Source organism: Suillus subalutaceus (assembly GCF_016647625.1).
Source record: "Suillus subalutaceus strain FC151 chromosome Unknown DFJ58scaffold_240, whole genome shotgun sequence".
Taxonomy (NCBI): domain Eukaryota; kingdom Fungi; phylum Basidiomycota; class Agaricomycetes; order Boletales; family Suillaceae; genus Suillus; species Suillus subalutaceus.
In genome coordinates, this window is record NW_024540489.1 from 1 (window position 1) to 61173 (window position 61173).

At 46.1% G+C, this 61173-nt stretch overlaps 11 protein-coding genes across 11 annotated transcripts; 5 read left to right on the plus strand and 6 right to left on the minus strand.

The window, feature by feature from the left end:
• Positions 1-11436: 11436 nt before the first annotated feature.
• On the plus strand, positions 11437-11772 carry DFJ58DRAFT_670756 (uncharacterized protein; the record flags this gene model as incomplete). The annotated part of the gene is made up of 1 exon (XM_041382890.1): positions 11437-11772. A coding segment is annotated over one exon (336 nt), but the record flags the coding sequence as incomplete, so codon positions are not given.
• Positions 11773-14257: 2485 nt separating this feature from the next.
• Positions 14258-15099, plus strand: DFJ58DRAFT_617406 (uncharacterized protein; the record flags this gene model as incomplete). The annotated part of the gene is made up of 3 exons (XM_041380988.1): positions 14258-14440; positions 14496-14666; positions 14719-15099. Coding segments are annotated over 3 exons (735 nt in total), but the record flags the coding sequence as incomplete, so codon positions are not given.
• A 3535-nt stretch (positions 15100-18634) lies between these two features.
• DFJ58DRAFT_918032 (uncharacterized protein) lies at positions 18635-21991 on the minus strand (the record flags this gene model as incomplete). Its single annotated transcript, XM_041395568.1, has 9 exons — positions 18635-18876; positions 18924-19220; positions 19267-19627; positions 19687-19936; positions 19992-20285; positions 20364-20768; positions 20877-21463; positions 21703-21844; positions 21877-21991. 9 exons carry the CDS (start codon positions 21989-21991, stop codon positions 18766-18768), a joined length of 2562 nt encoding a protein of 853 aa, XP_041236123.1. The 3' UTR covers positions 18635-18765.
• A 5025-nt stretch (positions 21992-27016) lies between these two features.
• DFJ58DRAFT_719386 (uncharacterized protein) lies at positions 27017-32212 on the minus strand (the record flags this gene model as incomplete). Its single annotated transcript, XM_041384618.1, has 14 exons — positions 27017-27272; positions 27875-28508; positions 28554-28739; positions 28791-28971; positions 29074-29253; positions 29305-29401; positions 29449-29585; positions 29679-29814; positions 29867-30095; positions 30202-30343; positions 30394-30905; positions 30959-31093; positions 31806-31851; positions 32138-32212. 14 exons carry the CDS (start codon positions 32210-32212, stop codon positions 27017-27019), a joined length of 2946 nt encoding a protein of 981 aa, XP_041236124.1.
• Positions 32213-34242: 2030 nt separating this feature from the next.
• Positions 34243-35309, minus strand: DFJ58DRAFT_869396 (uncharacterized protein). Its single transcript, XM_041394267.1, has 5 exons — positions 35130-35309; positions 34928-35079; positions 34648-34866; positions 34558-34601; positions 34243-34502 (listed from the first exon to the last, which is right to left on the minus strand). Exons 1-5 carry the CDS (start codon positions 35271-35273, stop codon positions 34381-34383), a joined length of 681 nt encoding a protein of 226 aa, XP_041236125.1. The 5' UTR covers positions 35274-35309; the 3' UTR covers positions 34243-34380.
• Positions 35310-35458: 149 nt separating this feature from the next.
• On the minus strand, positions 35459-36440 carry DFJ58DRAFT_670762 (26S proteasome regulatory subunit rpn-1; the record flags this gene model as incomplete). The annotated part of the gene is made up of 3 exons (XM_041382891.1): positions 35459-35780; positions 35817-36229; positions 36276-36440. Coding segments are annotated over 3 exons (900 nt in total), but the record flags the coding sequence as incomplete, so codon positions are not given.
• Positions 36441-36607: 167 nt separating this feature from the next.
• Positions 36608-37160, minus strand: DFJ58DRAFT_869412 (uncharacterized protein; the record flags this gene model as incomplete). The annotated part of the gene is made up of 3 exons (XM_041394268.1): positions 36608-36756; positions 36808-36935; positions 36986-37160. The coding sequence occupies 3 exons, from the start codon at positions 37158-37160 to the stop codon at positions 36700-36702; spliced, it is 360 nt and encodes a 119-aa protein (XP_041236127.1). The 3' UTR covers positions 36608-36699.
• A 1320-nt stretch (positions 37161-38480) lies between these two features.
• On the plus strand, positions 38481-39945 carry DFJ58DRAFT_821853 (uncharacterized protein). The gene is made up of 3 exons (XM_041392043.1): positions 38481-38888; positions 38943-39660; positions 39707-39945. Exons 1-2 carry the CDS (start codon positions 38511-38513, stop codon positions 39630-39632), a joined length of 1068 nt encoding a protein of 355 aa, XP_041236128.1. The 5' UTR covers positions 38481-38510; the 3' UTR covers positions 39633-39660; positions 39707-39945.
• Positions 39946-40507: 562 nt separating this feature from the next.
• DFJ58DRAFT_750229 (uncharacterized protein) lies at positions 40508-44081 on the plus strand (the record flags this gene model as incomplete). The annotated part of the gene is made up of 14 exons (XM_041387728.1): positions 40508-40596; positions 40649-40837; positions 40898-41048; positions 41109-41228; positions 41279-41344; positions 42002-42127; positions 42188-42265; positions 42547-42600; positions 42648-42698; positions 42751-42783; positions 42830-42967; positions 43033-43159; positions 43210-43322; positions 43362-44081. The coding sequence occupies 14 exons, from the start codon at positions 40508-40510 to the stop codon at positions 44079-44081; spliced, it is 2055 nt and encodes a 684-aa protein (XP_041236129.1).
• A 1976-nt stretch (positions 44082-46057) lies between these two features.
• Positions 46058-47889, plus strand: DFJ58DRAFT_719387 (uncharacterized protein; the record flags this gene model as incomplete). Its single annotated transcript, XM_041384619.1, has 10 exons — positions 46058-46100; positions 46159-46273; positions 46328-46415; positions 46458-46504; positions 46560-46647; positions 46685-46832; positions 46980-47107; positions 47238-47369; positions 47416-47673; positions 47794-47889. The coding sequence occupies 10 exons, from the start codon at positions 46058-46060 to the stop codon at positions 47887-47889; spliced, it is 1143 nt and encodes a 380-aa protein (XP_041236130.1).
• Positions 47890-48179: 290 nt separating this feature from the next.
• On the minus strand, positions 48180-48928 carry DFJ58DRAFT_847721 (uncharacterized protein; the record flags this gene model as incomplete). Its single annotated transcript, XM_041393509.1, has 5 exons — positions 48180-48245; positions 48409-48484; positions 48576-48691; positions 48735-48803; positions 48893-48928. 5 exons carry the CDS (start codon positions 48926-48928, stop codon positions 48180-48182), a joined length of 363 nt encoding a protein of 120 aa, XP_041236131.1.
• Positions 48929-61173: the final 12245 nt, after the last annotated feature.

The window sequence follows — 61173 nt, forward strand, 5'->3', positions numbered from 1 at the left end:
CTTACCTGCAGTAACATTGTGTGGACTGGGAATGAGAGATGTGACAGAGGAGCTGAGATGATGAGTGATGAGCTCTTTAGCCTTCATGTCCTTAAGCAGCCATTATTTCAGCGGCCATGGGATTGACTGGATTGAGAGGTAAAGGCTTGACAGATGGTTGACTGGGAAGATCTCCCAGTTCAGCATTTGTGTTGATGTGACATCCATGGTTCTTGCATATGAATATTGCATTTTGGTAGCCCAACCAACCTAATTTTTCATACTGAGCAACTCAGAAATGTGATCATGCTTCCCCATGACGATACCATCATGAGGAGAAATAAGATAGGTGAGTGAAGAAACAATGTAAGTGAGAGACAGCATGCAAGGTGAATATGAACTGTACATAACCAAGAGAAAGGAACGCAGAGTCGATGTTGAACATCCAACAGACAGGAGGACAGGAGGACAGAAGGACAGGAGGACAGAAGGACAGGAGGACAGGAGGACAGAAGGACAGGAGGACAGGAGAACAGGAGGACAGGAGAACAGGAGGACAGGAGGACAGGAGGACAGAGACAGAGGACAGGAGGACAGGAGGACAGGAGGACAGGAGGACAGGAGGACAGAGGACAGGAGGACAGGAGGACAGGAGGACAGAGGACAGAAGGACAGAGGACAGGAGGACAGGAGGACAGGAGACAGGAGGACAGGAGGACAGAAGGACAGAAGGACAGAGGACAGAAGGACAGGAGGACAGAAGGACAGAAGGACAGAAGGACAGGAGGACAGAGGACAGAAGGACAGAAGGACAGGAGGGAAGGACAGAGGACAGAACAGAAGGACAGAAGGACAGAAGGACAGGAGGACAGAAGAAGAAGGACAGAAGGACAGAAGGACAGGTGGACAGGTGGCGGCAGGGTGGCGGCAGGATGTGAGAATCTCCATCCAAAATAGGTAGTGGCGGCAAGGTGGCGGCTAGATGCGTGAGAAACTCCTTCCAAAAAGGTAGTGGCGGCTGACCGCACCTCCATTATAGCCCATAATGGTCGGGACATACATTTAGTTATTGACCGCACGTCCGTCGACGCATTTAACAGTGTTATATTCCTTCGACAAGAACCCGATGTGCGCTGGTTTACAAGCCAGTCGCTAAGAAAGTCCACACGGTACAAACTTCTATGCCCCCAGAATATAGAATAACACGATGGTAACCCGACGACCCTTTGGCCGGCATGCCTACACTGCCAACCCACCCTCCTGATTTTGTTCCAGGCGTCCACTTCACCCAAGAATGAGTGGACAAGTTGGACTTAGACCCTGCTAATTGGTTGTGGCCCGACGAGTTGCAGCTTATACACTGGCTCGTTTGGGTTCATGAATTAGCATTGCATGGGATGCGACCGAGCGCGGCCGTCTCAATGAAACATATTTCTGCCGTACAAAATCCCTACCATCCCCCACATTCCTTGGTCTCAACGAAATATCCCTATCCCGCCCGCAACCCTTGGAGAAGTTATCTCACTTCCTTGGGAATGCTGTTGGGTCCGCACCAGTTGACAACATTTCTGCAAGGTCACACTAATGCGGTACAAGTATACCAATGTGATACCGCGTTCATTCTGCAGGATGAAATTCCAGAGTTTATGTCGCCATTTATTGATGATGTGCCCGTCAAATCAGTTAAAATGCGTATCAAAGAGCTGACGGCTCATATGAAACCATAGCGCTAAACACGGGCATACATCGCTTCATATGGGAGCATTGTGAGGTTATCAACCGCATACTCCAGCGACTCGAGAATGTCGGTGTAACCGTATCTGCTACTAAGTTCATTCTAGCCGCTCCTACTGTCATCATAGTAGTAAATATAGGGTTATCCTCGGGAAAATTGCATCCTGAGTCCCCTGTAAGTATAATGTCTGATTCACTATCAGAATCTTCAGTAAAATCAAGCTCTGCTGAAGGGAAAGGCTTTTCACAGTTTGTACTATCAGCAGGGCTTAAATCATAGAGGGAATTTACAAGTCTATCATAGCATTCAGCTATGGACTCATCTTCAAAAATTTCATGTGGATACACTAATTGACTGGTGCTTAAGCCCCTTTCCTTAATGTCAGAGACACTTAAGCTTAATAAATTCTTGCAAGACTTAGAAATTTCGAGATGAGTTAACGGACAACCAAAAAATCAAATTACAGAACAGGTAACTCATATCAAATTGAACAGAGACGGAAGCCTGCGTTGTGGGATATATATATAGGTATGAAGCTTGAACAACAAAATACAGACCAGAAACAGGCATTCAAATCGAGACATGAGCGAGATGGTGATATAAATACACATAAAGATCAGAATCGAGGTGAGGGTCCATTTTTTATGGGTTAAGACTGATTTTTGGAGAGTGGAGGAAGACAGAAGTGAAAAATGTGAGAATTTGGGCACGAGATGTCGAAAATTGAAATGGTAGAGTCGAAAAAATGGGATAGGTGATAGCATAATAGAAAAAATCATAAGCACTAGAGGCAAAAGTTCGAGTTAGAAAAAATAAGGAATATGCAAAGTACGAGCCTACCTGTAGTTTTCTAGAGGAAGAACTTTCAAACAACTTTGCTTGAGGGTCTCTTGCATTTCTTGGATCCCTTGAAATTCTTTTCCTCCTCATCAATACCTGATAATTTAAACCAGAATGAAGGAAGAGATGATGGACCATCGAGGTATTCCATCCGAAAGGGCGAAGTAGAAATAACGACAAGTGATGTGCGTTTGACATTAAGCGCCTTATCATGGTCCCGGGCAAACTGAATAATCTGCTCCATGGATCCTGTGTTGAGAAGGCCACATTCAGTCATGGCTCTGATAATGTCCTCATTCGGGAAAGGTGTCATATCCCGTGCCATGGACCTATATCCCATGATATTCCTGCGCCTTCCGGACGCACATCCGGACCTCCATACCCCCTGTCCAAGCCTCCAGACCTCTTATCCTCTATCTGTCTGGATCCCTGCACCCTTGCACATGCACACATCCGCATATCCTCATCCATGCACCCCCGTACTTCCACATATCAATACTCCCATGTTCCGGACCTACATCCAATAACATTCCCACGCCTTGCGGACATGCATCTGGACCTCCATACCCTTATCCATGCCCCCAGACTTCCAGTCCACTATTGGTCTAGATCCGTGCACCTTCGTACATCCGATATTCAGATGCCTTATCCGTTATCCGGATCCATACCTTCATATCCAGATCTCCGGATATCATCTGTATCCATCCCCGAACCCAGAACCTTAAATCAGTGTCTATCCCCTTATGGCAATCCCCTTGACTCCCGACTTCAGTTATCTGTGTATCCATCTTGCTGATTGATCCTTGTGCATACTTCATCTCCGAGTTCATTTACTTATGTTCTGACTCACTTACTAATGTGTTTCCACATGCTCGTACATAGCCTTAGTCCCTCTGCTTACTGATCATTTCATATGTCCTCCAGTATATAAACCCTTGTACAACTCCAAGAGTTCCTTAGTTTGAATATCATCTTAGACTTCACTCATTCTGCTCTTGGACTTTGGTCCATCTTAGTCTGACCTTTTCCTAGGCCTAGGGAAGGATTCCCTAGGCTGACTTTCTGGTCCTCAGGATTTATCCTTCTGTCTCCATCCATGCTTAGGGATTGATTCCCTAAGCCAGAGTTTTGCCTTTCCGGCACTTCCTGTCTTTCCGAGACTTCCATCTAATCCCTGTCCTTCCGACTCTACCTAGTGTAGTCCTTCTCTGTTTGCTTCTACTTAAGACTGCATCCGATGTAGCCCCTATCCATACTCCTTACCCCCGGAACTAGATCCTGCCTAAAGCGCTAGAACGTACAAGCAAAGTCACAGGAATGGATTTGTGTTCATCAGTACCGGAAAACGAAGTGGACGAGTCTGCGAGTGGGAATGACTCTACCTGTACACTCGCAGGGTTGTTGCTCATGTTAATATCGCCATAGTCATCCGGCATATCATGTAGGCTATATCCTGCTTGTTCGAAGATTTGACTAAGTGCTTCGTAGAAGTTCGCGACTTGCGAATGCTCACCAGCTCCCTGTGTGTTAGAGACATCATTATTGATAGTAGACCACATGACACTTTCTTCATAGTGGTCCTCTTTAGATGGGACAGTGGGCATCAGCAAAGTGGGCGAAACAACATTGTTAAAAGAGAAAAGGTTTGCGTTATGGGTAGCCATGATAGAAGAGAATGCATTGGATGATATAGCAGCGGAAGAGAACACGTTAGATGGAGTGTGCTGGGCATCGTTCTCTTTTTCAATGGATGGGGCAGCAGGAGGAGACACGTTGGACAAAGCTTGATGAGTAGTGGTCTCATGGGTCATGACAGTACCAGGAGAGGACACATTGGACAGAGTAGAGAAAATGGCACTCTCATTGGTCATGATAGCAGGAGAGAAGGCACTGGGCATTACAGAAAGAAAGGCCTCCCTTTCAGGCAATACGGCGAGAGACAATGCCTTAGACAAAGTAGATTGAGTGCTGTTCTCATGAGTCCCGGTAAAAGGGGAGAAGGCACTAGACAAGGCAGGTAAAGTGGTCTCTCCCATGTTTATAGCAGGGGAGGATGTGCCAGATGAACCAGGCTCAACAGTGCTCTCATTAGACACAGTAGAAGGAGGGAGCACACTGGACAAAATAACCTGGGTGGCATCTATCATACTCATGGCAGGAGGAGAGAATGCGTTAAACACAGTGGGCTGAGTGCCATCCATATTTGCATTAGCAGGAGTAGAGAAACCATTGGATAAAGTAGTCGTAGTAGCATCCCCATTGGACATGGCAGGAGGAGAGAACGTGTTAGATGAATTAGATGGTTTTTTGTCCTCATTAGACTGGTCGGTGGCAGAGAACGCTTTGGATGAATTAAAAACGGGACCGTTCCCAATGGCCATGCTAGGATGAGAGAACGTTCCCGGTGAAGTAGATAGACCACCCTCCTCCATGTTCATGACCGGGGGAGGAAACAGTTTAGCATTCTGAATAGATGGCTGGGTAGACGAGGAGAATGGTATAGCTTGAGTGGCGTTCCCATCAGAGGAGACGACGGGAAAGAACACTTTAGATGGAGTACCGTTCTGGATAGATGTGATAGAAAAGGAATGGAATGAACAGGGTGCTGTTTGGGGTGGGCACAATGGAAGAAGGAGTTAAAAGCCCATTGGGACGAAAAGGCTTGCACCTGTATCAATATTCATGGCGAAGTCATTATCTGGACATGTTTTGATGAAAAAAGAGAGGAGTGACTCACCCGCCACATCCTCATTACCTCCATCACTCTCCAACTCATCCTCTTCCTCCTCAAACACACTCCCTTCCCTCCTCTGGGCATTTCCAAGGCTTGGAAGGGTTGTCAAGTTGGGGGAATCCGTTTCATCGAGGGAGTCCGAGAGACGAAGTGGAACGTGGCATAGTCCTGGTGAGACAATGTGGCTGTCCTGTCTAGTGGGAAGATATTCCCACTGGACAGGAGAATAGGATGGGGATAGTGGAAAGGAAGAGCCTTGTGACTTTGAGACATTGGTGGGTGAATAACTTGAAGGGTAAAATGAAAGAGTTAGAGCGTCATCATCAATGGATGTTGAGAAGTGGAGATTCCCAGGGTTCCTAGAAAGGAAGTCATGGACATTTGCATGCACACCTGCAAAGGTATTGTCACCCATGTCCACGCGTTGTTTGGCCAAGTGTGGCAGACTAAACGAGGTGTGTGGATTATATTCAAGTGGCCTCACGCTGTATGTTGCAGGCACAAGGCTTGTGGACCGCGAACGAAAATCTGATGTAAATGCCTTTTTTATAGGCAATTCTATTTGATTTAAATTGAATTTTTTGAATAATACCTGGGTTCGCTGACACATTGCTGACGAATACTTTTGTTTGGCTCAGGTTTGAATTCAGATTGGGAATTCACGTGATTCGACATGTTGCATGGTTGTGGACGCATCTCAAAAAAATCTGTGGACAGTTCATTTAAAACAATGAGCATACTCAATTCGGTAAGATTTCCAATCCATGTGGACGGCTCGAAGTCCCAGTGTGGATTGGTCCCGTCAGGTGTACACAAAAGTTCGTACCTGACCTCTAAATCTAGTGGATCTTTAAACAATAACCATGTACCATCCTTTCTTTCATCAATAGATACATAGTTACCGCATTGCCAGGGTCTCCCTAACAGTAAGCTGAATGGGACATGGTCACCGACAAATAAAGTAGCTTGAGTATTCACACCCCCACAATTCAGGGGCATGTTCTGCACTAATCCGCGAAGTTTGCCTTCCCCGCCGTTCGCGTCATTCATTGAGACAGATTTGACAATGTCAATAGGATGATTAATAATTGTTTTCCAAATATGCTTACTAACAATATTCAATTGTGAACCGGTATCAATAATAGCATTTATTGCGTGGCCGTCACACTGCATAGAAATCTTGATTAGTAAGCCTCAGGTTTTGGTCCACACTGAGTGGGCCTCAATTTTTGGTTCATTTTGAATCAGTTTCGGTTTAATGGCATTAGCGAGAATTCCACAGAGCTCGTGGGAAGTCCCAAGTAATTCTCCCACCTCCAATCTAATGGGAGTCCTCAACACAGACTCAAGGACCTTCTCCGGTTTGAACTTAGCTGTAAGCTCTGAGATTCATTGACAGGCCGGCAATTTCCAGTCGGCGCTTAAATTATCTTGGTGAGTGGTGTAGAGACTCGCATTTCTGCAGGCGCATATGGGCTCATTTTACGAATTCTGACAACTGGCACTTTATTGCACGACTCGCCCATCATCCACTATGACTTCCACCATGGAGCGCACCACTTCCCGCGAAACGCGCCATAGGCGCAACACTTTCCCACACAACACGCAGTATTCCCGCATGCATGCCTTGCGCGCTTTCTCGCACTTAAGCGCCCTGCATCGCACAGCATCCAGGAGCATCCATCCATCGTCTGACCAGTCCCTTGGTATGTCCCTTTTTGTTATCTGACTATATTTGGCATATTACACTTCCTATTTCGTTATGCACCCTTACTTTACATCACCTTACCTCACTTACATACTTAGAGCGCTCCCTATTCAGCTCTGAGCCCAGGGAGAGCGCTTAGGTAGAACTTACATACTCTCATGTTTGTTTTACACCCAACTTTTCCACCTTACCTTCCTACCACTCAGAATCTATCACCAGTTAGTTCCATGCAATGCATGAGTCCATCATCATTTTGAGGCCCTAGCATCAGTCTATAGCTAGTGGCACTATCAGTATCCGTCTAAGATCCGCGCTTTACCTCTTATCAGTCTCAGTATCAGTCTCCTACACTTGTGCACCACTTGCACTACCTTCCTGCGCTTCGCGCACTTTCGCACTTCGCTTTCCCGCATGCGCTTTCTTACGCTTTCACCGCCATTCACCAGGGTTGTTCAGCATCATTCCATAGATCCTTGCTTTCCTTGCTTCCCCTTTAGGGTCGAACGTTCTTGCATTCTGCAAGTATAGCAGCTAGGCAGAGCTGAGACTCACTTATACTGGTTGAGCACTTTTCTTATATGTGCCTGCCAGGTTGTGATACCCACAGCAGTTTCCTTCCTTTTCACTAAGTCCTTCTTGCTCTCTATGGCATCATCATCCATGATGATGTCCTCACTGTCCCAACCTCTTCCTATCTTGCTTCTGTCCACCTGCTCCTTATTCTCACTGTTCTTTACAGGCAGTTCTCCCTTTCTCTTGGAGGATGGGTCCTTCTGGTTGGATGACATGCTTTCCTTGGACTTAGTGTGTGGCTGCGCCACATTCCTCTTAGGTGCATTTTTTCCCTTGTTTTCTCTCTCAACGCCATTTCTCTTAGACTCTGAAGGTGGGAACACGTGATCGAAACGTTCCTGCCTCGCTCAGTTCGAGTTTCGCGTGGTATGTTCCACTGGGAAGGCGAAATATTCTTCGTTGGAGTCGTTATCTGTGGCACTATTGTATGTACCTTCCTCTGATTCAGTTTCGGTTTCGGTACTGACATATTCCTCAATATATGCACTCTTAGATTGTTGATTCCCTGTTTCCACGTTTATCCTGATGAAATGGGACACAGGTACTTGGTCCTCGCACTTTAAAGCTTCCATGACGCTTTCCTCAGGAAGCCTTCTAATAAATTGGCCGTCTGGCCTCGTGATGTGGCTGTTCTGAGTTGTAATGATCTTCCCTTCTCCTATTAATTTCATTAATAGTGGACAGAAGGGTAGGCTGTGTCCTTTCTCCCCACACCCAAAGCACATTCTCTCTTGGAATGGGGTGTTTGGCGGACTATAAAATCTTGTTCCCGGTTGTGCACCCTTAGATACATTCTGCCTATTGTTAGGCCAGTTTTGACTATTTGTATTCATTTGACTTGGCGCTTGTTTGCTTTGTGAATATGATTCGTTTTGACCCTTCTTTTGTGGTGCAGCTAATAAATTCTCGACTTGCGGGTCAATACAAGTAGCCTGATAAAACATAAGTGCATATGTCTGAAGCTACGTTGTTAAATTCACACAGTTTCTCATAGTGTTTCAGAAAGCCCTTGACTTCTGAATACCCTCCCTTGAACTTAGCAGGTGCTGCCTTAGATCCCAGGTTGGGCATTGTTAACGTGGACAGTGTAGACGGATTTGCCATTGTACGAATATCTGAGTTGGCAAATGCATTGATAGTGGCTTGGCATGGCAATGTATCAGAATGTTCCACAAAAATAGTGGACAATGACGAAGATGACAACGTGGTTTACAAATAGACAATGACGAATATGACATTATTTAAAAGTTCCGCAATGAACTTTCTCAGGCGATGATCGGTTGTAAACTTTAAACAAGAAGAAGCCTCCCTTGCAGTGGGCTCCAGTGATGTCTTGCTACTTAAGGGTCTTATATGGAACACATATATAGTGACAACACAACTATACAGGGATAGGATTTACTGACATGTCCTCTTCTTGTCTTTCTCGTGGTTTCAGTGATACAAAGTTTCTCAGTGTTATATAGTCAACCTCTAGTTTAGGTAGTATATAACTAGTAGTAGAAGTGTCTTAGATCTTACTTCAAGGCAACCTATTTGGCCTGCACTTTCAGAATCTTACTGGGTCTCACATGGTGGAACGGGGCCTACGAGACAAGAGGTGACAGACTTGAACCAAACACAAAGGACAAACAGTGATGGATAGGGTGAGGACTAGCTACAAACATGCTCTCGGTATATGTATCTAAGTGCCTCGAGGCCCAGGCAAGACCCCTGGCACCTCAGGCAGACCCCTGGCTCAGACCGAACCAGACCCCACTAACACAACGGTTTGAGAGAAGAGTGGAAAGTGGGAAGTCTGATTACTAGATGCAAGATGGGCTCCTTTTATACCTTTTTGGGACCCCCCTTACTAAGCATGACTCATCACAGCATTAGTAAGTCACTGGCTTACTAACCATGCCATTTGGCAGTGCTGAATCAGCTGCTTATCAATCTAATATACATAAATACTAAATACTATTACAAAGCATGATAAATCATGACAAAGCATGACAAATCCTTACAAATCAGCATATTGCCAGTCACATGACATGCTTACAAACATATCTGATGCCTCACTGAAGGATCTGTGGCTGAAACAAATGGAAACTGCATGACAAATCATGAAGAATCCTTACAAATCAGCATATTGCCAGTCACATGACACACTAAGTAACATATTTGTGGCTCACTGAGTAAATTGATGGCTGAATAAGCCTTAGAAAAAGAAAGAGAAAGAAACTGATGGAAACTAACAAACTGAAAATATAAGTACAAGTAAATCTGTCATAAATGAAACCAAGCCTGTAATACAATGAAGTATACCTTAGTATACTCTCCTATTAATACTTCCTGTCTACATATGTCATGGTATGGTTCCCATACCATGCATGACAGCACACCCACTCCTCCTTTCACTGGATTAACTCAGGGCAGTCCTCAGGGATAGCCTCGAACAGGTGCACTAATTTGAGCCTAAGGTCGGCAAAGTGCGTTGCAGTTTGTCGACATTGGGGTTGACAATTTCTGAGAAAGTGAGGAAGACATTTTTGGAAGTATGTGATGAAGGAGCGGATGAAGGAAAGGTCGGAGGGTTTTTCAGGGAATTGCGATCCAACCCACACTTCCATTGACCCCGACCCACTCTTCGCGACCACTGCATGCCCATTATTCCTTGGTTCTAGTCCACCGATCGCGACCACCGCATGTTTACACTTCCACCCACTGTTCCGGCTCATCAATTGTGTCCACCACTTCTATCAAATTTCCGCTGTCCAATCATCACTTCCATATCGGGTCGCCATCGATCACGTGCCCTTATCGATGGATGAAATTTTGCTAAGTCCAAGTCGCAACATGAGACCAACTGGGGACAGTCGGTATTTGAGTCTCCCGCAGATGTGACAATCATACCAGCATTGGGCACGTATGAGTCTCATAGGCATATTTTGCCTTGCCTAGAGGAAAAAGAGTAAGGCGCTAGTCACCAGCGCTATCATTCCCAAGTTATCCGCTTGAGAACCACTGTTCTCCCATAGCGCGCTGCCCAGTCCGACACCTAGGTATTCCATCCTCCCATGTCCTGCCTATGTCCACCCACCTCCATTGGTGCATTATTTTTCCTTAAATGTTGCTACTCATCAGTCGCAGGTCTTATTACATGTATCCTCATGTTCTGCAGTGCTGCATGTTTTATTTCCTGTCGCTACATCATACCCTCGCCAGTATCGCTACTATACTCGCCTACGCAATTCCGAACCCTTACGCAGTATGATAAAATGATCTGTTGCACATACAGTACAGTACTTCCCTTCCCCGGACCTTTGCTGGTGTCGGAGTCACTTTAGCTGCTGTATCTCAGTCTTGGTGCAATCAATTCTGCTCTTGCCAAATCTCTTTGATCGCGTGTCGCTTGACTTGCTTTATGTAAGTGCGTGTCGCAAAAGTTCCCTCTTAAGTTTGACTTTCGCAATGTTTGGATCACTATTGGTAGTCGCGCTACAATCTAGGCGCAACCAGGCATTTCACTTGCACTGTCTTATCTTATTTCTCGCTCTCGCTTCCTTTGATTTCTTCTCGCTGTCGCTCGTTGGACGTCGCATAGCACTATCGCATAAAGCAACTTGCATAGCGCATCTCACTTATACGCATGTTTCTCTGTCGGAACTCACTTGTCGCTAGTCGCTGATGGCTATAGCGCTACTCATCAGTTTTTGGTCTTAGGTCGCTATAGGTTTTTAGCCCTTCGCGCTATCGCTTCCCTTGCATATTAGTAGGGAGTTGCTTCAATAGCAGTCCTCTTGGGTCGAACACTACACTCACGCCTATTTGGATAAGTAGCGCTAGTTTCTAACAGCCAAGTCGCTATTTCTCTTTCACACCGGCTCGACATCACCGCTCTATAATATCCCCCAGCTTGCTGAAGATGGCTCGAACTGGATTACCTATAAGGAAAGGGCACAGATGGTGATACGTGTGCGAGGTTTGATGCGCTATTTGGATGGACAGAAAAAGGAATTTATTTCTTTCGAAATTGACTCGGCAGGAGACATGATCAAGCCTGACAAGACAAAGGCTAGTCAAACTGAAATCGATGACTTGGAGAAAGAGATAGAAGTGTACCTGCAAAAGGACTCATTCACAAAACAACATCTATTCAGTACAATTACAGATAGGTTGTTATTGCGAGTTCAGAATCTAGGAAATGCCTTGAAGATATGAACAGAGATATGTACCATACATGAAGGCAAAAGCGAACTAGCGCAAATAGACCTGTGCAGATGCTTACAAGAAACAAGATGCGAGGAAGGAGGTGATGTAAATGCGCACTTTGGAGATATGTTTTGCATCCGCAAATCATTAGCAGGCATGGGAGCAAGCATTGAAGAACAAGATTTCTATGTGATCCTCATGGGATCATTGCCAGAATCCTATAGACCCCTACTATCATCCATCAATGCAGCAGCTCAAATAACAAAGCGACCACTCACCCCATATGAACTAGTCAGTGTCATCACCGAAGAATACAAGCATAGACAGCTGGGAGATCACAAGTCAATGAAGAAGGGCGGGAACAATGCATTCTCAGCAAGGACAGCCGAAAGGAAGGGTCGCACAATGATTAGCACAAATCAAGATATAATGTGCTACAATTGTGACAAGAAAGGTCACTATAAGGTCGATTGTTGGAGGCCAGGAGGAGGGAAAGAGGGTCAAAGACCAAGGCAGAAGAAAGGAGGAAGTACAGGCAGACAGGCAGCCAATGTCACAACTGAAACTGAAAGAACAAACAAATATGCTTTCACGTCATCAGATATGACCACAATAGCAAAGCAATTGAACATACCTGTCGAAAAACGCGGAGCAATCATAGACTCTGGTGCCACATCCCATTTTTGCCCTGACCACTCAAAGTTTGTAAACTTCATCCCCATAAATGCACAGAAGGTCCACACTGCAGACGGATCTACAATAGACGCAATAGGACAAGGAGATGTCAGTATAGATCTACCATTGGGAGACAAGAAGACCACAATCGCACTGAAAAATGCACTTTACACCCCAAAAATGGTGTTTACCCTCATATCAACAAACCACACATATTGCAGTAACATATCTCCGTATTATACGAGTGGACGGACGTGCATAATATCCCGTATGATACGGGCCAGCGGACCATGGGCCGAGGGTAGATATATCCTCAACTGTGACGGATGGGCCGGGAGTGTTATTATTCCCGATGGAGACGGGTGGGCCCAGGTGGGGAATATGTAAAGTAGATGGGTGGGCCGATGGACATGAATTTTCAATAGACGGATCGGCCGAGGTAGTTGGATATTATGTAGATGGGTGTACCAAGGTAGATATGTATCAAATAGCCGGGTATATCAAGGGTGCTTGTTATCACATAGACAGGTGGGCCCAGATATATATCATATTAGACGGGTGGGCCGACGAATTAATATTCTTTTGTAGACGGGTGGGCCAAGGGAGTGGTAAAAGATGTATTATATACAGGTGGGCCGACGGGAGACATATATTGCATAGATGGGTAGGCCGACGTGGGGGTATATAAGATAGACGGGTGGGCCCAGGAGAATGATAATTGTAGACATGATGGAGCTCAGCTAGTTGTATATCATCCAAATCAAAGGAGGTGATTATTCAAAGTCATCTAATGATGTGGTATGGCACGGAGCTTTGCAAAGGGGTGAAGTGGAAACTCGAGCGAAGTGTACCGAGTTCCGAGACCCGGGTCTCGACAAACAAATATGTGATGTCCAGCACACTTCCGATCATCTGGTATCTCATTGAGCAATGGATGATAATAGATCTTTGAAAGCCAACATCATCCAAGCCTACCAAATGCCAAATGCCAAGTTCCGACCACCGAAAATTGAGTGAAGTGTACCAATATCTGAGCCCCAACTATCGAATCCCGAAAATCGACCATCGAGTCCCGACTATCAAGTCCCAACTACCGAGTCATGAAACCTGACGCCTGACCATTGAATCCCGACAATTGAGTATCGAGTCCCGACCAACGAGTCCCGTATATCGAGTCCCGACCATCGAGACCCGAGACCCGATGCCCGAGACCCGAGACCCGACGCCCGAGACCCGAGACCCGAGATTCGAGACAAGTTCCAACTATGGTGTCCCGGGTATCAAAATCGAGTGAAGTGTACCGAAATCCGAGGCCCGGGTCTCGACAAACGAGTATCTGACATCCAACAGACTTCCAATCATGTGGTATTTCATTGAGCAATAGATGATAAGAGAAATAGATCTTTGAAAGCTCAGATCATCCAAGGCTCCCTTATCTGATCCTCTCAATCTCCACCCCCTTTAACACCAAAGTGCGGACATTCAGGATTCAGCTTCTGATCTCACAAGATCAATTCAATCATGGATGTTTCTTCCACTTCCGATGATGAAATAACCCTCTTGCGCACTTGGGCCCTGACTGTCACTCATGTGGCATGTGATTATACGGAACAGAAATTCAATGCAGAGAAGACAGGAGGAGACCCAGTTATACCTTCTCCAACCCTAGACACTGATCTGGTGATGGCTTGTGATCAATTGGTTGATCGGCTCATAAAGGCATATAAAAATCCCAGTGAGTCTTCCTGCAGATTCGGAAAATTCGTTTTATCAGTCAAATTGCTTCGTCACAGTTCAGATGCCGATTGATATTGCAAGATATAGCAAATTGATCTCCCCAAAGGACACGGGGCGTAATGAAGAGAGAGAGGAAAAGTTGCTCGAGAGGTGTCCTCCTGGCCATGAGGGCACAAAGTTGATCGACATACCCGCGACAATTCTTGATGCATCCGGTGGCATCATCGCATGGTACCTCCCAGATGCCTTGACCGATGCCACCCAGGTGTGTTATATATATTGTGACTGGATGGATATTGAACATCAAATGGTACGTACAGAATGAAATTTGGGCGGCCTCGGATTTGCTAGCTCCCATGCTCGAACAAAGCATAAAGCTCGATGGGATTTGGCGGACTAATCAACAGTGGTTCACACCAAGCTCGGAAAATGATGTCCTAACTCCCGGATGCGTTAATTTATCTCCGGCATGGTTTCAGCAGGGGCACAAGGTAGGATCTGATGAGATGGCGATCTCGGTAGTTAAACTCACCAATCCCATAGAATCAGTCCGATCCGGAGGTATCTGCATCATTGAAGGGACCATCCTCCAAGAACATCCTCAAAGCCATTGCGAGGCCAGCAGCCATTGCCACAGCAGCACTCAGGGTGATGCATCCTGAGCAGTACTGGGCAGGGTTGCAAGCCTTTGCGAGCCTCGGAGAAAAGGCACGAAGCAAGGAACTGCCGAAGATGTCAGAGACTCTCCAGTACTGGGCAACGGTGTTTAACAGCCTCACCATCATATGCAATCGGGAAACCCCAAATCATCGAGACCCCTCATCGATTTCCGAATGCTTCGATATTCTCACTAGCATGGGGAATTATTCTAATGCTCGGATGAGTATGCCAAGCCTGCAGCTGGAGTTAAGGTACGATCCGGGGTTGTCATATACCATATATCCGGTTACAGATCCGATCCAGATCCGATGAACATATCCATCGTCCGGTCCACAGATCCGCTTTGATTCTTATTTCATTTCCTGTTCATATAACTCTAACTATCGTTCATCTCCTTTCGGTATTCCTGTACACCGGTATACCGGTTATCCTTTACTTCCGCTTTGCTTACTGATCCGCTATGCTTACTGATCCGCTACACTTACGAATCCGCTTTTACTTGTACTTCATTCCCGGTTCATGATTCGTGATCCATCCAACTTACCAATACGCTCCACTTAGACTTTGCTTATACTTTCGTACATAGCCTCGCACCTTTGCTTATTGATCATTCTGTTAGCTATCCGTAGTATATAAACCTTTGTATATGCGCTGTAGTAGATCAGTTCGAATATCATCTTAGATTGCACTCGTTCCGTCTGGACTCTAAGTCCCTCCGTTATCCGTCCGGACTTGAGTACGCTACTCTTGTCTACTCCGAGACTTAGGATAGATTCCTATAGTCTACATATCCGCCTCTGTCTTCGGACAGTCCTCACCCGTTAGTTTCTAGTCCAGATCCGATCCGGATTAGCCGTTACTCTATACATTCGATATCCGGAAGTCTTAACGGATCCATTGCAATACTTATCCGTTGCAATACAAGACTTATCCGTTACGATACTTATCCGTCTCACTAGACGTGATACTTTAGCTCTCTGAAATAAGGGGCAAGACTCGGGAAAGGGGCACAGCGCACGAGCTGAGGCCGAAGCCCTTCGGATCCGATACTACTTGAGTACGGTCTTAACAGTATATTCGAACTCATACCTTTCTGAGTTACTTAACATCTATCATGCCTCCTACCAAGACACAAACAACTCTGCACGCGGTCGGACTAACCTCCCTCCGTCGTGATCTGACACCTATAGTCAACACCTTCACCAGTTTCTCTCAGCGCCGTGTTAGCACCCATGGAACCGCTCAAACCATATCCGAACTCCTTAATCGTTGACACCCGGAAACCCCAACACGCACTCCTGCCGTAGGACCTCTGGACGATGATGATCCCGATGATGGTGATGTGGTACCCAGTACTTGATAGTCGGGACTCGATATTCGATTTCACCGACTACCGAGTACCGGGTTTCGGTTTTCGGTACACGGTACCCGGTACTCAGTGATTCAAGAAAACAACTCCCAAAATTGATGAGTGTCATGTTTTGAGTTTTGTTTCGATTTGTTTCGAGTGTCGAATCTCGGGCTTCGGGCTTCGTGTTTTGGGTCTCGATAATAGGGACTCGATACTCGATGGTCGGCACTCACATCTCGGGCTTCGGGAGTCGATTGTCGGGACTCGGGTTTCAAGACTCGGTAGTTGGGACTCGATAGTGCGGATTCAGGTTTCAAGACTCGGTACCCGGTACTCGGGTTTCGGTACTCGGTGATTCAAGAAAGTGTCGTGGTGTTTGGAGTTTTGATTTGTTTCATGTCGAATCTCGGGCTTCGGGCTGCTTGGGTTTTGGGTCTCGATATTGGGGACTCGATACTCGATGGTCGGCACTCAAATCTCGGGCTTCGGGAGTCAATTGTCAGGACTCGGGTTTCAAGACTCGATTGTCGGGACTCGATGGTTGGGACTCGATGGTTGGGACTCGATAGTCAGGCTGTGGGACTTGATTGTCAGGACTCGGTGGGGACTCAAAACTCGCAACTCATAGCAATGTTCGAGTTTCAAGTCTCGTCTCGAATCTTGGGCTTCGGGACTGGATATCCGGGACTCTATGTTTGGGACTCAATATTTGGAACTCAAGATATCTGGATCTCGATGCTCGATATTTGGTATGCAGGACTCAGCATATACAGTGGCTCAAAAAACTGTCCGCATGTTTTGACATTTTTCACTATCTATGATATTGTGTGAGAATGAACAAATTCCTCAAGGACATACTTATACCACATTGTAGTATGGCTTCAGGGCTTTTATTTGAGCCCTACACCGTGGGAATCGGCGGAGATATGGTGGAGATATAAGGCTTATAAAATGATGACTCATGTGGACAGTTTTTTGAGTGTATATTAAAACTATATAAATCATTATTTATGACACCATAAAAATCATGCCACTATTATATAAATTATAAAGTGGTGTCATTATGTTATTTTATGACTATATCTAACTATATAAACCAGAATATCTCATGTATCATAGTCATAATCACCATGAAAGCCATCTCCTCTGCTCAAAGAGATAATATCCTCTCTCTGTCTTATGCTGGCCTCTCTGCTCGCCAAATTTCCTCTAGAACTGGAATATGCAAGTCCACTGTGGCCAAGTTCATCAAAGAAAGCCACCCAGACAAGGAAAACTCTTGTGGAGGATGTCCATCCAAGCTTACCTCTACTGACAAAAGGGCTATTATCCAACATATCACTACAGGAAAGGCTGATAATGCTGTCCAAGCCACCCATTATATCAATTCCACCATCACTACCCCTGTCTCTTCACAAACTGTGAGGAATGTTCTCAAGGCAGCTCATCTCAAGGCAGTAACAAAGAAGAAAAAGCCTCTTCTCTCCATCAAACATAGGCAGAGAAGACTAGCCTTTGCCTTAGCTCATCAACACTGGACTGTAGAGGACTGGAAGCATGTTATATGGTCAGATGAGACCAAAATCAATAGGATTGGGTCAGATGGGAAGGTGTATGTATGGAAAAAGAAGGGAGATGGCCTAACAGACAGAGAGGTTAATGGGACTGTCAAGTTTGGAGGAGGTTCTTTAATGGTATGGGGCTGTATGGGATGGAATGGTGTGGGAATGCTTGCTGAGGTTGAGGGGAAGATGAATGCTGAGCAGTATGTGGACATTTTAAATGACCACTTGCTGCCTAGCTTGGCAGAATCAGGGATTGATGAAGAAGATATCATTTTCCAACAGGATAATGATCCCAAGCACACATCCAGAAGAGCTAGGGAATGGTTTGAAGAACATAACATCAATGTTCTTGACTGGCCAGCACAGTCTCCTGATGTCAATGTCATTGAACATCTCTGGGGAACACTCAAGAAAAAGCTTCAAGCCTATGAAAACCCCCCTAAAGGAGTATGGGAGCTTTGGGAGAGAGTAGCAGTGGAATGGGGGAAGATCACAGCTGAGGATTGCCAGAAATTAATTGAGAGTATGCCTAGAAGGATAGAGGCAGTAATTAAAGCCAAGGGAGGTCATACAAAATACTAGAATACCTGGTTATTACTGTAAAATACTTGAGTCAAAAAACTGTCCGCATGAGTCACCATTTTGTGAGCCTTGTATCTCCACCATATCTCCACCGCTTCCCACGGTGTAGGGCTCAAATGAAAGCCCTGAAGCCATACTACAATGTGGTATAAGCATGTTTTTGAGGCATTTGTTTGTTCTCACACAATATTATAGATAGTGAAAAATGCCAAAACATACGGACGGTTTTTTGAGCCACTGTAGCAATAGGTCAGATATTCGAAAGTCAGTATGTAATTTTCAGTACTTATTTCATCATGTACAGAATTTAGACTTCAACATTCTGAACTGAAGGACTAGAACTACTCTGGTCCCCTTGGGTTCAATTTGGTTAGGACGGCGGTGTACATCTGAATCTCTGCCATCTTTTCACGGATGCCAGCTTGTTGATCCTCAATCACTGTCAGGAGGCGTTCCCTCATCCACCTCAGTGCCTTCAGTGTTGCAACCTGAGCTTTCATCCACCTGCTCGGGAACAACAAGACGTTCGTCCTCAACGCCAGACTAGAAAGGATTAGTCATCACTCAAGGAAATTCTGTAAAAGTCTTACTAGCCAATGCTGGTAGTGACAGACACAATTAGCGAATACCTGATCCCATGGCCATAATTCGTTCGGGATGGCAGTTGATCCGGTCCACCATGGAGTACCATAGGTGGATACAATGCGGGAAGGATCCCCCAGATCTGCAACGTCTTGAAACTGGCATAGGTGGGATGAAAAGATGTGGTCCGGAACCATGTTCCAGGTGAGCTTGGGAATCAACTGAAGAATATGAGCAACCGGGCTCGGAACAACCGAAATGATGTTCCTTGCAGCTGAGTACTGCAGGATGGGAGTCACAAAAGTCTGTTGGAAATGTCAGCATTGACCACCACAGTCATCAGCCTCTTACAGCTATCTCCCATTGCAGCCCGGCTTTAAAGTGCGTGATCCGAGTAGCAGATGGCTCCTGGGTGTGGGCAGCCTCCATCTGATATTGAGAGATGGATGCTCGGATGCGAGATGCAGCCATTGACATTGTAGCTGCAATATCTGCCTGAGTGAGTGTGAGGGGTCGGAACCCATTGCCGGAAGTCTGAGAATTAGAAGGGGATGTTGGGGGAGTATGCAATACAGACATGGTTAATGCAGGATTATGAAGCTGGAAATGACAATGACAATGGCAGTTGGTTCGGAGGTCAAGATATGAGCCACTGGTTGATTGATAAAAATTTTCAAACTCCAACATGGGTCGACCCGGCCAATTCCCGGGACTAAAATGTTTGGGTCATCGTTGGCAAAAAAATTTCATTCATCTCGAGCATCTATAAACCCGGTCTTCAGGTCTTGAAATGCTGCCTGGGCATCCTGTGCCAGCAATGAATACATTTGGGATTGCCTTCCCAAGTAGCATGCATGACCCGGAAGGTGTTTCACCAATGATTCGCGCATCCTGTCACCCCATTGGGTTGCTTTCCACAAAAAAAAGTTACATGTCCAATCCATCTCCAATTGGACCAACATCATTTCTTCCTTCCATCGATCCCGTAGTGCCTTTGCCCGGAGCCAATGAACTCGGTAAACTTCGGATGACTCCGTCAGCTGAGTGCGGGACACATCAAGCATGCCCGAACTCACATTCCTCATTCCACGAGTGATCGGGACCCCCAAGGTCGACTTCGACTGACCAGAACCAAGCGAGGGACTCGTTTCGCTGACCTCGGGCATTTGGATCGCCGACGGCAGTGCTGATTTTGAGTTGCTCTCGAAGCAGGGGTTTGTATTTCTGAACCTGGTCTTGCCCTGGCTCCAGTTGCATCATTTGCTTCCTCGTCTTCGTATATATACTGGCATGGAGGGACACTGCCTGCTGCACCGACGTCACCTGGGACCAAGCTCGAGTTTTCAGGGCCTGGAATTTGGCTTGCCTAACTGTTGTTCAAAACAGAATTGCCTTGTTGCACAAGTGAATTCGGAGGTTGTGAAGGGAGTCATTGGCCTGCCCTTCACGAAGAGACATCTCCAGCAGAATGAGATCGTCTGCCATACAGCGTCTGCATCGATCTACCCCGAGGTTTGATGGCAATGGGATTACAGTGAGCTCAGGGGAGTTTGCCCATGTGTCAGATGTCTCGGTGAAGTCTGCCAAGTCATCATCGAGATCATCAAGAATGTCCAAGTACAAGTCTTCAGGATCTTCATCTGCATCAAATCCCTCTCCGAGATGCGTAATAGCAGACCGAGTGAATCCATCTATCTGGCCTTGGAGACGATCGCGTTGCCGGGCGATGTCTAACTTCTGTGTCTCGGTAGTTCTTCTACCAATCCTTCGGACCTCGATGAGCAATGCGATTTGAGCCTCTTCAATCGCCAACCCCATTGATATCCATGTCGCCACAGACCTGCGAGCAGGTGCTGCATTTCAGGCATTACCCTCCTCTAGTAGCCTAAGCTCGATCTCCTTTTTGCTCGGTGCTGAATGCAAAATTAAATCAGACTTTGATGGAGACAAAGTCAACTAACCCTTCTTGATATTAATCTCATATACATCCATAGCCGCAGGATTATTTATTCTGCTGGACTGAGCGATCCTCTCGCTGGCTAGCCACTCTGTCTTTGAATCGCCGGGTGCTGCTTCATTGAGTATGTCGAAAGCCTTTTCACTTTCGGCAATGCCATTCTTCGCCTGCTTGTATTTTCGGCAAAGGGTCCTTTTCATGCGGATCATCTTGCAGAAATTGGAATCATTCATCTGATAATCGAGACATTCCTTTCGATGCGGGGATGACATTCCCCGAGCAGCAGGGGAAATCAGGTTGAGACGTGACCATAGGGTCTCCATGATCTCTCCATCAATCCGACCGATGCCTTCGATAAAATTCGACGCATATCGGACATAGCAGCTGTCCTGATGTCCGTGGATGTGCCACAACCCGATTCCGGGAATGATGGTCAATTCCGGAACCATTTCGAGAAATCGGCTTCGATCCACCCGAACCCGAAAGTGCTTGTTGTATTGACAGTTGATATCATAGAAGGTGACCGCCCTGGTGATGCCTTCCATGTTGTGCCGGGCAGCCTCACAAAGGGCATAGTCCATGTTCATTTGTCTGCGAATGATGCATGGTTAACTTGTGAATATCGAATGGCTGGGTCGGCTTGCCTTTCGCCTTTCTGAAAATCTACCATCGAGTGAGGAACAAAGCAACCGTGTCTCGCACAGGCTACTCCCCTGATACCCGTGGATTCCAGCTTGTGCCGAGCCGCATTTGCTTGATTTACTGCCCGGTGATTGTTGCAGCTTGATTTTTCTAAAGTGTCGGCAGCCTCTGCAAGATGCGTGTTATACCTGTCCTTTCCCACCATGAATCCCAACCCATCTGACAGCCAAACTTCATCAAATGGCTTCATGGGATGCAGGTGTTCAGCTTTGAAATTTCCATCCATAACAAATGACCGGGTGTATTTCCACCTTGGAGTTGTTATTATCGCTGAGGCGACTTCGGTATTGAGGAAGACTCACTCATCAAGTGATTCATCCCCTGAGAAGGACACATTAATCCCAGGCTGAGGACATGCCGGGCAAAATAATGCGAGATCTCCTGCATTCGGGCTGTCGGAACAATGGCCGAAGCCATGCCATTTCATCGTCTTCAACTGCCTCCACTGTCGGGCGACTCTCATGAGCTCTCGGTATCGGTCCTTGCCCCATGCCTTGTCAATATAATGTCCTTTAGATGAGAGAGACATGGCATTACCGGTACAAGGTGTGGAAACATCCTCTTGAATAACAAGAGTGATGCACTTACTGCATTCAAACAGTACAAAGCTTATGTCAGCCGTCAACACGGAGCACACTTGAATAAAGTTCGTTCAGATCGAGGAGGCGAATATCTGAGCAAAGAGTTTGATGAATACTTGAAGGATCAAGGAATAACGAGACAACTCACAGTACATGATTCTCTGCAGCAGAACAGCATAGCCAAACGACTAAATCGAACATTGGTCGAACACACACGAGCCATGCTCATCGCCAAAGATCTTCCGAAGTTCTTATGGGCCGAAGCCATCAATTATGCTACCTGGCTCAAGAACCGCATACCTTCAAGAGCAATCCTAGGACACACGTCATATGAATTAATGCACAAGACTAAACCAAGTTTAGCTGCAGTGCATGAATTCGGACAACAAATGTATGTACACTCACCGAACCACGGAAAGTTGAAAGCAAAAGCAGAAGTGTTATGTGTTGGTGTAGATGAGGAGAGCAAGGGATACTGGGTATTTTGGCCGGGAAAACGAAGGGTATCTATTGAAAGAAATGTTAGCTTCTTCCCTATCACCATAAACACTCAGGACGATGTAGTGGATGAGGGGGAGTCCAGGGAAACAGCTCCAAAGAGCAATACCCAGAGTAACATCCAGCACGTCCTACCACCCCCAGTACCGACTCCGCAAACACCACCCCAAATCCCCAAAATGCCACCTCAGAGTACACGAGCCTTGCCACCACCGGAAACACCAAAGGCAACAAGAATACGCCACCTGGACGGCTACTACAAAGCTTTGAATGACGGAAAGGTAGTGGCATCAGCAATGGAGGACGAACCAAAAGACAGTCAATCAAATTCTTACACACATTATGCCATAGCCACAGCAGAACGAGAACCAAGGCTAAAGGAAGCGTTAAATGGTCCAGATGCCGAAGAATGGCAAAACGCAATAGACTATGAGATAGGTCAATTGGAGAAACTAGGCACCTGGGAGAAAGTGGACCCACCATGAGGAGCAAACATCATCCCATGCCATTTCGTACTGGCAACCAAATGAGGACTGGATGGAGAAAATATCAAGTTAAGAGCACACCTAGTAGCAAATGGTCAGCACCAAGAGCACGGACTTGACTATACCGAAACATTTGCACCCACCTCAAATATGTCGGCAATAAGAGTCGTCCTAACAATGGCAGTGCATCAAGACTGAGAAATCCATCAAGTTAACATCAAAAGCGCTTACCTCAATGCCACGCTTAGAGATGATATATACATGAGACCCCCACCTGGGTATCTCAAGCCAGGAGAGGAAGGAAAGATCTTGAAGTTATTGCGCAGCCTCTATGGGCTAAAGCAAGCCGGATTTGAATGGTCCGAAGAACTGGAAAGGTTCTTCATGGATGCGGGATTTAACCGCTCGAAGGTAGACAGGGCCGTTTACTTTCGACGCGCAGAGGACAAACATACAGTCATAACTGTATCAGTCGATGATATGGCCGTAACGTCAAAATACCTGAAACATATAATCAGCTTCAAGGAAGAACTGAGAAAACGATTCAAAATAACAGACTCAGGAGAGCTCACCTGGTTGCTAGGACTCAAGGTAGAGAGAAACAAAAAGGAGAAAACAATAACACTGTCCCAAGAAGCATACATCAAGACGGTTACAGAACGGTTCCATCTCAAAGAAGCCAAACCAGTCCAGACGCCAGTGGAAACAGGTACAAGCCTAGGAGAAGATCATCCGACAGGCACCCAATCTAAAATATCCGAAAATGTACCATACCAGAGAGCAGTTGGCTCCCTAATGTATGCAGCAACGAGCACGCGGTAGGGAATGTACACTGGGAGGCAGCTAAACGCGCCATTCATTATCTAAAAGGAACAAAAGAAATGAAACTCACCTTGGGCAAGATGGACAAGAACCTCGAAGCATTTGTGGACGCGGATTGGGCAAGCCAACCCCACAGACACTCAGTGTCTGGGTATGTGGTCATGCTGCACGGTTCACCTGTAGCATGGAGCACTAGGAAACAAACATTAATCGCCCTATCAACGGCAGAAGCAGAATACATAGCACTCACCTCAGTAGCGCGAGAGATACTATATCTCAAATCGCTTATCAGCGAGTTGTATAAACCGCTAGAAGGACCTATCCCCACCTACTGTGATAACCAGGGAGCTATCATGTTAGCATCCAATAACAAGTTTCATGCAAGCACCAAACATATAGACCTCTGATACCACTATATCCACGAACTCATCCAAAACGGCATCCTACAACTCCAGTATTGTCCCACGGCCATCTTCACAAAGGTGCTACCTGGACCAACCTTGCAGAAATTGAGAGCTGGATTGAGTTTAGAGTAACGGTGCTCGAGGGGGAGTGTTGTGACGTGCCAGACATGTACAAGTCCGAGTGCAGTCACTGTAGTTAGTAAGCAAACAAGAGCCAAACATTAGTAATACAGTGGAACGGGGTGACCCAAGACAGACAGACAGACAGACAGACAGACAGAACTGCTATGATGGTGATGGATGAGCTCTCTACATGTGTGTGGCATGCTACCTAAGGCCTCCAGAAGGCTCCAAAACCTCTAAGACCCCTGCCACCACCGTCCCTGCAGACCCAGACCTCGCACTGACTCTGTCCCCACTAACACAACGGTACACGGACTCATTAATAAGTAGTGCTGCCATGGTCCAGTTCAGTCTGGTTCAGTGAGGGGTGAGCAAGAACCACAAACCGAACCTGCGTCCGGTCCAGGGCATATTGTTGAACACAGAACCGGACCAACAAGAACAGTTCAGAATGGTCGCGTCCGGTTCTCTCAAGGTTCGAACGTGAACCAGACCAAAACATAGATCATATTTGCGAAAATAAGATGTACAGTGAAATTCTATACATCTGGAAGGAGCTCTGACAGTTTAGCCAATGCAGCTGACTCCGCTGAAACATGACCATACTTGTATGCTGCCTTCAGGAGTTGTAGCGCAGAAAAGGTGGATGGCGCCAGTGAATTACGACGGATGGTAGATGTGATGCCCCCGCTAGAGAATGCTTGCTCAGATGGAACTGCCCTCCCCGGAATGGCAAGATAATCGTGCACAATCTGAGCAAGTGTCGGATACTGCAATGAAAGAACCTAAGTGGCTCTCGCTGCAAGTTCAAAGGGGTGTGGAGACCGCTAGTGCGATGCTGAAATGCTGTAGAACTAGTTAGCGTTAACGAATGTTATGCAATAATGATCGAGACGAGTGCGAGACGATAAACGATGGATATAGCGATGCGATTTAGATAACGAGTGCGAGACTGAGACTGGGAGACTGGTATGATTGCCTGTGGTAGTGAGTGTACATGGGCTACTTTTATACTTCGAAATACTAAGGGTTGGGTATAGCTATGCTGAATCGATTATGTGACAACGAGCGCTGAAGGGAGTGGTGTCGCTCCTGACAGGGTAGAGTAGACAGAAAGGAAAGAGAGTACAAAAGGACTGAGCGAGTACGAATATAAACGGGTATGGTATTAACGAAATGACGAGAGTTGCATAGTGGTTTTGACAGATTCGGAAGCGGTGAACTGAGAGTGAGGTGAGAGTGACAAGAATGGAGAGCTGAGGGTCGATAATCATGAGGCGCTGATGGAGAGTTGAGGTCCGTGCTGACTGAGGCTGGCAATGCACTGATGGTGGTTAAGGTAAGCATTGAAACAGCTATTTCCGGCATCAAACGATTGGTAATCCTTACACATTGTAGAATGGAAATATCACCGACTCACATGAGGTTCGGAACCGTTCAGAACCATTCAGAACTGATGGAGAACCATCCCAGGCAACACAGACCGAGAACCATACTTTGGTTCGGTCAGGTTCAATGGTGTCGCAGTGGACCGGACTTTCTAGAACCAGACCGTTGGTCAGGTTTGAACCACGGTTCTGGACCGGACCACAGCAGCACTATTAATAAGCATACATTAGTACATACAGACTCGGCTACTTAGTATTAGCGGCACATAGTATATAGATGAGTCTGCGAGAGCAGAACAAATTAGTGAACAGGAGACTGGAAATATTACCTCGCTTAATATCTCACCTACTACCTCGCCATCAGCCAATCATCAAGTGCCTTTTTGTGCCTTAGGTTGCTTAAAGTTACTTAAAAATACCATTCAGGCGGTTAAGGGGAATAAGTCACTAGTAACATCCTTTATTCAATTTATTCTAAGGCCCAAGGTCACTATAAGTAGTCTCAGACGGTCAAGGCAGCGATAGTGATCAAGGTGCCTGCTTAGTAATATATTTACATTAGCACATCGTTCCGAATAGTCAAAAAATCAGCGCGTGACAAACAACTTGCTCATCGCAGAGATCAATCACTAAAATTCATATATTCCAATAAAAAATGTTATGGTAAGTTTTATTGGTGCTCGTCACATCAATCGTTGATTAACAGGACACTAGTATACTACATGGCTTCGAAATATGTCTATTGCAGGGGAGGGAGGAGGCACCAATGGGAAGATATAATAGTTCGGGCGGAGGCAGCGATCATGGCTGAGGTGGCTGCAGAAGAAGCAGAGGCGAGAGCAGAAGGGACGGAGGCCTCGCTGGGCTTCTGGACGAGGGGGAAGAACTGTTTCGGGCCCAGGAATCAAGACAGAACATGTCGCTCAAGAGTGGCAGGGAAGGAGGTCTCACTGGGCTTCTGGAAGGTGAAGAGCTGCTTCTGGCCCAGGAATTGAGATGCAACGCATTGCTCGAGAGCGGAAGGGAGGAATAGTCTTGTCTTGGTGACTCTAAATTTGTGCTGTCAGTCTTGTACTAGTGTATAATATGTAGAATGAATGCAAACCTTGAGATTCCACGTCCGCTCCAGATGATGAAGAGATCAGTCTTGAAGCTTTCTGCAACCGGTGGCATAAGCCATGGTGAGCTTGTGATCAATCATTTTAGCATGATCAAGCTCAAGACGAAGGAGCCACAGCGACTGAAGATACAGCTTGGACTCAATCTCCTCGTCAGGAATGGCAGAGAATGACTCTACGAAGACAGAATCCTCCTTGATGATGGTGGAGCTTGGGTCTGCAGCCATGTCAGGCTCGAGGTAGACAGTGAGGGAGGGTGTTTTGATTTTGGTAGCAATGCTGATAATCTACTTCAGATGTGGGTCACTAAGTGTCACATTCTTACTGGAGACACCAGCCTAATGGAATGTATTGAGCATCATCTGCGTAGCTGGTTCACCAATGGACTGACCTGGGTTCACTAGTGACAACAAAGGTTGACAGATAGATAATGAGGATTAGGGCCGTTTGCCTGGCACTATATTTCAATAGCACTGTTATTGCATACTGTCCCCGCGAGCTTCCATTGTCTGGTGGGGACTCTCAGACTGTAAGAGTCAGGGTGTTGGAAGTTGGAGCTACCTATCAATATCTGCTTTTAGTGAAGTTTGAAGTCAACATGACTGACAAACCTCAGGAAATATGAATTCTCATAGAAGACGGCGGGTTGTTCAGAAGTTCGTTGTATTCTTATTGATATCTGCTTTTAGTGAAGTTTGAAGTCAACATGTCTGACAAACCTCAGGAAATATGAATTCTCGTAGAAGATGGTGGTTGTTCAGAAGTTCATTGTATTCTTCATCTGGCTTCATCTGCAGCTCTGGGGGGCTGTCGTTGACACAGATCTGCAGGGTATTCGGTTAGGGAAAGGAAGATGGAAGGTGTTCAGCAGAGGGAAGGACGTATGGTGATCTGCATATCTGTTGACATAATATGAGTTGAACATGTCATACAAGTTGTGTGGACTGATTTTGGGGATAAAGTCCAGGCCATAGACTGGAATTAGATGGGCAGCGCGAAAGATAGCATCAATGTGAATAATTGAGATGTCTGGAACACCATCACCAGTTGTCGTCGGTGTGACAATGTACATGCCTGTGTCGGGATCACGTCCTTCAAGCACATAAGAATACCAATGAACTATGGCACAAGGATAGTATGATGTCCAATAGTTAAAAGAGAAAAAGCACAGGACCCGCACAACTGCGAGTCCACCCATAGGAGAGTCAAAGTCAGCACCCATATTGACGAAGATACAATCATGCCTAGATTCACCGCCATGCCACGATGGTGTTGCCCGGATGTGCTCGCGACGCATACCTCCGGTACCACTCAGATCACTGGGTGCATGGAATGACGCTGCAGCAGAATTAAATACGGCTACTTTCCCCAGGAATACTTGTGCTGTTGCCGGATCAAACTCAGGAGGGTTGGGGTCTTCTGAATAGTGCTGATCATGAATGAATTCTTGAATCAAAAGAGGGAGGCGTGGAAGGTCGAGTTCAAGGCTGAGTGTATGAACATTTTGTACACAACCTATGTATTGTCAGAAAGGGTCAAGTAGTAAACAGATTAACATACAGGGAGTCGCTGCAAGCCCAACATGGGACTCCACGGTCGGTCCATCAACAATTTCACCAGCATCCACCTCAACGGATTGGTGTCGAGGTTCGTAGACATGCAGGCGCCTAGAATGATCTTCTTGCGCCATATCAGCCATCATGTTGTCATCCAATTCCGAGTTGTTGTCTTCATGAACATTCTGACCTGTTTTGGGACATGAGAAGGGCTAAATTGTCAGATCAAATGATTATGCACATCTCCGGAGTTCTCCCAAAGCATTGGATAGACAAGAGCCACGAAGCATACCATGTGCCTCAAAATCTGCATGAGCGGCTGCAAGTTTATCAAGGTGTTGATTTGTTAGTAGCATTTGTCCGAGCGCATTAGACCTGCTAGATCGGCGCCAAGGTTCTTTAACCGCTTTGATGTGTTTGGACTCAGTAATCGAAGAGCGAAGGCCGTTAGGTGCCCCAAAAAGTCAAATCAGTAATATGTAGTGGCACAGGGAGTGTTGACGCAGAAGGGAGAATGTCGAGACCACACCAGTTGCCTTAAAAATCTCCCGGTATTTGTGAAAGCGGTCAAGGGCATCTTGGAGTTGTATGAGGTCATCTTCAGTGAGAGCCTCGCGCCTTACAATGTAGCAAAATTCTAGAAATGCACTGAATGTGCGCATCACATCTTGAGGAACATGGCCTTCGATTGCAGCTAGATAGACCTAAATATGAGTTAGCTCGCATATTGTTCGGAAGGGAATACTCTAGCATACCTTCATCAATGCCTTTGAGTCGTCACCTGTCCATTGCCAGAAACCACGCCTGTCAGGAAAGCGTCGCAACCCAGCGAATGGGGCGACTGCTGCTATCCTGTATGTTGTTAGTAGTTATTAGAAAAACATGAACTGTTTGGATACCTGCAGTCAATGTCATCCATGATCTTGGCCGCACAACAAGCACCATGTGTGACCTCCAAATATTCACCCACCCAATCAACCAAATGATCCTTGAAAGCTCCCTTGATTATTTGATGTAAAATATCCGGCAATAGGAGCTCATGGATGTCCGCTCAAGGAAAATCATTTGTAAATGGCTAGCAAAGTGGACAGGTGAGATTGGACTTGGCGAGCTTCAGCAAGCAACTTACGACGACATCGGCAATGATGCCATACTCATCCCAAGCCTGTTTGTGTGTTAGTGCTTCAACGAGCAACTCGGTGTGTGCTTCGTGTCGATGCAGACATGGTTGACTGCTGTCAAGGTCCCTTCTATTCGCCAAACACCTATTATGATAAAATGAGTCATTAAAAAGAGAAAGAAAAATTTGTGACATACCGTGGACACCAATTCTGCACAATGCCAGAGATAATTAACTGTTCTGGATAATTGGCAATGTATGGGCCCAAGCCATACATGGTTCGTCGAAAATGGCCATCCGGAAAGTGTGTGACGTCAAAAGTTTCCATAAAGGGTTTTACAGACTTGAAAATCTTGGCAAGGGAATGCTGGAATAGTTGCCATCGAAAATTTCTGTACTTGGTATCGTCGTTATGTTCCTTTGTGGCTAAACAAATGAAAATTATGATGCAATGAGAATAACAAGTACCTACATTTCAGTATTGAAAGAAATCCAATAAGCACAACACCATTGCGATGTGCCCGTCATACACTATTGTGAATGTTCCCAATTGAGAGATAAAGTGGGTGATATTCAGTTTGGCCAGTAGCGACAGAAACAACAGTCTTGTCGCTGCCGATAATCAATGGCACGAATGTCAAACCATGATTCTCCTCATTTTGAGCAATAGCATCCTTGAGATGATCGTCAGTGTGCTAAAAATGTGAATATTAAAAAAGCTTACTGCCTGGTTCCACGCCCAGTCAGCTGACATGAAGTTCTTCCAGTATTGTTTGTCCTCAGCAGTATAATCGTGATATGGTGAAAACTCGACTCCTCCATCAAAGTCAGAGTTTGCCAGCATGCTGTGCACCATTTGCAATGGATCTCTATACCATACATCATAGTGTCCATCCATCCATGGCGGTACATCTTGTTCGGGTCTGACTCCATTGTAGGACATCGTAAAGCTCTTCCAAGGGGTATCGCTAAGTGGTGTTGCATCGATGGTAGCATACATGTCCCTATGGTTTGCAAAAGGGGGAGCGTCATTGTGCTTAATGAGAGTTGCGGCCCACAAGTCAAGAAGTGTATCAATCTGCTTTGCAGACATTTGATTGCGCATAAATAAGAACTCTGCCGTCTCAAATTCAGCTCGATCGTTATAAGGCATCCAGTCGGTCATGGAGGCATCCGTATGAGGCGGTGGGGGTGCATCCTGGTCGATAAATGACCCATTAGCATCACATTTGAGTCCTAAGTCAAAAGAAATGAGTGACATAGTATGACGGACTCCTAAAAACACTCACCTGTGAGGTGCGGATGGAATGTGTGGAATAAACACCCCATGTCCACCCAAGTACCTTCCTCAGGTACAAAGCCTCCATCCTCCTGCTCACCCGCTGCATCTTGATGAAAATTCTCGTCAATAACCTGGTTATCACCTGCTGGAGTGGGAGAACAACTTGTCGGAGGTATAAATCCAGGACCTGCGAGTGGAGCTGTGCGATTGAGGTCTTGCTGCAGTTGTCGGGTGCCGTGCCTCGTATTTGTGTGCTGAGTGAGGCCAGACTTGTTTTTGAAGACCCTGTTGCAGTTCAGAAACCGACAAAGAAGCCTGGTGACAGCTGGGGCCATGTTGAGTGGTGAGTAGTCGCAGTTGGCAACAGATACCAGGAAATGGATGTAAAATGCGGATTAGACTAATAGTAAGTGTGTGAATCAGAAATTATGACACGTTCAATTGAATGAATAAAAACTCGCCGGTACATTGCCACTTTTCTGCTAGCATCCATATTCATTCAATGCTTCACTGCCAACGTTCCTTCAACAGCTTGTCCTTGCTCTCTCTATTCTCTACATATGCCTCAGCCCACAACACGCCCAGGGAACGCTAACAAACATCCTGGACAGGTAGTTCTTGACGCGAATTGCGTGGCGCGCCCGAAGGAAGTAATTGCACCTGGAAGAAAAAGGTGTTAGCAGAGAAGTCAGCCAAGGCGACCGCCTTGGATAATGCTCAAAAAGCAGGTCGCTGCGAAGGAAGATGCCATGGCTGTTGAGCAGATGGCTCAATGTGCTGGCCCTGGACCCCTTGTCAGACCAAAGCCTAAGCCACGCCCAGTGACCAAGGCAGTCACAGTGCCAACTGCAAACCCCAATGAGACGCATAAGCCTTACGCAATATATAATGTTGCAAGGACTTACCAATCCTATACCATTACCATTTGTACAGCTGTTGGGACAAATCCAGCGTCTCAAGGCACCAACACCCAAAAGAAGAAATATCCAGGCTTGAAACTCACCTTCAAGGATGGTGTGAATGCCAGTCAAAAAGTGCCCAACATCGGTGTAGCATCCTTAAGTGAAACACGTGTTGGAAGCGCCATTGATGATGGGAAATTCCGGAAGTCGCTGTAAGTTCGTCTTAACAGCAATGTTACTTCTATTGGAGCTGACTCTTCATTACTTTGATCTGTTTCACTCACTACAATGTAGGGCATCTGAATCATCCAAACTTTCAGAGGGAGCGGGAGTAGGGAAGTGGGCCAGAAGTGTGGCATGGTCTTATTGGGCAACCTCGAACCCGAAGAGCAGCATGAAATGGAGGAAGACCAAGATGCTGATGAAGATGTTCAGGAGGATGTCGACATGACGGATCAGCAGGGTGACATTGAGGTAAGTACCAGTGGGTCCTGTGAGATAGATGAATCACTTACCATGATTCTGGGATTTCATAGGTCTGTGAAGTGTCAAACAGTCGGCTCGCAACCTCTGTAGGCAGAATCTACTCTGGTAGCCTGACAATACCGACAGATTCCTTTGCAGATGTCATTTAGCATTATGGAGACCGCAATGGACGACCAGACACCTAAGTACATCAAAACCGAAAATGGACGTGCGCCATGTATTCTCAATCAGAAGAGAGAAAAGCCAAAGAATTCACACTTACCCAGCGGTGCTCAGAACTCGGCCTTTCATTCTGTATTTATTCCAACAGTCATCCACTGGGTCGGAAATAGCGACTATCCATGGACTATCCCAGAGCAGAAATTTTCAGACATTCTCGAGGATATCTCCATGGCGGTGTATCCCGTTCCTGGAAACTTTCAGTATGATGATGTCTGCAATCTCGCTTTCACTCTTGTGAGTGAATTCCTATTCTAGTACTACTAGTTGATTACAATGCTGGCAGGTATCCCAAAGGATCTCTGAGTGGAGAGGAAATTTCGGCTCCACTGCTATCAGCATCCTCATGACATTTTTTGCCTCGACAGATGAATTCGACACTAAGGAGGCACAGAAAGCATACGCCGAATATCAACTCGAAGATTCACGCTTTGTGTATGAAGATCCAGATAGTGAAGACTCGCCTGGAGCTTTCTTATCAGAATTCATTTTGCGCATCTTTGCTGTTCAACTCAACGCCACCCAAGGACGCCAGATAATTGACTCGCTTGACTTCGAGTTACCTGGATATGCAACAGCCCTTGCACTGACCACCGCAGCCGTGAGTTTTGCATCACCTTTACAAACTTACTAATTTATCATCTACAGGCCGAGCGTGCACTTATTTTAGCTCACGACGACCTCATTGTGGAAGATACTTCGGACCAGGGGAAACACAAGATGACATCGACCCTCAATCATGCCACCAACAAAATGAGTAACGCGGGCACTGCTTTTTCTTCGGGCAATTGGGAGACTGATATGGTTGCATACATGGAGCGAATCCAGGAGCTGCCCTTCGACCGCGTGAAAGAAATCGTCCAACGATCTCAAGTGTACATGAAATGCACTCGCTGCAGGGGTCCAGACGAAGACAATATTCTTGATGATGGAAGTCAGGTCCCCATGAATCCACGTTCGCATATCCGCATCTGGAGTATTTGTTTCTTTATCTCGATTTTTCTTGCTCTGACGCCATTATGTTTGACAGAACTTGGTTTATGTGCACTTGTCTCCCCGCCTCGAATCATCAATCGCTTCAATCCCTGCTCGCACTATCATCAATTTCTTTCATATGCATTTTCTAATGTTTTTTTCGTCATTTTCATAGAACACCTTAAAGTCCTTTTTTGCCTTAATCTACTTAGATCGTTCTGTCCTTACGAAATAATAGTATCCTTAAAGTGCCTTATTTGCCTGATTTTAAGTGAACCGCCTTAGTTTAAGGAAATGTATCTACTTTTCTCCTTATTTTAAGGCGGGAAAACGGCCTTAAGCTTGCCTTATTGTGTGAATTGAGGCACTTAAGGAGCAAATAAGGCACTCGATGATTTGCTGATGGCGTCATAACCTCAAGAGGAACGTAGACAGGGGCGCTATAGTGGTTGACACGGTGAAGTGAAAGGGCAAGCTCTAAGACTCTTGTGGAACGCTGACATAAGCGCGTGCCCCTATTGCGGCACAGCCGCATCACAGGGTGACAACAAATCATGCCCTTATACACAATTTTCTGGCAGTCTTAAAACAGCGCGATGACCAGTTATTCAGGCTTCCGTCCTCAGCACATACACTCCAGAACAACTAAATTGTGCTCGCAACCATGGTGATTGGACGAGCATTCCACCAAGCAAGAGACCAACGACTATGTAAAACATGAAGCTCGTCGTGCATATTCAGATGCTTAAAAACCGCGTAGAGACCGTACCAAATGTCTTCGAATTGTAAATACATGACCGCAAGATCAATTACAAATTCTGTGCCGCATCAATGTTACCTTTTCACTTCAGAATAGCGACATCGCCAGCCCCATAAGCTTCTGCATCTCCCCTGGCTCCATGTTTACTTTACCCGTCGACTTGTACTCTCCCATCGAGCGCATCGCAGTCGCCGAAGCTGATTGCATAGCTATGGGTAGCACGTCATTAGCGCAAGTGATGATATATCAGGTGGAAAAACTCACCTTGCGACTTTCCTTGACTGCCTCTTGTCGAAAAGCTTGCCTGCCTGGGTCATCGTCAGGGCAATCTGCAGGATTGAGCATATCGACTACGAAGATGGCGAAGCTGATGGATGCTGCGCACCAGAAGAAAGGCCGGCAGATGGTCTCGCATGTGGAGCGTCCGCGTCGGGATGGAATCCACCCTGTGGTCTACCTCCTTTCTGCGGCCTGTCGCCCGACTGGTTATTTGCAGCTGCGATCTTCCGCGCCTCGACAGCGGCAGCTGCGCCTGTAGCATCATTCGCCATCGGCTTGTCATCATGGCCGGAACTACAATATATGACATTCAATTTAGCTCAACTCGATAGGGCATTCATTAGGAAGAACCTACCCATAAGCGTGAGCGTGAGCAGAGAAATTAGACTTGTAATTCTCTTCGTCGAGCCCGCCCGAGGGCTTTGACTTGGTAGCGAGGTGGGTTAGGGGAATCGCCATAAGCGGCTGCGTTATCTGGGGTGTGCGAGTATGACTGTGCTGATTGACCTACTTCGCCATTAATTAAAGGGAGGCGATACTTGACAGTCTAATCATACCTGGCGAAGGCCCATTGTAATAATCACTCGCAGCACCTCGGCCCGATCCTCCTTGAGGAGGCGGCCCAGGAGGTGGAGCATAACCACCCGCTGGTGCATGACTGGATGGTGCCCCAGGAGCACCAGCAGGGGATACGTACACATTGCTTCCACGACGTGGCTCCAGCGATTTTGGGACAGTCAGCCTCTCCCATCCAAAGTCCTCAGCGGGGCCGGTGAAGCAGGCATTGAGCATGTAAACGCATACAGCGCCAAGCGCCAACGTATCATCCAGAGAACGTGCCCTGACATCAGGCAACGAACGCGACACTCCAATGACCGAGTCGATGTCACGAGTGATAGTGCTTTCGGGTCGAGGAGGGATGGGAGCTATGCCTTGCTAACGAGCGGAGACAGAAGTACAAAAAGTGGAACGTACTCGTAGTCTCAAGATGACTCTTGTGTACATCTTCAAGGCTCTTCGGATCTGCGACGCCCACCTCTTTTCCGAACTCCTTCAAGTGTCTACTGAGCTGTGTGGTGCTTAGGCACTTTGGGATGTCTTCTGGGTATTCATCATCTGCGTCTGCGTCTTCTGAAGCAGACGCTTTCAGCCATTCGATGGGAATTTGTGGACGCGCAAGAAGAAAAGCAAGCTGCTTCTTCATTACCCTGAGCAAATATCAATGTGCATCTGACGCGACTTACGGGTTCTCAGAGGCATTGACGCCTTGTCGGATGAGTGCAGCGTCATTAAGGCGGATCGCGACACTGAGAGCTTCGGGGAATTTCGAGAATCGAAGGTAGATCTTGTGTATCGTGCGCAAGAAAGTGACATCCTCGGGAGGAGGGACCGGAGCGGGCTTTGATTTAGGCGCGCCTGAATCAGCCTCTGATACTGGTAGGGGGACTGCTTCTTCACCCTCTTGACGGATGGTATACTCCCCTCCTAGTTCAACAGTAATATGACGGGCGCATTCGTGCCCCCAAGAACCTGGTTCAGAGATTTTGGATGTAGGAGGGAGGAGAGATGCAGAAAGAATACGGTAGCGGAGGGTTCCTCGTGATTCAGTATCGGAGTATGTCATAGCGAGAACAGAGAGAATATGGGCGAATAGACTCTGCATGATGATAAGCCAGAGTCCTACAGAAAGGCTTTCCTCGCACCTTGTTTTCGGATGCGGGCCATGTCTCGAATAGTTCCTGGAGGCCAGAATAATGTGGGCCTAGAAACTTGAGTGGTTTTGGAACGGAAGTCATGGACGACGTAGATGTTCTTATGAGTGTGTGGAGCGTTTCAAGAGCAGGACGGTACAGATGTGTGTTTAATTCCTGCTGCTAATTTAATTATTGGTCGCGGCTGCACATCGTCCGGGTTTGACCGGTGGTACGTGAATTCCCTGGTGTGTCTGAAGTGATAATATCTACAGAATGGTCATTACAGGCGGGACATCTTCCAATGGACGTCCTCACCATAACGTAGCCATGTTCATGGTGTGCAGCGTCGTCTCCCGTGTAAAAAAACTCCAGCGTATGGCTTCATGTACGTCTCCAGGTAACGGCTGTGGTCGTTGTATGCAGAACGGGAAATTTAAGGCCAAGGTTGCTTAATGACGAGAGCTCCCTCGACATTGCTTCCTTCTAATTCCTGCGAACTTTGTCAATATCATAATTGAACGACATGCATTAATTTGAGTACCTTTCCACTAACAGGGTCCAGAATAGCAGGCTCAATACCGAAGAAGGGAACAGTTGCAGCACCAGGCCTAGTCTCAATCGCACCAGAGTCCGAGTGGGGTGACGACGATCGATCCAGTCTCAGTTTCCCTTGAAGACGATATTGAGCAAGGTCGTGGATACTTCGTGAATGCACTTACCAGAACATGTCAACGATAGCGCACTGCTTCTTGCCAACATGTTCGTTATACCTGTTCCAGGCTTCGGCCCACCGACGGAGCCAAGGACACGTAAACTGCCGGGATCATGGTTCTCCACGTGCTGAGCGCTTGTGGCACCATTGAATGATGATTGGCGATCATGAATGGTCGACATATATGTAATTTTTCGACGGAGACGAAGAGACGATCCGAATCTCGCTAAAGTGCCAGAGACACCAAGTAGTGCTTGGAGCCTCAGATCTGATGATGAGCACGACTTACCTTTGACCTTTGACAACATTGTAGTGTCTTGCATGACGAAGGCTTCGTTGCTTGATCATGAAGGTCACCTATGTACTAGTGGCAAATATAGTACCACATGTGCAGCTGATCGCAGATGTGCGCGCGCGCCGTGACTCTTCCGACAATTCAGCGGCTGAGAAGCGAGTTGGATTTTTGGGGTCGCATTGACGTGAATGACAGCACGCGCAGGGGCTTGACAAACCGAATTTTCCTGCCGTGAAAACATCGCGAAATGAATATTGTATACGTATATGTTTAGACACAGAATGGCAAGGAGCTTATATAATTACATAAAAAAATATTCTTCCACGCAATGCAGCCGTCTGGGAAGCCCACATTCGCAAATGAGTCCGCTGACTTCAAGAACGTTTTGTACACAACACCGAATGGAAGTGGCGATACTGAAAGCCCCCCAATTGCAATGCAAGTAAGTTAAGTTAGTTAGTTAGTTATGTGTAAACTGTCGGGATGACGGGGATCGATGAACGATGGTTGAATATTGAATATAATTGTCAGACTGTTAACGTTCAAACTAACTAACTAACCCATTGGAGTTGGTGAAATCGACATCGGGCGGGAGCTTTGTTTTGTGTAGCCAAGTTAATTTGGTAGAGTGCTTACTAAGCGAGTGACATAAGCTGTCAGGGTTCAGGCCTCAGGGTTTATGGGCGTGACTATAGGCGCTCGCTCGCTCAGTTTGAGGTTTCGTTCGTTCTATCACAAATTTTTGTCTAAGTTAAGTTACGATCTGTTCGTCAGCTTCAGCAGACACGAAGCGACTGGTAAGCGCTCTCACTTGTCGCTCGGAAAGGCTCTAATATGCTAACGTAACAATAGGGCCTACTATCAGATCAATAATACTTGGCGCGCTTAAACGATGCGACGAAGTACAAATTTGGCACCGGACCTACTAGCACTCGGCGACATGTATGTATTCATTCAGATCTCGCTTCAAGTACTGAATGCAACCTTCCAAGACGACGGCGATGTACCAGGCCTTTTCTAACCTCAATTCAGTTTGCATTTAATCTCCGTGCACACGAGGGGGGGACTACATGATAAGCTAAGTACGTCAAACCCGGACGATGTGCAGCCGCGACTAACTTAAAACCCAGAGCACAGAGCCACAATGAGAGTTGTCTTCATTGCGCCCCCTCCCCTTCTCTCGATCTCTACATCTGTAGCTGCTGAACTAGGCTCTGCGCGTACCTCACTCTCCATCATGCCTGCAAATACAAATAGTGTCGATAGTGCTTATACTTCAGCAGCTAAAACTGATCTGCAAGGATTTGAACTGGCGGAACATCACTTTGGTCCCTTACTTCGCCCAACTCGTGCCACAAAGAGCCCATGGACCAATTATTCTATCAATCGCCTCCAAACCAATCAAAAGTACCGCACAGTCGTCTCAGTGCCACGCAAGGTCTCTGAGGATGACTCCGAGGAGGATGAATACGACAAGTACTCCGACGACGCTTGGCTTTCCAACAGCATCAAAGCTTGTGTTTCTCAGATTGAGGATGAAATGGACTTTGAGCACGGCACACTCCAGAAATGCATCACCATTTTATGCAACGAGACGGTGCTCGATGACGAGGAAGTGCGTACAACTTCTTGACACTATTTCATTACTGACATTCATGGTGATCGACAGCCACGCTCCACTGATCATATAGTTAGGATCTACTCACCCACTGCGCCAATGTACATTGATGTGCATTTTCAATACTACCGCCGCTCGCGTCGGTCGGAGGTCGAGTGGCAATATACCCTCGGGTACAAGATCCAACGCCGCCCACTTGCGACGGCAAGCAATGCACTTGCTATCAAAAATGAGCTCAAGATGGGCGGGCCTGAGGATGTGTACGCGTACCATGGGTGGCAAACCTTAGGCTGGGGTTTTTATGAGTACTCCTATAAAAACTATGGCGAACGTGGGCGACGCGTTGAGTTTGGGAGGGTAGAGTTGCACGAGGAAGGAGTTATGGACGTTCACGAGGTGTTGTTCGGGGAATTAGAGAAACCTGCTGGAACCGACTCAGAGGCCATGCTCGCATATCACCGATCACTCGTAAGGGGCATACGGCTGCTTCTCGCTGCTGTCGGTATTTCATATGATGTTGCGTGTACTGATGATGAAAGTGATTACAGGCCATATGAGTTGATGCTTGAGGGGCTGAGTGACAAATGGGTCGCGCGGGGGATACGAAATGCGTGTGGCCTCCGACTCGCCAGAGATGCAGAAGAAGAACGGAAAGGTGCCATGGAACGACAGGAAGCAAAGGGTTACGACGATGACTCCGAGGACGACAAAGGGGATTATGACTCTGGCTACGGTTTCTGAGGATCAGATGATCATGGATGGGTAGGAGGTGAGTGCGAGGAGATCGAGGATTCTAGTAGCCTGATCTGGAAAGCAGTTGCGTTCCAAAGAATAACGAGTGTGCTACATATGATATTGATACGTTTGAAGCTAGCACCTGTCATAGTTCAAGTTCATCGACATCTGGCAGCGGTGAGATGGAGTCATGGACCCAGCCGCAATCACATACGATGACCGATGGCAAAGAGCTTCATATAATGTACAATGGCACAGCTCTGTCTGCTGCGACCTTAAACAGATAACTTCGTCCGTCCTGTTGACATGGAGAAATGAGAATACATTATTAGAGCCCCAGGTGAAAGTCTGAATGAATCAAGTCTCACCGTTTGTGTGACCAATGGAGTAGGCGAATATATCAGATCATGTGGGCATCCATAGAACGTCCAATCAATGGCATCGCCCTATCGCTCACACAAGTGACCTCAAGCAAAAGTATGAATCAATAAAGTCCACATCTACGATAATTGCTACGGAAAAGTGAGTGAATAACAGATCATTCGAACACCCATCAATATCACAGAGGATGATGAGAAGTGGAAAGTAAGCACGTACCGTAGAAAGCCATCCGGTAGAGCTTTGAATGTAACTCGTTTCTGCAAGCTCGATGTATGAGGATCCGTACCACAACTCGTCGATATGGAGTTGAGGAAGTGTAATTAGGTATTCCTCAGTCTCCCCAGACAGAAGAGATGCAGTCTGAACTGCATGCCTTTACGACGATGCTTCCACCTAGAGTTGAAGTGACACGTGCGTTAGGCATGCGGGGTGATATGTGACACAAAAGGATGATTTTCAAAGAAACACAACGTACCGCTGGAACCCATCTTCTGGGCACCATGTCCCGTCAAAATCACACCTTTTTCGAGGTTCTCTATGCGGTAAGCTGTGATAGGGAAGGCAGTGGGAGACTTGTTCTACGACCACGGTAGTTTTGCCTCCATGAGCTGCGTTTGCTAGCTAATACAGCTCCTCATCAGCCTTCCTCGCCTCGAAGACATCCAGCATTTGCCCATCGGACGTTATCTACAGCAACAGGGAAGTCAAGCGTCGTCAACAGGCGGCTATACTGTCAAGTATTGCGGTGATCTGACCGCAGTCCAGCAAGCACAGGTCACCCATTGGATATTTGATAACATCGAAGGGGCGCAAGAGACTGTGGTGCAATGGTAAGGCTGCGCGGCATTTGCTCACGCACTCACTATTATGTTCGCATGCAACAAGCGCAGCATATTGGAGGCAGACCCCGACTACCCCAGAGATGGCACCGCGGACGCGCAGGAAGAATTCATTCTCGAAACCGTATGGTCAACCATTTTAAACCAGACTGGCAAAAGCACAGACGTGATCCACACGGATGTTGACCTGGAATGTCTGTCGGTCTTCGAACAGCGCCTGTTCGAGAAGTCGGCTTAGTCAGGCTCTGCAGGAAACTATCAGTGGGGCCTGGATGCTGGGAACCATCAAGATGATTGGGACCCATATGCTGGGCTCCCATCCCACTGGAACCACGAGGATCGTGATGAAGGAGATCCCGGTTATGATGAAGACGAGCTTGAGGTACTATGCTTTCCGACTTTCGACACGGTCCTAGTTAACGATCAACTTAGCGCGGGCCAGGTTTCAGTGACAGCGACGATGTCGAGCAACATACGTCAGGACCTCGGAAGCGACAGGTAGCAAGATCCCATGGAGGACTAAGAAAGCGAAGAAAGGTGGCACTGACCGCGTCTTGAGATGATGCCCGCGACTGCGCAGTCACTTGCTCAGAAGAAAGAAAAATAGCATTGTATACGCAGGAATAAGACTACAATGCAATATGAAAGATTGTTTGGGGACAAGGAAGATAGTCGTTGAAACGATATATGGGAGACCTGACTTGCAGACCAGAAGTACTTGTGATGATAGTGACTTGCGAGCGTGATTATGATAATAAGGAGTGGGCGCATGCTCGACTCCATGGTTCGTTTGGAGGACAAGGATTGGGAGCTTCCAGTAACTAGCAGTCAGTGTAATTGATGCGCACTCAAGGCTAGCCTAGTATTTGGGAGCAGCGCAGCAGTGGTCGCGGCAGTTGCCGCAGCAGTCGCAGCAGTGGCGCAGCATTTTCACGATGCCTAGGCCTATCCATCGATTCCTAGGGTGTTTTTGTTGCCATTGTAATATAATATGGTACTCCACTTCCATCCAAGTATATGCACCCGATTCTTAAGCGACTTTTCAAGGCAACTCCTTATTCAAGTTTTATGAATGCGTGTCCTCTGCAGCGCGACTACCTTCGCACGATAATTGAAAATGCGCGGCAACTATTCGTTAATGTACGACATTGAAAGCGCATGAATGCATGTATCATCAACCACCCGTATATGAAAGAACCTCGCTTTAAATGGACAAAACGCAAATGCAATACATTGAGGAATTCCACTCCAGACACCGAGGAAACAGCTCCTGAAAGCTTGGTATGTGGCTTTTCAGGATCACTTAGTTCACTGGCAAATATTGATGCATCCTTCGTCTAGCACCCACGGGAATCGGTGCATCATGACGAAACTATCTATGCTTTGGTTAAGGGCGGTGTCAAGAGGTCAAGGATCTCGGTAAGTCCACCGTCCACGACCATGCGCAATGAGTGTCCTGGAATACGACCAAGATTGGCATCAGCACTCGAAGGATTCCACCAGCCGTAACCTTGTTCCTCCGAATGTCTATCTTGAACGTACTTCATCAACCTTGGTAGGTTCTTAAACCTGCCCTCCAGGCGCTTCGGGGTATTTAAGAGGCTGTAAAGCACATGCATCCACGTTCGGAACCAGCGACAACTGTGGTTTCTCTGGTTCAAGATGCACAAGAGGATCTCAATGCTGTTGACAGTTGATAGGACATATATCTCGAACTCAGGATACTCGACGCTGTTATCGGAGAGATTGTGGATGTATGGGCTCTCTTCTCGATTAGAACTGAACTAATCTAGTCCCACAGGTACATCCCTATGCAAAGATGGCACTGGGCGTGTTGTCTCCTGCAGCGAAAGTATGTTTTCATTTTCTCTCTCCCTCTCTCTTACTGTTACTCAGGTATGCAGATTAATCTAGCTCGAGTCGATCGCGACGCAGCGGTGCTCAAACTTCTCGATAAGTTATCTGAAGTTCATAGCTTCATAGCACAACACGAGATGCATGGCAAAATCTCGTCAATACGCGGCAAAATCTCGTCGATGCGCGCTATCCTTGGAAAGATTTCTCAGCAAACCCGTGAATGTGCGCGTTCGATCAAAAATTATTCAGAGACCAATAAAATTTGTGAGTCTTAACACGCTACTGCGCTCTGTACAGTCTCAAGCTTCAACTATTGTCACAGGGAGTAGACCGGAAAGAACGTCATCTGGGAAACGGAAGATACAATCCAAAAGTACAATAATGTGTTCGATACGTTCATGCAAACCTTCCGGGACCAGGTCGCTCATAACATAGCCATACATGTCCACCGCAGGGGTAAGGGTTCAGACATCCTTGTGACTTGACATATATTCATACCTTTTCAGAAGAAATATTGAACCTCGGCAACATGACTTATGCAGACGGCACGGAACTAGATGCCAGAAAACAGTGTCTTCAAGGGACGCACACGGAAATCCTTTCCCAGATCACTGAATGGGTCAACAGCACTGGGGACAACATTCCACGCGTGCTGTAGCTATCTGGCCCTGGAGGAAAGGGGAAATCGGCCATCTCCCATACCATTGCTAAGTGGTTCGAAGATGTGGGAGGGCTTGGTTCATGTTACTCTTTTGACCACCAACGAGAAGCAGATCATCGGCATGAAGAGATATTTTCCACGATTGTGCGCGATCTGGCTGACCGTGATCCGGAGATGAGGCGGGCATTAGCAGATGCAGTTCAGGCCGCGAGTTCACTCAAGAAGACGGCAGACATCATTCAGCAGTGGCAGAAACTTGTTATCGGACCACTGGGGAAGTCATCTGGGTCAACTGAGGAACCCATCGTGATCGTAATCAACGCACTGTATGAGAGTGGTGGAGAAGAGACACGAAACAACCTCCTCCATATTCTAGCTGCCAAACATCAAGACCCTGCCGTTCCCAAAATCACAGATCTCCCAATCGACTTTCGCTTCATCGTTGCCTCTCGCCCGCTTGACGACATCAATGACGAGCTTCACAGTGTTCAGCATATTCTACAGATGTTCATGGATGATATTCCACTAGGGTTCGCAGAGCGTGACATCCGTGCTTACGTATCTAAGAAGCTGCAGGGGTCAGGTCTTGACGACAGAGAGTTTGCAGTCCTCGCTAAGAAACCTCATGGACTTTTCGAGTGGGCTCCCCCCTCAGCGGCACCACCGACCCAGATTCCCCAATCCAACCCCTTTACGCATCCTTTCGTGATTTCTTAACAAACGAAAGATCCAGCGGAGAGTCTTTCATCGACGTGTCGAAGGCGGAACACGACTCTGCATTCGGATCACTTCGAGTGATAGAACACGGTCTTCACTTCAATATCTGTGATTTGAAGTCGTCATATCTGCCTAATGGCGAAGATCCTAGGCTACAAGAAAGGGTCCAAAAACGCATTCCCCCATATCTGTCATATTCATCTCGATTTTAGACGTCGCACGTACGAACCGCAGTCTTCGACAAGGAGCTCGCAAAAGAAGTGTGCTCCTGATTCAACAGCGAGCGGCCGCTTTTCTGGATCGAGTTACTCGCATGGATCAATGCACTCAGCGGTGCAGTTCCTGCCCTTCCGCTCATTTCCCAGTGGCTGAAAGTGAGTATATTGCTACTGAGTGCCACATAAAGCGCTCATGCGTAACCACAGGGACATCCAAAATTCAAGGACGTCTCGTCGACTGCAATGGACGTACAAAGATTCATTCAAGTCTTCGGCGCCATCATTTTACACGGTACACCACATCTATATGTATCAGCACTCCCATTCTTGCCTGCCAACTCTCCGCTGTCCAAAAGTCTTTCTGCACGGTTTCCGAATATTCTTCATGTGGCATCTGGAGGAGATATGAACTGGCCGGCTGTTCAGACTGTGCTCAGGTGGCACACTGGTTCACTTCTGTCAGTCTCGTTCTCGCCGGACAGGACTCGCATCGTCACTGGTCCAAGGGATGAGACTGTTCAGTTGTGGCATACTGCGATGGAGCAGTCAGTCGGTGAGTCCATGCGGGGGCACACTTCGTCAGTTTCCTCGGTCTCGTTCTCGCCGGACGGCACTCACATTGTCAGTGGTTCTTGGGATTCCACTGTTCGGCTGTGGGATGCTGCGACGGGGCAGCCAGTCGGTGAGTCTTTGTGGGGGCACACTAACCACTAACTCAGTTAACTCGGTCTTGTTCTCACCGGATGGCACTCGCATTGTCAGTGGTTCGCATGATAAAACTGTTTGGCTGTGGGATGCAGTAACGAGGCAGCTGTTGCAACAGTGTGCCGTGTCACATCCTTCGGCATTCTCAGATGAACATTGCACGATCGAGGACACCACTACCATGAAATTGAACACTTGGAACAGCCACTTCACTTGCTTCTCGTCCAATTTTACCCATAACCTCTACGACACTTCCGAGTTAACGAAGGGGACATCCCATGACGACTACATTTCGCTAATGGAGAGAGCATTCCATGACGAGTGCAGTTCGACTCCCTTTGTCCTGAACGGTGACAGCAGGTCCATTCATTACCTCCTATTCTGGGCACCACCCGCTTCTCGACACCCATTTTATAGCCCTGGAACTGCATTAATGATACCCAGAGGTCCTGAGCTTGATTTGAGTTGCATGGCACATGGACAACACCGGTAAAAGTGCCAAGAGGAGTGAGTCTTTTCAAAGCCTATCTGTTCCTTGTGCTTACTAAAATCAACAGTTACAGACCTTAGTTCTGCAATGATTGTATTCTAGCGATCGATCCTTCGTGGATTTTTCGATATCAGATATGACTTGAATGTGACGTGTACAGTGGATCATGCCTTGTATCCTATATAGTCTATGCCCAGCATCCAGTCAGAGTTCAGGGTTGTCTGAGCGAGTGGCTTATTGAGGAGCTGAGTGCACGACTCTCATGATGCATGTATGGAAAGCGGGAGTGATCAGCTTCGTATCAGCTTCACTAAGCGTGTTTGTTTGGCTTTTTACCTGTCAGACCCCCAACCACTGCTTGAGAGAGCCAATATTAATGTTTCTGGTGATATATTCAAGATGCATTCCTCGTCAAATTGTGAGTCCTCCGATGGTTACGGATAGTAACTCAGGGAATGCTGATAGTACCTTAATGCAATGACAGCGCAATCTGTGACAGAATTCAATTCAAACTTCAACTTAAACATTCAAGTTGACGAGTGCTGGATCATGCTCCCGACATTATGACTGATCGTTCTTGGCGCACCAACCAGCATAAGCCATGTCGTGAGTGTTAAGCCTGCATCCGAGACTGCCAGTTTCACTGATTGTTGAGCGAGCATAGCTCCTGCCAGGGAAATACAAGAACCGGCTCAGTTTTATTTCACGCTCAACATGAGTGATGTTGACATCGTGTGCCACCTCAAAGACCATTATGACCAGGAGGAATATGGACTCAGGTCCATGTCTTACATATGTCCAGTGCAAATACTTCAACTAATTTATCGTGCTAGCGTTGTCAGCTTCCGTCGGATGCGAAATAGCTGTGGCTGGAAATGGACCAGGCAACAGCAACATATTCTCGAGTCCATCGAACAGCATGTCCGGGAGATTCGACGACGATTTCCCCACTGAGGTGCCGAGGCCATCAGACGAGACCTGCGCCAGCAGTTCAGTTTTCATGTACCCCGGTGAGTTGCTGTTTACTTGCTAGTACTGTTCACTACTAAATCGATGATTGATCAGTGAACTGATTGCCAAGCTTCTCAAGATCACAGAGCCGAATGCTGTGGAAGCTAGGCGTCGTGGATGTCTCAAACGGAGGCGTTTTTTGGTGTGCGGGGGTTAATGATGTCTGGCCCCAAGACCAGCACGACAAATGGCTGCGCTTTGGGTTATGGCTGCATATCAGCCTCGATCCATTCACTGGCTGGATTAATTGGCTGAAGGTTTGGTGGACCAACAAGAATCCACGCCTCATTGCTAGATACTACCTTGACTGTTGCCGAAAACTCGGAGGTATGTCACCAAGCATCTCACATTGATCAGACATTGATCATGTCTTTTTTTTTGCAATCTCAGCTGTACCTTTGATTACTCAGAGCGATCCAGGCTCTGAAAACTTTTCTGTTGCCAATGCACAAACAATGATCTGACATCGCCTAGATCCAGCACTCGACGGAACACTTCAGCACCGCTGGATGCGAAAGCACCAGAACATCAAGCCCGAAATCATGTGGTCTGTGCTTCGCAGGGACTTTGCTCCAGGTTTTGAGAATATCCTGGAGGAAGGTGTCACTAGGGGACTATACGACGTCAACAACACGCTGCAAAAGTATGCAACACTTCCTTGCATATGTATTCACTGACAATCTCTGTCTATCTAGCTATGTGTTCTGATGGCTTGCAATTCCATGGCTCCAGGCTGAGCTCGATGCATGGGCTCATCGTAGAAACCATAACGCTCCCCGTAGGGACAAAAATAAGATTCTTCCTCATGGCATTCTGGCAATTATTTGCGCGAAACCTCGTGAATTCAATTCACTCGACTTCAAAGTATGTCGTCCATGACTGCAGCTCAACACTACTTACTCTTCTCAAGGTTCCAGTGCCAAGTGCGCTCTTTGATGAGGTCGAAGCAATTTATGCTCCCCCAGATCATCCTGTCTCCGATCTCATGCCACCTTCATTCGAGCAACGTGCACAATATCTCTATACCTCACTCGGCAAACCACAAGTGTCATCGGATTCATTCTGGAATGTATATCAGATGTTACTGGCACAGTTCCTGGCGATTGAAGGTGAAGATGACCTGACAGTCCTGCTTTCACAGGGAGTTACGGAACCTGAAGATGAGAATGTTCTATTGCTTCCGAGCTTGCAGGACCTCCCTCGAAATACTGGCTTAGTAGGGCCTGCTGGCTATCAGTATATGGGTGGCATGCTGAACCCGCCGACGCAAGCACTTCATGGTGTTCAGGACTGGGGACCACAAGGGGAGCATCAGGATGATGAAGATCAACCAGAGTTTGCAGAGTTCACGGATTTCGAGTCCGAATCTGATGGCCCCAAGTAATACATCAAGCTCGTCAGCATTGTCTTTAGCTACATCATGTCTATCTACTAGGGATCGGTGTTACCGATTTTGACCTTGCTTGCTCGAACAAATATTGAAATTTATGATTCATGATATAAACGTAAAGGTTCAGTGTGATACAATGACACTAGTACTATTTTCCCTTTATGCTTGCACTCCTCTGCCTCTTAGCAGGTCTGGTGGCAGTGGAGTATGATAAACGGCAGTCTTTACAGGACCTGCATGAGGACCATTCCATGTCGACGTTGTGGAAAGTATGCGTGACTGAGTCAGTGATGTCCCAGTTGACTGACTTGCAAAGGCTTATGTGGAGCTACAGCGTAGGGCACCGGTTTCTGCAGGCACTTATATGGTCATTTCAGAAATAGGTTTCAAACTTGTGAAAAAATTTCTTTTCATGGGCTGGTACATATCATGGAGGGTACTTCTAGGAATGATATGAGCCAACAATTAAAGAAATCGGCGGTTGGGTTGTGGAGATATGGCCAAAATACTGACATTTTGGCCCCACCACCATATGTCACCAATATTGATCTCCAGGTGGTCCAGGATTATCACCAATCGATTCCTACACCTAAAAAACACTAGGACAGGCCTTTACAGTATCGGTCTTAAGTTAAATTCAAGCACAGCAAAATATAGGAGGTAGGAGGGGGGAGGAGGACCTTGTATATCTCAAGAACGCGATTTTTTCTGGGAAATCTGGCTCGACCATCGTGTTCAGGTGGATCAAGAACCCCCAGGAAAAATGCTTTTGTAGCACTGGCAAGTCATGGGAAGTCTGTAAAAATCGATCTTTGTGGGGGGGTATGAGGCAAACTGACATATTTCAATTCAAACAGGCTAGAAATAATCTGGGACCATCTCCAATCGATTCCTGTGATCATAAAACACTAGGAACATCCTTTGATATATCAGTATTCACATAATATGAAGATATATGAGATAGGAGGGGGAGGGGGACCTTGCATATCTCAAGAACCTGATTTTTTTCTGGCAAATCTGGCTTGACCATCATGTTCAGAGGGTTCAATAACCCCCAGGAAGGATGCTCCTGAAGGACTGACAAGTCATGGGAAGCCTAGAAAAATCGATCTTTGTGGGGGGGGGCATCAGGCAAACTGACACATCACAATTCACATGGGCCCGGATTGACTCTGAGACCATCTCCAATCACTTAATATGATACAAAAACACTAGGAACATCCTTTTATACATCAGTATCGACATGGAATCCTGCCTCTGGGCACAGTAGGTAGTAGGTAGGGGGAGTGGGGGTAGCATCACTCTGAAATATGATTTTTTTCGGACCAAACCAGTGTTCCCATCAGATTCAGACGGCCAAATAACCCCAGAAACAAGTTCTATTTGAAGCCAAGCAAGTCATATGAAAGCTCAAAAAATCAATCATTGGGTGAGGCAGCATAACAGGGGTGACATTGCTTACATAAGCACAAGCGGTCAACTTGACCATAGGTGGGCAAACTTTGCAACAACATGACTTTGCCATATCAAATTGTTGCTCCTACTGGTCTATGGCTTCAGAAATAAGCCTGAGATCAAGCTATGCAAGTCATGCAAAGGCTGACAAAATTGACTTTGGGTGAGGGCCTCAGCACAACAGGACTTGATAACTCATGACTTTGGAACATGATTTTTTCGCACCAAACAAATGCTGCTATCAGATTCAGGAGGCTCAATAACTTCTAGAACAAAGTCCTATCTTGAGCCAGGCAAGTCATGTGAAGGCTGAAAAAATCGATCTTAGAGGGTAAGGCAGCATGACAGGGGTGTTCAAATTTGAAACATGATTTTTACACATGAAATGGGCATGCCCACTCGATTTAGATGGTTCAATAACCTCAGGAACAAGTTCAAGATACAGTCATACATGTCATATGATGGCTGGAAAATCAATCTTAGAGGAGGAGGCAGCATATCAATGTTGGTTATTTGCTTCTAATAAGCCAACTTGCAAAATTTCAACAAGCATCTTCCAATTACAATATATAGATTCGTTTGATTGACGCTGATCATATGCACAAAAATGTGCTGTTTCATCGAATATTTCTTATGATAAGATGTGGCTTTATTATTGTGGCCTGATGTGACAATGATTATATAAGCAAAAATGCGGTTCAACTTGAACCAAAAATTCTCTTTCTTGCTTCTCCCTCCCTCACTCATGTATTTAATTGCTGTCCCTTTGTAAACTGTACATATTTTGTCTTTGTAGTTCTGGGGCCTTTTGTGGTTGGTGTTTACCCTTTGTGAGGGTCAAACCATTGTGATGGCACCACCTTTTTTCGCTTCTGGGGGCTTTTTATGGATGGTGCAACCCTTTGTGAGGGTCGAGTCATTGTTTATGACACCAACTGTTTTGATTCTATGGTTGGTGCAACCCTTTGTGAGGGTCTAGTCATGTTTATGGCACCAACCATTTTGATTTCTGGGGGCTTTATGGCTGGTGCAAACCCTTTGTGAGGGTCTAGTCATTGTTTATGACACCACCTTTTTCCCTTCTGGGGGCTTTTATGGTTGGTGCAACCCTTTGTGAGGGCCAAGTCATTTTTTATGACACCAACTGTTTTGATTCTGGGGGCTTTATGGCTGGTGCAACCCTTTGTGAGGGTCTAGTCGTTGTTTATGACACCACCCCTTCCCTTGTGGGGGCTTTATGGTTGGTTGCAACCCTTTGTGAGGGTCGAGTCATTGTTTATGGCACCAACTGTTTTGATTCCGGGGGGCTTTTGTGGTTGGTGTAACCCTTTGTGAGGGTCGAGCCATTGTTGATGGCACCAAACTGTTTCAGATCCGGGGGAATCTTGGTTAGTGTGACCCTTTGTGAGAGTCAAACTACTGTCAGTACTAACAAATGTTGCTTCTGACGGCATTTTGACTTTGTGCATTTATTCTTCGTGTCGCCCTGTATGATAGTCAAATCCCTGTTAATAGCACTAATGTGACTAATAATTTTCGCTTTTGAGGGGCCTGTGTTGTTGTTGTCACCCTCTACGAAGATCAAGCCATTGCTGACAGTACTAATAATAATTTTCACTTCTGGGATGGTTTTCCGGTTGATGTCACCCTGCATGAGTCTAATATTATCACCCGATATGAACAAACAAATTTCGCTTCTTGAAGTGTTTCGAGGTAGAATGACCATCATACTTGTATGTTTGTCACTGGATTCTCTATACACCTGGGTGACTCAAACTTCAAGAAAGATGTCTGAAACCAGCATAAAATTCTGTCCTCGCACCACCCTATGTAAGTAGATGAGCCACTGGCTATGACACATAGATAAGTTTGTCTATTTATTGAACAAGTTAAAAACTATAGTGACTGCCAGTATATGCAAGCCAAGAATAATAGATGTGATGTAGGGAGTTGTGCCTACAGGCTCACACACCTGGTATCGTCAGGGCATTCAGACTGTCAAGTAACCTGGATTGCACATTCAGATCATGATTGATGACTTGGATGACATCAATAATAGATGGATGCACGTGTCTGGTGATGGAATGGACATTTGACAATGTCCTACCTGGTCCAATAAGATCACTAGATGTCTGAAGTCTGAGATCTACTTATATGGATCACATATTCAGGTGGGCCTCCTGTGAATATTTGTGGTCTGTGATTGACTACCAATAGCCAATTGATAGCATCATTGTTTCACGGCAGGAATTCCAGTATCATCAATTCTAGAGAAATGTGATGACTGTCCACCATCAGAGATACTATTTTTCATGCTCCACAGTATGTCACCTTCACCTTTCTCACATCTCACCTTCCGTTAGTAGGAACAGTGATGACATGTCTATGAAATAGAGCGACCTCCTCTTCTCACCTTTTATTTCTCACTCTATTTCTTGGCCAGACATATCATTAGGGTTCCCACTAACAGAAGGTGAGATGGGAGAAAGGTGAAAGTGGTGATCTCAGACCTTGAATCCACTTGTCTTGTTCATCACTGTTCCCACCAATAACAGGTGAAATGTGAGAATGGCAAAGGTAGTGAAAATGAAGGCAGAAGGAAGTGACATTGAGCCTTACAGGGTAGGGTAGTAGGAAAGAGAAAGAGGGTACGAGAAACTGAATGAGTGACAGTATGAATGGGTATGTGGTAAAGTCATGAAATTATACCCCGGAAGCTATTTGATGAGTGGAAGAAGCTATAACTAGAGGATGCTATGAAATAACTCACAAATGTTGCTTTTACTGACCAGTGGATTCAATGTTCTTGAACATTCATTTTCCATGATTAATAACTTGGACTACATCAATAATGGATGCATGTGTCTGGTGATGAAACAGACATTTGACGGTGCCCTACCTGGTCCAATAAGACATCCTCCTCCTCTCTTTCTCTTTGTGTTCCAATGTCCTGAGAGCGACCAACGTAAGATCAGGTAACATCATAGTAAATATTGGCTATACAGTTAATTACAGTGTGTATGAATGCTCGAGTGTGCTGTATGATGCTTCACTTTCAAAAATCAAGTACTACGTGTCTACATCTATTCAGAATCGTGGAGCCTAGACAGAGGAAATGGTCTGCTCCGTCCGGAGGGACGTGGGGGAGGAGGGACCCTCTTGTGCTTGTTTGCCTTGGTTAGTATTTTGTGAAGGTCCCTGCGTTTCTGCCTGTCAGACCGCTTTCTGAGAGCTCCTAGAGCATCAAAGGGTGTGACATCCATTAGGTCTGCTGTAAAAATGCGTTTTCCCTTGATTATATTGACCGGGCGGCGTGCGATAGGTCCTCTCCGACTTTCACCAGCTCTCCCTAAGCATTCAATCTTGTAGAATGCCGGGTTAGTGATGAAGACAATGGCTGATTGTTTGACTCTCCATACAGCCGCAGCAGTGCTTGCAGGAAGACAGTGAATGTTTGAAAATATATCTGCAAGTCCATCCTGCAAGAACGCTCTCTCATCCTCGTCCATTCTTGTTAATAATCTGTGAAACTCTGCAATGTATCCTTCTCCAGTCCACAATGAAGACCACTGAGAGGATGCCTTCTTGAGCGATTTAGGATTGGGAAAGAAGGTGGACAATCGGTTTGCGAATGATTTTGACCTTGGGCCCATGCGTCCAGGGGTCACACCAGAATGGTCCTGGAGTCCGACATTACAGGCTTCGAAGGTCACAGCAGTCAGGGTGTCAGTGATGCTTGTTATCGTCCAACATTTCATGGCTTCCTGCAGTGATTCCGGGCATGGCCTAACTCCCTGGAAGATGTCATCTCTGAGCATGAGCCACAGGTGCCTGGTGCACATGACAAATAGTCGTCCCACAGACAGTTGCACGTGTGATAGTCTGGAAGGCCACACCCAAGGCTTCATAATGCTTGCTGGAGAGCTGGCTATGGCTGATTTCAGTCGAACCCATGAAGGCCTCCGACCAAGGGGAAACTCCTCGGATTCACGTTCTGCATCAGCTCTGGATATCTCTAGCCTCGCTGCTGTTCTAGCTCTCTGCACCTTCGTGTTTGCGCCCATGAGAGCAAGCACCGTGATGTCATCCTGCTGCTGGACATCATACAGGCAGGTATCGCTGGCGAGGTCGAATTCCTGCAGGAAGAACATTCCTGCAGTCTCTAGGACATTTCTATATTCCAAAAGGGCCAGAGATTCGCGTAGATGCGAGTCAAAAACAATTGGGGTGGAGGTTGTGGAACGGAGCATATAATTGAGGATGCTTGTGAGGACGCCGAGGTTTGGAGGATGTTTCCTCACTATGGCGATCTGAGTCCTTTGAATCTCACGCACACGTCTCGCCAGGAATCCAAACCACACCTCAGATGGGATCCATAGCACTGGGTCAGATCTCAGATACTCTTCTGCCTGAATCATAATCATTGACATTGAACCATTACACTCGAGTGAGGATCACTTACCGTCGATATTACACTACCAAGAATGAGTCTGGCGGCCTTCCCACTGGTCCTGTATTCATCTCGCACGCCATAGGTTTTGCCTTTGGAACCAGTCAACACTCTTTCGATATTGAAGCATTCGGTCATGTAATTTGATGATGCTTTGTAGGTTATGGGCCCTCCTAGGGTTGCCTAGGGTCCACTTTTTGCCTCCCACGGTCCAAAAAGGGGTTTAACGCGCGCGCCGCAACCACTATGCCTGGCCCTCTAGGACTGCCACCCCAACACCACCATCATTCGACCCCTATGCCTGGCGCTCTAGGACTGCCGCCGCCGCACCACCATCATTCGACCCCCCTCTGTGCGCAGTGGCACTCTGAGACTGCCACCCATGCTACATCATCAATCAATCATCCACTATGCCTGGCGCTCTAGGACTGCCGCCGCTACACCACCATCATTCGACCCCCGGCACTCCACCACTCATCACCATTCGACCCCCCCCCCCTCTAAGCTGGCCACTCACACCATTTCTCACTATGCCTGGCGCTCTAGGACTGCCGCCGCCAACACCACCATCATTCGACCCCACTTCTCATCATACTTGCAAAACCCCCTCCAAAATGACCCTGCACACAGCGGCCATCCAGGAAGGCCACCATGCCGCACCTTGGACTGCTGCCGCCGCACCACCATCATTCCCCCCTCCCCCCCTCTAAGCTGGCCACTCACCACCATTTCTCACTATGCCTGGCGCTCTAGGACTGCCGCCGCCGCACCACATCATCCGCCTGGCACTCTAGGACTGCCGCCGCTGCACCACCATCATTCGACCGCCCGCCGCCTGGCACTCTAGGACTGCCCCCACCACACCACCATCATTCAACCCCCACTCCACAATCTCTCCCTATGCACATTCTGAGAGTGCCACCCCATGGTGTACATGCTAAACCCCCACAACAGTTCCTCTACCAAAAATCACCCTGTGCACAGTGGCAGTCTGAGACTGCCACCAACGGACACCTCCATTGTGAGAATCTGATCAACTGCTACATCTGCTCACAACCACAGCAGTTCCTCCTATGAAAAATCACACTTTGCACACAGTGGCACTCTGAGACTGCCATACATGATAACCCCTCCATGCACCATTCTCTACTAGACCCCCACACCACAGTGGCACTCTAGGACTGCCACCAAAACCCCCTCTAAAAATGACCCTGCGCACAGCGGCCATCCAGGAAGGCTGCCATGTGTCATCATTCTCATCATACACACAATCCACTGCATTTCTCTATCAAAAATTGACCCCACATGCGGTGGCACTCTAGGACTGCCACAAATATGTCGCTATTCTTGATATTGTATATACAAACAACATTTCTCTAATCAAAAGTGGCACTCTAGGACTGCCACCATGCACACCTTCAAAACAAAATATGTCACCATTCTGGATATTGTATATGAGGTTGCGCACTTAACATTTCTCAATGAAAAATGGACCCCACACGCAGTGGCACTCTGAGACTGCCGCTATGCCCACACCTTTGGTTTTCATTCGCATCATCCTCTCTTTGCGCACCTTTGACATGCATCAGTAAACTACAATAGCCTCCTACAGCTCCTACAGAGTGCTACAGTGCTGACCCCACACGCAGTGTGGCACTCTGAGACTGCCACTATGCAACACACCTTTGACATACATCAGAAAACTACAATATCCTCCTACAGCTCCTACAGAGTGCTACAGTGCTTTAGTTTGGTAAAATTGACTCCACATGCAGTGGCACTCTAGGACTGCCACTATGGCCCCACATCTTTGATTTTCAATTCACACCACCCACAACATTTCTCTATCAAAAAAAAAACCCCACACACAGTGGCATCTAAGACTGCCACTATGCACACACTTTTGGTTTTTATTCACACCACCCTATCTTTGCGCACCTTTGACATATGTCACTCTTTTCAGAGTCATTTCATTCATATGACCCAAAGATCTCATTGTCAGCATATGTTCATGCTGTTTCATTTTCATTCACACACACCACATCATGATCTTCAAAGTCACAACCACACTTAAAATGACCTTATGCACAGCAGCACTCTAGGACTTCCACCATGCACATCTTACTAAAATTGACCAGGCATGATGTTAATGAAATGACTTTTGACAATGTTCATGGTTGGGAATTAGTGACATATGCCCCAGATATGATGTACCAATGAGGCAGATGGACAAGTGACCCACACACAGTAGCAGTCTTAGAGTGCCACTATGCATTTCTCAATGAAAAATGGACCCCACATGCAGTGGCACTCTAAGACTGCCACTATGCCCACACCTTTGGTTTTCATTCATACCACCCTATCTTTGCGCACTTTTGACCATGTCAATGTCCTTTGAAATCACACCACCCTATCTTTGCGCACTTTTGACATATGTCAAGGTCCAGACTAGGTTCATGGAAGATATACAGCAGAGCAACATTGAAAGTTTGTATTTAATGTCTTTGCATTATTGTCAACCATTGCATCTTGAATCTTGAATATCAAATTTGTGTGCATGCATATGCCACTGTACTGTACATCTTTAGCTTTGTGACAGGCTAATTGAATTAGATATCCTTCTTCATGGCTCTTCTGGAAAAACACCACATTCTCTTCTCTAGTCAATTTAATTAAGGACAAGTATTACTTGAAATCCATGGGGCTTTTTGGGGCTTTTCTGGGCATCCAGAAAATCAGGACATGAAGAGAACAATGGTTAGACTGCAGTGAAAAAATGTGGTCAATGAAGAACACAGGGTGAGGTTTAGGTGGCTCACATCAGGGTTGAACTGCAGTGAAAAAACTGTGGTCAATGAAGAACACCAGGTAAAGTTTGCTTTACTCATAATGACAAAAAATGGTGTATGGCATGAGTAAATGTATGTTCTTCAGGGGAACAAGGAGGAGGGAGTGTCTGTGTGGTGATGGAGTAAGGAAGGCTTGTGTGGATTGTCTTAACAAACACCTTATCCTTCATGACTGTAGTGTCATTTACCCAATGCACATGTTCCTCATGTTCCTTTTCAAGGCCCAATGCCTTGGCTCCCTTCATCCCAAGTTGATTGAAATCCCACATTTGTATTGTTCTGCAAGGGTTGACCTGCAGTGGCTTTAAGTGACGTGACGAGGGAAACAAATCTGCTTCTGAACATGTATCCAGTCCAGATATGAGAGTGTGGTGGAGACTTCAAAAGTGTGTACCTGTGGGACCCCATGTGTCCCAGCTGATAAATATGTGGAGAAGTCCGTGGGGGAAGGGTCATAACATAAGATAATAATATATTCCCTGGTTGTGAACAGGTCATACCAGACCTGCTTCTTCTTCTTCATCTTCTTCTCCTTAACCCAGGTGGTAATGAGGAGAAGTCTTTGTCCAAGTGCTATGGAGAAGGGAATGTGTGCCTTTGGGTTAGGCTTCCACTTGGGTGAAGTGTCAAAGCAAATTACAATTGCCACAGGGCTGGCCCTAAGGTCGAAAGGCAGGAATCCAAAAACACAAACATAATCTGCTGTGAGGGTAACCTTGCTGGTGGAAGGTTTTGGTATGTCCAGAACAAAAAGTCAAGGCTCTGTAACTTCATCCTCATTCATCACTGTTACCACAATAGAAGGTGAGAAGTGAGGAAAGTAAAGGTGCAAATTCCATGACTGGAGCGTGTCTGGGGCAGATGGTATCAGAATAATGGGTAACAAGAACTCATCTACAATTTGAATCACCAGTATGAGTTTGCCCATTTTCCAGTTCCATACAGTAAGCTCTGGAGTGTTGTTTAACTTTTCTTTTGGAGCCATGGACAAGACACCAAGGAAGTCACTGGATACCTGGATGCTAAAATTTACTTTGGTGCATTGCATATCCAGATTAGGGTTGATAACTCGAACTGCATCAATAACAGACAGATGAACATGTCCAGTAGTGACAGATCCCAGGTGTATCTGAATCTATATATGTGATGTCATGTTATCACAGGCTGGACTGTAGTTTGTTTCAGAATCAGATACTTGACATGCGCCACATACAGAATGGGCTTCTCAACCAGCACCAGAAGATCTTGTGCAAGTACTGCAATGCTTTGTTATAGACCATGAGGCAAGGAATATGATGTACCAATGAGGCAGATGGACAACTTCATGCTAAAAATTCTTGATCTGTCAGAGGTTTTTTTACATATAATCATCACCACATATTCAACTGTTCTTGGCAGGAAAAGATGAAGAGTCTTACTGTAGTCAACCAGGAGATGGAGACCATTTAGGGTCAAGTTGGAATTGATGGCAAATTTATGATATATGCAATTCCTACTATAGTCTATGCACTTCCCCTGAATTTTCTATACCTTACTTCAATTTAATTTGGACATTTCTGAGCATGTATCACCAAGATACAACTTAGCAGTTCAAATTAAATACTTAACATACTCTTTATCCTTTCTATAATTCTTTATTTTATTTACCCCTATGACAAACATATGTACATACACATTCTATGCACACTTTATTTACATCTATGTACTCAAGGCAGTGATGCCAACCAAACCAAGATATACAATGAACAGCTTGGAATGGATTGGTAATCAATGCACAGCAATAAGGCAGTGCTAGAAGGACCTGAACACAGCCTTTGCTGAGTATTCTAGAACATTCTATGAGTATCTTACCAATCATTCTATGACATTCCATAACATTCCATGACATTCTATAAACATTCTATAACATTCTATAGTTCTTTCTCAATAATTCTGACACATTCTGGAATATTCTATAGTACATCAGTAATCAGTAGCACAGCCACTAGTCTAGTAGTATATAAGGGGTTTATTTTCCCCTCTTGTGAAGCATAGTTAGGGGAACATAGGGGAACATTCTTTCACCCCTTAGATTCTTTGTCCCCAGTATTTGAGTGAACATTCAAGTGAATATCAGGAGAAATATTGGCTTATTTAGCTCCATTGTTTTGACATTATTCTTCACATTCTTCAGAAGTATTGGCCACATTCTTGAGCCACATTTGATTACATAATCTTCAATTAGCACATTCTTAAAGCACATTCTTCAGAAGTATTTGGCCACATTCTTGAGCCATCTTTGATTCTATCGTCTTCAATCATTCTAGTTCTCTTTTAGACACAGGAAAAGTTCTGTGGGGAGAATTTCATGTATTATTCATCAATTAGGGTAGACACAAATAAGACCTACAATCTGTCAATGAATATTAAGAGCTTGGCCACTTAATACTACATCAAGAAGGTATACTCTATTCTGGACTGTGTCATTACTCATTGTGAGATCCTGAGCAGCAGAGAGTTGGTTTCAAGGCTACAGTATTGGGACGATCCCGCTAGTGAATTTGTTCTCCATTGCTGAAGTATAAGTAAAGAATATCCAAGAGGGATATAGTATAGTTCTAGTTCATTGCATACAGCTGCAACACATTATTCTAAAGGTTATAGCACTATCTTGTGCTACTATTGGTTTCTATTGTTATTCGTTTCTATTGTTTCTTTGCCCCTTTTACATCACTAGTGTTCGCTTGAAAAAGTTCAACACACCTGGTCCCCCACGAACAACCATGTTATCAACCGTTGGTAATTGTCTGAACTGTTGACCATGGAGGATTGTGAAAATTTGGAGAGTTTTCTTGCCTTTCACATCCTAGTAAGACAAAATTGGAGCCCACCACGAGGGGGGGAAATCTTGTTGTTTCTTGATAACGCTCCTGATTGTTTTATCTAAATTAGTTTGATCATCATCATCATCATCAACATCATTATGGGTAGCATTGGAGGCACAAACCCCGTTAGTTCTTCATCAACGAGTGGATTACCAACATCTACTACTCAAGTACCAGCAGCATCATCATTGAGCACAGCCACATCAGCCACAATGACAACATCTGTGCCACCTGTTTTCCCCACAGGTATCATGGGAATAACTCAGCCACAAGGACCATATATATTACCAAATCCAGGAACTAAGCATGCACCACCCAAATTTAGGGGTGAATACACACAAGTCAATCATTTCATCAAGAGATATGAGAAGCTTTGTCACACATACCAAATAACAAATCCTAAAGATATTTGCGAGAACATTACCCAATATTGTTCAACACGTGTAACTGATCTTATTGAAGTATTAGAAGGATATACCACACATGACTGGGTATCGCTTAAAACTGATCTGTTGAAATACTTTGATGCAGATCGTGATTCTAAGCGATACACACAGCAGGATTTAATGCACTTTGCCATTAAGCAAAAGCAGAAGCCCATCAAGACTCTTTTGGAATGGGAGCGTTATATGAGGGAGTTTACGACCATTGGAGGATGGCTCATGACACACAAAAGCTTAGTGTTAGTGACCATGCCACATACCTTTGGAAGGAATTCATAAGAATTTGAGGAGGAGAATTGAGAGTAGGCTAATTGCAAAGGACCCATTGCGAGATCATTCGACACCATATACTCCAGCTGAGATCATTGCAACAGTAGAGAAATGTCTACAACGGGACCGCTTTGAAACCAATTTAGCTTATTCCGACTCAGATACATCATCAGAAGAGGAGACCAGCTCTAGTTCAGAATCAGATAGCGATTCAGGAAGTGATAGTGATTCTGAGTCTGAGGATGATTATAAGTCTAGGCATAAATCGAACAAGAAGCATACCAAGTCTAAGTAAATAAATCTAGCAAGCACAAAGTTAGGTTTGATGACAGCACAGATGATGAGGTAAGCAGCCACAAGAGCTGAAAAATGAAATCTAAGTCAAAGAAGTCAAAATCAAAGGATTCGACTCTGATTCAGATAATTCAAGAAGTGAGGAGAAAGAAGTAAAAAGTAAGAGTAACAGAAAGCTTAAAGCCAAAGCTAAGGAAAAGGAGCAGATAGAAGACCTGATTATATGCCTAAATAGTCTGTCTTTGGGTGACCCAAGTTATGCATTACTATACTTTAGGGCACAAATAGATTCATCATCAATAGTGAATGTGTTCCCTAAGCCTGTGAAGCAAGGAAGTTTCAATAGGCCACCACCTCAAGTTCCACCAAGACCACAGGAAGGACAACAACTGCAAATCATGCCAAGCCCTCCTACCAATATTAGATTAGGAGCAACTAAGTATCCCTGTTTCGGGTGCGGAGGTAGTCACAATCTATTAGCTTGTCCTGAAATCAATGCTCTGGTGGAAAAAGGATTACTAGCAAGACATTATTCGGAAGAATAACACTACCAGGAGGAATTCATATTCGTCGTGAAGGAGATGAGACAATTATTATGGCTCATCAGAGAATGATGGGTAATCAGCAACCTGAAGTACACATTTTGTCAAGAT

Bases quoted from the DNA above. Each gene is read 5' to 3' on its own strand.
- DFJ58DRAFT_869396 (XM_041394267.1), bottom strand. From the start codon at position 35,273: ATGTGTACGTATCCCCTGCTGGTGCTCCTGGGGCACCATCCAGTCATG. The intron at 34,867-34,927 runs GTAGGTTCTTCC...CATATATTGTAG, and splicing joins GCTCACGCTCACGCTTATGG to TTCCGGCCATGATGACAAGC. The intron at 34,503-34,557 runs GTGAGTTTTTCC...TGCTACCCATAG, and splicing joins CAGTCAAGGAAAGTCGCAAG to CTATGCAATCAGCTTCGGCG.
- DFJ58DRAFT_821853 (XM_041392043.1), top strand. From the start codon at position 38,511: ATGCCTGCAAATACAAATAGTGTCGATAGTGCTTATACTTCAGCAGCT. The intron at 38,889-38,942 runs GTGCGTACAACT...GGTGATCGACAG, and splicing joins CGGTGCTCGATGACGAGGAA to CCACGCTCCACTGATCATAT.